Here is a 70605-nt window from a genome sequence, read left to right on the forward strand (position 1 = left end):
ATCCAGAAATTTTGTGTTCTCATAAAGCAGGAAAGAATTTTAAAAGAAGAAGGAAAGATAAAAGGAACTCAAGAAGCATTTGGACAATGTTTTCAGGCACATGGTATGATTCCTCCGGTGTCCTGTGCAGGGCCAGGAGTTGGACCTGATGATCCTGATGAGTCCTTTCCAACTCAGTATACTCTATGATTCTATGATAAATCAGATCTTTTAGATTAGTTTTTCCTTCTTCCTAAAATGGCACTGGGCTCCAGAAGTCACAACTTTGCCAGGGATATTTGTCATTAGTGGTCATAAATTCCTTTAAATTATAAAGGAAATGAAAAAAAAATATAAATGAAGAACAAAGAAGAGTTCTAGGTGTGGAAGCACTAGGAAGGCAGGCATAAGGGATATAACAACAGCACATGTTGATGGCACCTGGATTAGCATATCATTAAAATCCCAGCAGAACTCTTTCCCTTTTGTCTCATTGTCTTTTTAGCCAGGCAGTGGGAGGAAACCCAGGACAGATGTATAAGAAAAAGAGTGACTCCAGCGCTGCAGGCATGAGGTGACACTTTTGGATTCAACATTTTCCTTCGCTTGCTTGGTCAAAGCTATTTTTGGTCTGTTCTGCTGAAATTATCTTTTTTTCTCTACATCCATGATAAAGGATGTCATGTTAAGACTCAATACAGGTGCCAAAAATCACATAAAAACATACATATGACTTAAAGCATGACCTAGAAGCTGCATAGAGCTTTTTCCATGGTAGAATCTTTTTTAAAAGATTCTTTTTTAAGATTCTTTTATAAAATATTCTTGCCAACAAAGACACCTTTGTCCTTCCTGGGTTATAACTAATGCTTTCCTCACTCTGTTCCAGTAATAGGATCTGCTTACAACACTTCCTGTCACCAACCAGATTGTATTATTTGGGATTTCTGTTCTCACTGTCTCCCACCTATATCAATGCCTGCACTGGAAAATGTTACTGTACATTTATCAGCAAAATACACTGCATGAGTCAGATGTTGGGTACACAACCCTGCTGGCTGGCTAAGCATAAGATTAATGACAATGTTCTTTAATACCATACATTTTCATACAGCAGACAATGAATGAGAATCTCTGCTGTGCATATATTATACATCAAACAGCTGTACACATCTGTAGAACACACCTTCCCCCATGTTACTTGGCCAACCATCTATCTGTCACTTCATCTCTTTGAGGTAGGCGTCTTCTTTCTTGATGCTCATTTCACCAGAGAACTGGAGGAGAAACTAGTGAACCTGCTGGAGGACCCAGTAGATAAAATACCAGTACTACACAATAAATAAAACATATTCACTAGCTTCTGAAAAGACCCTTGTCTATTTTGAGACCTGAAATGAACAGCTAACTCCAGTAAGGACTGCAGTAAGGACAGTAATTTCTTTAGAGTCACCCTGGTACCTCATTAGGAGTAAGGTTCTGCTTGTGCAAAGTGCTGTACAAGCCCCAGAAGGGAGAGATGTGTGGTTACATACCTGTCCTCACCTCTCCATAGGAGAAGAGGCCTGTCTGGCAGGAGCACCTTCCTCAGCCAAGGACCCTCTTATCACTGCCTGGTCTTCCCAAGCCTGGGGCTTGGTGATGACAGATGATACACAGGTGTCCAAAGTTCACTCTGTTTTTCAGCTCCTGGAGCTCTTCTGTACTATCTGATCTCTCCAGGCTCCTCTGTGCTATCATTCTAATGATGATCTGTTTCTGACCCCATCCACTACTGCAGACAGTGGATTGCTAAACAGAAATCTGCTGCCATTATAATAAGAAAATAATTTATCTCACTGGGTTTGCACTTTTGTAGAGGGGCACCATAAGTAAAACAGAAGAAGAAGTGTTACGAGGAGCTCTGTACTGCCACTAAAGAGAGATCTGCAAGGGTGAGGTGACAGCTGAGGGCTTGGCTTTAGCTCCTTCTCTTTTGCCTGACAATAAGCACCTGAAATCTCAGATCAGGCTTGTGCCTCCTCCATGCAACATGCAACATTGCAGCACAAAGTTGACCTGAAGCTGCTTCTGAGAAAAATGTTCCTGCTATCTTACTATTGAGGCTGTTTCCTGCCCATCCCTATCTGCCTGGTGGCTGCTGTCTTTTATTCTTGCAGTCTGATGAATTGTGTGAGCTCCCTGAAAAGTTGCTTGGCCCCAGGAAGGGTTTCTTCTGCACTTCTATCCTGCAGCTACTCCTTTGGTGACACGAAACCCCACTCCCCAAGCTGATGTCCATCACCACTCATTTGAGCACCTCAGCTTCTCCCACAGTAGCTGCATGCCTATGTGTCTCCCTGAGCATACATTTCTTTGACCTGATCTGCCTTGCTGTCCATAAACTGAATCAAAAGGCAGAGGGACACCCAGAGTGTACCTCTGGCCCTTTTCTATGTGTAGAGTTGCTGATGTTCATGACAAAGTTGAGCCTGGTGTTGGTTCCAGAACTGGGCTTCCAACACTGCAGGGAGAGCAGCATAACACAGGAACAGCAGCCTTGGGCAGGAGAGAGGTCAGGCTCCTCATTCTGCACCTGCCCACCATGCTTCAGCCACAGGGTTGAATAACAGTAGCTATAAAACAGCCCACAGCCAGCCTTAGCTCCCCCCATCCCACTCTACTTCCTCTCCTCTCTATACTTGCCCCACTTGGCCAGTGGGACACACTATGGCACCAGCCCCATCCCCTTCTCCAGGCTGTCTGTCCCCTTCACCACAGATATGGCACTGCCACCTCCCAACTGCTCCAGGCCCTGTTCAGCCCTGGGGAAGAGCCTGCAGGAGGGTGCCACGGCCAGGAAAGCTTCACAGAGTGGCCCCAGCTGGTGGGGAGAGGGGCAGAGGGAACATGCACAACAAAGCCCAAATGACAGAACAAAGCAGTTACCAATAGCAGCTGCATAACCAGTGAAGAAGCAAATTGAGGTCTTGATTCCCTGGGTCCCATCTCAGGACCCTGGTGTCTCCATTTTCCATTCGGGAGCATGTTAGGACAGATAACCTTGCCTTTCCTCCCAGCCCTCTCCTTCTTGCTCTCAGTGGGAGCTTTTGCTGCTTTTGTCAGTGACCTGGGAATTATGTTCCCTGGGAATTTGCTAAGTGGGTGGTGGGGCTGGGGGAGAAGCAGAGGGGGATGGTGCTTGTCCAGAAACAGACTTCCCTCCCACACATGTTGCCCATCTGTGGCATGTCTGTCTGTCACAGAGAAATTCACAGAGACAGATTTAATATATTAAACATAAATAAAGCAGCGCCAAGTCTTTGGCTGATCGTCTTGGCTAGAAATAGAAGTGAACTACTTCAGGGGCTTTGGGTTTGCATGCTTGATGGATTCCCAGCATAAGGACAGATGTTCAGATAAACCCATCCCAAATCAAAATAAACAATCCTGCATGAATTTTCAAGAAGGGGGCACTGAAATGAGCTGGAGAACACAGGTGCCATTCAAGGCAACAGGTAAGGAGCAAGGAGCAGCTCCCAAGCAGCTCGTCCTGGGGTTGTTAAGGTCCCAGCAACTATGTGAGGGCATATTATGATAAAGACTACAGTGCCCCTAGCATAATAAAGCTAATGATGCAGGTTTTGTGACTTTCCCCCTCTGCCCAACACCTAGTCCCAAAAACCCAGGAGTACCATAATACCTTAGAGACCACTGCACTGCTGTGGGTGTGTCTGATCATTTGAAAGTGGGGACAGGACAAGCAGATATACAAAGTACCTCATTTCCATAGGAACAGCCACAGAAATAATCCCACCCTATCTTGTAAAATGCTGGTAAAGCAGTTTCTCAAGTTTGAAATGTCCTGGATACAGTTATCTTTATTATTAAAAGAAGGGGTTTATTGTCCTAGATCAAAAGGCCAGACTTGCCAAGAAGGACTCCTCTGAAATACCAGTTTCAAGACTCAGAAGGTGAACAGGGCCCCTAGGGCAAGGCAGATAATCCATTTTCTTGTGTTACTGAAGTCTTGCCTTATCACCACTCTGATGGAGAGTGCCTGGTGAGTTCTCTGTTTTCCCTTTGCATGAGATACTTATTCTCTTTAAAAAGGACTGCCTGGGGCAGGTGCAATGTGACAAGCACTTTCCCCTGGGAGCAGCAGGGTTATGCTTGTGACAGAGCTGCCTCCAGTGCATGGGATGGGGAAAAAGAGAAATAAAATCATACCAGCGTCAGAGAGCCCTGTCACACAGAGACAGGGAGCCAGTAGGGAGGAGGAGGGTGCACTTAGAGCCAGCCCTACCCTGTAGACTGAGAGGGGACATGTGGAGTATCTTGTACCACTGAGAGTCTCCAAGTTATTGAACAGAAATCAAGGCAGAAAGAAGAGCCTCTGGTTTGGGATACTGAGGACAAACCTAATGGGATGATTCTTAGGTCCCCCTGTTCCTGCCTGCTCCACTCCTCTGTGAGAGCAGTGTTTCTTTCCAGAGTACTTTGTGTCCCTGTGTGGTGGCGGTGAGTTATCAGGTCACAGGGGAGACACCAAAGATGTGCTGTTTCCAGGCTAGGAACCTGCCAGATGGAAGCAGTTGGAAGAGCCATTAACCATGGCAGCATCCAGATTCCTGGAGGACAGAATGGGTCTGTAGAAGAAGACTGGCAAATCCTTAAAGAGAGTTAATCATTTGATATAAGCATTACTACTTCTGTTATAGCATGAGAAATAGCCTTTCACTTTAACAGTACCTTCCTTTCTGCTACCGTCTTGCCAAGATTCAAATGTACCAAGCAAGGGCTCATTCACATTTTCCTCTCACCTGCCATAGATGCTTCTTGATTATGCAAAGATATCTTCTTAGTATCCTTGTAATAAAGTATTTTAAATAGAATAATATTCCAATATTTGCTAATTATTTAAAATAATATTAAAACATTTACTATACAAATCTATCTTCCTAATATCTACATAACATAATATTTTCTTTACTGCTGGAATCTCAACAGAGCAGAAAACCTGAAAATGTTGCTACAAGATGGGGGTCTGAAATCCAGGATGCCCAGGGATCCAAGAAAACACTACAACTGCTTTGGGAAAGCCATGAGGAAAGGAAGCACATTCACCATCAGCCCCCAAAAGGATAAGGTAGTTTGTGCAGGAGGACAGATCTCACTTGCAAGGAGTGAGAGATGGAGAGAAAGCAGTGATCCAAATCTGATAAGCTTCAGGTGTGCCAAAGCAGAGCAACCAAACAAGGCAGCCTTTGATAAACGGTGAAAGGCTGCCATTTCAACTTAAGAAAATGACTCCCACTGAGAGTCACAGGGAGATGGAGAATGAAGAGAAAGTGTGGCCATATGGCTAAAGTCCAGGAGATCTGGATGCAGGAGATCTGGATGCGGAAGATCTGGGTTCTTTCTCCAGCTCTGCCCACGGGCTTCATCAACAATCTGGGGTAAGTCACTGTCTGTCTCTTCTGTTTCTCAGCCAAAGAACAGAAAAATCTGGCCAAGGAAAATAAAGTCTTGATTGCAATAGGAAGTCATGATACATCCGGGATCAACACCCACATTGAATTCCAAAATGCCAAAGAATACTTAGAGCACAACAGATTTATACTGAAAACATCATATCTGTATTTTAAAACACAATCTTTCGGGCATATAGCCCTGTATTATTTAGTGGATAAGAAAACAGATAGAACATTTTTTCTTAAGGTGATTAATTTATTCCTTCCAGTGATTAGAAGCAACAAAACAAAACCCAGGAAAACTAAGATCCCATCCTGCTCTTCTGATAGTTGAATAGCAGACCCAAAGATTTCGCATTTGTCTGCAGTTGCCCACATAGCACTGGACTGCACCAATGCTATGTCTTCTGGTACCTATGGAAGTAATGATGGACTATCTCCAGCCTCTCTGAAAGGTACAGATAGCAATACTACCAGTGCCTCAGTTACTAGATAAAAGGCAGGAAATAATGCTTGTGATGTAGACATTACACAAAACACATGACATAGGTGGCACAGAGTCAGACTAAGCCCCTAACAGGGTAACGAAATGTGGCCTAGGAAGAGAGGGAGGTGGGAGACGTGAAGAATATATAATACTCATAATACAGGGATAGGGAGAAACTTGGAGTGCACAAACAATCCATGTGTTTAGGCTGGAAACTGGATGGGTCTGACTTTTCAACCTGTATGTGGACAGGATATGGGGTTCTGCAGGGGCTGCTGTGATCCATGGAGGATTCAATGGCTTAAGCCCTGAGGAACGTGGGGGAGGAGGACATGATGCTCTTTGCAGCTGTGATACAGCGGGCAACTCCGCACAGCCGTCATATGTGGAGGCCTGGTGCAGGCAGAGATGCAGTTATGCATGGGCCTTTCCTCTAACCTGAAAATATATGCTGCTTTACAGATCGTGGAGGCTGCCGGCCTGGATTTTTAGGTACATTAGCAGAGAACGGAGAAATTCAAATGGGGAAACAAGTACTCTCTTATTCAATGTGCATCTTGTGGTTTTGCAGGTTTTTCCACTGAGAATGTTCCTCTGAAGTTTCCTTTATGACTGAGCCAAAATGGGTCAAAGAGGTATTTGATTCACAGCCCTAAAAAAACACTTATGTGTTCTCATCCCTGTCAGTTCTCTGTGGTACCAATCCAGCACCTTCCCTCACTGACCCTTACCCATTGCTGGCCACATTCCCCCTTGGGCAAGTCCTTTCCTTCTCCCAGATCAGCCTCTGGCTCTTCCTTGCCCTCCTCTTTCACGGTCCTGCAAACCACTTCCCCAGTTGAATCCTTCAGACAATATTTCCTCCTCCTGTGTCAACTGTCCCCACCTCTTTGCCAGCCCATGGGCTGCCATTAGTGGTACTGAGGGGAACCCATCCTGTGCCAAGGTGCAGCATGACTAAGCCCTGTGATCTGTCCACCCGCAAGAGAGGATTTTTTTCTAATATTGCTGCCCAGATTTATTGGTTCAGCTTCCTTCCAGACAAACTCCTCTGGGCTCCTCAGTACAAGAGAGAAATGGAGCTCCTGGAACAGGTCCAGCAGAGGGCAACAGAGATGATTAAGGGACAGGAGCATCTCTCTTATGAGGAGGAAAGGTTGAGGGAGCTGGATCTGTTCAGCCTTGAAAAGAGATGACTGAGAGGGGACCTTATCAATATCTGTAAGTATCTGAAGGGAGGGTGTCAAGAGAATGTAGCCAGGCTCTTCTCACTGGTGCCAAGCAATAGGACAAGAGGCAATGGGCAGAAGCTGGTACACAGGAAGTTCCTTATACCTGAGTATAAGGAAGAACTTCTTTACTGTGCAGGTGACTACACACTCAAACAGATTGCCCAGAGAGGTTGTGGAGCCTCCCTCACCGGAGATATTCAAGAACCGTCTGGATGCAATCCTGTGTCATGTGCTCTAGGATGACCCAGCCTGAGCAGGGAGGTTGGACCAGATCCATTGTGGTCCCTTCCAACCTTACCAATTCTGTGATTTTGTAAACAGAGGTGTCAGAAAGTCATGCACTTCCTCCTTTTATTATAAGAAGGACAATGGTTCCTACCATATCTTGCACTAAATCATCGCTCCTGAGAACTCAGGCCCAGCTCAGTGCTGGAGTTATGTGCATGAGATGGGATCTGACTTAACCACCATAAAGCTCATCCTATGACAGGTATTCCGGTAAATAGAGGAGAGATTTTAAAATTGTTTATTCAAAATTGGCAGAGTCTTGATGCCTAGCAGAGTCCCTGGAAGAAAAGTAGAAGGTTTAATCCTGCCTTGTGCTGGTGATTGTTTTCTGCATGCATAAGGGAGGAGGGATGCATGCCCTGTGAGATGTCTCTTCCCTTCATACTGGCAGTCAGAGGGCTCTCAGCATCTCCCGGCCGCTTTCAAGAGCAGGAGCAATGCTAACCAGACAGACTCACGTACAGAAACCAGTGCCCACTCCTCTTCTTCAGTGTAGGTGCAAAGGTTGTTCTGGTCCTTCTCCTGTCAGATTCCCCGCAGCTCAGCAGACACTCACAGCCAGATCCAGAACTCTGCGTGAAGTGAAACTGGAGCTGAGGGCAGACGTGTTCATATTGAAAGTCTTGCTTCAACCTGCAGCAGATGGGGGCTAGTTCAGAGGTTTAAATCCCCTACATTCAGCACTGTTCAGACTTTGTTTGGGCCCATATTACACAAAAGGAAGAAAAATTCTGTGCTGAAGCACAGGAGTGAGAGATGGTAACAAACAGTTGATGCACCACATGTATCCTGTTAAAACCCCTCTTCCCCAAATAGCCTTGCTCAAGCTGATGATGAGTATGATTTACATGAAGTTGGCATTGGCACTGCATCAGCTGCTGGAAAAGAGAGGAATAAAGCAACAGAGAGCTGAGCCTTGCCTTGTGGACTTCGAGACAGAAGAGCAGCAACTCTCAGCATCAACTCATCCCTCAAGTCCCTTGCTGCCTGCTGACATACATGACCCAGCAGACTCCTGAGGGATGTGTATATCCAGAAGAGCTGTTGATGAAATCTGAATACTTCACAGGGAAACAGCCCACCAACCAGTAGGAAATGCTGAGGAGAGGGCTGTAACATAAACATCTGCATCTCAAGGGCATTTGCAAATGCCAAAGAGAAGTGCCCAAGAGAGTTGAATGGTGCCACTAGGACCTGGCAGCTGGTTTCTACCTGGGGAGTATAGGCGGGGACTACCCCTGGGACCCAGCCCTCACCTCTAAGCAACATTTACTTATTTTATGCCCCACACAACAGTTCAGGGGAATAAACCACAAAAATGTTTGTCCCCTTGCTGAACCTCCAAGTCTTTGTAATATTCTGCTTCTGGAGGCATTCAAATCCTTTCTCACCAAAGATGAACGCAAAGTTACATCATCCACAGTGCAACCCAATTCCCTGTTCCCTGGGGTAAAGACAGCAGCTCTCATATGCCTCTGCAGCCTCACTTTGCTCTTAGGCAGACTCAGCTGTTTTCTTAGGTATTTTGAATGTCCCTTGAGTGCAGGTGCTGCTGCAGAGCAGAGGTTCTCACATCACAGTATCTCCAAAATACTGAGGGCAAAGGGAACCCCCTCATCCTACCCTCTGTCAGTTTGCATCTAGTACTTCCTCCCACTGAAAACCAAACCAGTCTCCCCAGACAGCTCAAAACATCTGGGCCACGTACACCACAAATTCAGGTCAGAGATAACACGACTGGACAAAAAAAACCCAACAAAAAATGAAACAACAAACAAGAGATTGCTCCACCCACATCACTGTGTATCTGGTTTCTCCCTCAAATGGCCCATTGCAGTGGTTAAGCCCACCAAAGTTGCATTGCAGAAGCCTTTGAGCACAGGGATTAAGGTGACTCCACCACCACCACCACATCTGTGCCCAGCACTCTAGGACTGTCCAAGCTGTGTAAGTCCCACACAACAGCTGGAGGAGGAGGAGGAGGCCTTTCCTCTGGTGTCCTTGTGGCTCCCAAGGTTGTCAGTTAGGTGCAGAGCTCTGCAAGGTGCAGAGGGAATTAAACTCCCCAGTGTACATAATGAAGCTCCTGAAAAGCTATCCCTATAATTAGCTGTGTACACAGCGAACACAGTCACTGGGGACACTGCTCTTACTCCCAGGCTTGTTTGCAGAACCAGAGCTTCATTCATGTCCTGTTTTTTTTCCCTCCAGCACTGAGGAAGAGTCACGTCGCTGTGCCCAATTCTTGCAGCTGTTGTGTTCACACAGGGCCAAGACATGTACCTCAGACACCTGTGCAGCAGGTCAGTCCCCCCCCACTGTTTGGTCTGGACCACAGACACGCATGACACTGGAAACATCTACAATGCCAGGACTCCTCGCAGATGTCTCCGCAGCAGATCTTCCCTCTTTACCATACTGCAGAGGAGGGAATATAACCCTTCCCAGGGAGAAACAAGCTATAGCCATAAAAAGCAGCAGTTTTCCAACTGAGGGAAAGCGAGCAGGATTCTTGGCAGGAGAAACAGCCCTGCACGTTCTAGGACTAGTATAAAACCAGGAATTCAAAATCATCTGTATTGGGTCTGGCTGAGCTGAAGTTCATTTCCCCACAGTAGCCCTCAGTGCTGTGTTCTGCATTGGCAGCTAGAAGGGTGTTGATAACACATTGGTGGTTTGGCTGCTGCTGAGCACAGCACCAACACTGTAACATTCCTTCCTCAGCTGAGGGCAAGATCCTGGGAGGGGACCCAAGTAGGCCAGCTGACCCAAACTGACCAAAGGGATATTCCATACCATATGACATCAGCTCAGATATAAAAGCTAAGGCACAGAGCAGGAGGGTGGGCATTCATTGTCTCATGGCTGCCCGCTGAGAAACCATCACACATACTGAAGCTCTGCTTCTCGGGAGTGGCCGACCATCACTGCTCATGGGAAGCAGAGAATAAACCCTGCTATCTTTCGCTTCTGTGCAAGCAAGCTTCACTTTGCTTTTTCCTTTAAGTAAACTGTCTTAACCCACGAGTTGTTTCCTTTTTTCCACCTTACTCTCTCCCCTGTCCCTCTGGGAAGGGGAGTGATAGAGAGGCTGGGTGGGCACCTGGTGTCCAGCCAAGGTCAACCCTCCACATCATCATACATCACTGACATGGGGATTCTGGATTGCAGGTGTGAGTTTCCTCTGCTTAGTCCCTGGGCCAGTGCAAAGTAAGCCATCTCTTATCCTCAAAGCTGTACTGTGTGACAGGGTCTGGGATGGGACCCTGTGGCTCCACAGTGCTTCTGAGGGGCTGACCCCTGTGCTAGAAATCTCTCATCCTGGTGGAAATATCTGTTGATGATGGGTCTAGTTCCACGGGGAATGATTTTTAGCAACCAACCTGGTTAGTTGCTAAGCCTAAGTTAAACTCAGAGAAAGTAGATTTTTTAAGCTTACTCAGAAATACAGAGACTTCATCCTCAAGTGAAAGACAAGAGGAGTGAGAAACAACATATTTGAGTAAAAATTCAGGCTATTCACTTTCTGCTTTATTTAGTAAAATAAATGGAAAAGGTCATGTGACATCATGCAACCAATCCATTTGTAGTGTCAGGAAAGGCTGACAGTGCATCCCAGCATATCACCAAAAGCCAAGAGAATGAGGGAAACAGATCCCTGGGAACTACTAGCTTTACCTCTGATATTGCCCTTTTGCTACGCCGCTCTTTGCTCCAACAGAGTGGCATGGAAGGACACAATGTAAGGCAATACCAAAGGTACTGGAGTACTGAAAAGAAGTGAACTGGAGCCAATGAATGAGAAGAGAGAAGAGATTTCTGGAGAGGATAGACAGAATATATATACATAGAATGGTGATGGGAATACATGACCAACTTGGTTCAGAAGTTGTCGAGCTGCAGAGTGAAGTGAACTCTTAATACAGGAGAAACAGGTGATTCTGGGCACAGTCATCCTGTTGGCTGAGAAAGAATCAGAGTTCCTCATTGAGGGGCTTCTCAGATTCGTCTTCTTTCTAAAACACATTAGAGGCATGAAATCAGTTTTGATGTTACTCGGTTTCTCAGCATAGTGATAAAAGGAAAATAACTCAAATGCCTCCCTCTGCTGTCTGTGCCACTGCCCTGTCTATCTCATTTCCACTTTACAACACAAAACCTCTGTGCTATAGGAAGATGAATTTTAACAGAGAAAACTCTTAACACTGAATGAACATGGAGATTAAATTGCCCCTTTCCCAGCAGAGACCTCTACTAGAGTCCTAAGCCCCTATCTGTATACTCTGTTCTGTAGCCTTCCCAATAGATTTCATTCCTATCCATGCCATTTTTTCTCTCACCCACTCTCATGTGTGGCCATTCACCATCCCATTCTCAGCATTCAAAGGCACCCTTTACTTTGTCTCCCCAGCTGCTGTTCCTATATGATAGATGCTTCACAGAGACCTTCAGAGGTCAGTGAAATCTTCTTGTTGAAGAAAGAGGCTTTGCAAAGATATCCATCTCTGTTCTGCCCTAGATCTAATGCTTTACTCATATTCAGGTGCAAATGTATGTGGAAGAGAAGGTGGCAGGGATGGGAAGGAGTTCAAGAAACTGAAGTCATCTTCTTCAAAAGCCTTGTGAACAACAGCATCATCCTACAAGATCCTGGTTTCCCATACAGGACCCACCTTCTTCATTCTTTGTATGAAACCATTACAGAAGTCCTGTACATGCTCAATGGAGATTTCATCCACAGTCATCACATCATGCTCATCATCTGGTGTGTGGAATACAGCCAGAGCTGGCAGCTGGGACTTCTTCAGCTGGAAGTATGACACTACTGGTTCATTGCTCTTCAAATTGCTGTCTAACAGGATAAAGAGAATCTGTGATGGAAACAGGAAAGGAAATGTGAGAAAAACAGAAGATGAGAGAGAGAACAGATCCCCAAACAGTGATCATATGAAGATTAACAGTGATTTTTTTATAAAGAGTTTGAGAAAACTGTCTCTGTTAGAGCAACACTTTCCTCTGCCACAATCTAGCAACTCCATGCAGTGCGTTTTTCTGTATTTTATCAAGTCCAGACTTACACTACCAACCAAAATGTCTTCTTTCACCTTCTTTAAAAATATATCTGCAGTATGACAGGAAGGCAGTCTCCACTTCTATTCTCTTAACAGATAAGGAAACAAGATGTCCTATCTTAGCAGCACATGTCAAAGAAGTTGACTCTTCTACTTGCATGTTATTTGCATAAGATGCTCACATACATGCAAGACCAAGAGCGGCAGAAAATGTTTTGGTGTGTGAAGAATCAAACTCAATTGCAAGAACCTGGGAGTGAAGTACAGGACAGCAAGGATAAGAAGATGAAAGCACCAAACACAAAAAATGTATTTAAGTTAGCTGCAGTGAACATAAATGAAGATGCAATCATTTGGGAAACAGAAGTTGCTGTCAAGACACCAACTTCCATACAGCCCAACTCAGTGAAGGGTTGTTCAGACCTGGGGAGAGAAGCCCAATAATGAATAAGCCAGGATGAGAATGACCTATAGTTTTCTGTGCTCCCAGATAGTCTTGGAGAACAAGATCAAGCCAAGGATTAGGATTATTCTGGGATGATTCAACAGTACAAATTTATCATAATTGGTGACCAACTCCATGATTTCAGTTTAAAAGCTAAGTTTCAGCCTAGATTGTAGAGGTGCAGTAGGAATTAGCACAAACTTAAAATTCTAGAATCTGAAATATTACCAATAAAATATACGGCTATCTCAAAAATCTTTGCAAAATTATCTATTAATGCTAAATACAAAAATTATGTATAAATTTTATAAAAGAAAATAAATACATCAATGAAACAATTTAATCAGTGACCTGATTAAATAGCATCCCTCAGCAGTTGAGATCCAAGTCAATGAAATAAAAACCCAGCTAGCATGTGTCATTTTATCTCCTTTTTTTCCTGTGCAGTCTGTTTGGCTAGCATATTTAATGTACTTTTGGACAAAGCTATGACTTAACTGACACAAGAAAAAAGAAGAGTTTAATGAAAGAAAAGAATTGTAATGTGAAGATGATGTGCCTAATTCCCAGGCTGTGACTCATGTTTTTCTATCATTTCAATGAAGAACACTCAAGTTAGTTCAAAACTTATTTTCTTCTCTAAAAATAAACTTGGTAAATCTCCAGTTCTGTATTTTATTAAATTTATGTTCTATAAAAAACCGAAATAAATCTGGAAACTTTCCTAGGGAACAGCCTATGGAAAGGAAGGATAGTTAGGATGCCGTATGGTTTAAATGCAGTTATACAGAGAGATACAGAAACAGGAACAATACTTGCACTGGATATGTGATATTTACCACTTGCAATTTCTCTTTCAAAAGCCAACTGTGCCCCAAGGGAAACAAGTTAGTGAACAGCCAGGTTGTGGGGAACTTCTCTCAGAGTGTTTGATTCATCTTTTTTGCAGGATAAAACACCAAGCTAAAGAATGGTCACAAATTTGAGGTTCACAGGTCTAAGGACCTGAGCTAAGTGGCTTTCAGATGGAACAGCAATACTTAATGTTTTAGAGCTCTCCTTCCAACCAGCAAGGTGGAAACAGAAGCCATTGCTGGAGAGGAAGCATTTTCAGGGGGTTGATACAGGAAATGATACCACATTTTCAACAGTTCATTCACAAACTTTTGGTTTTCTCTATGAAAGATTCACCAGACAACTGTATCTTTTCAGTCAAATGTTAAATAGGAGGTTATTAAAAAAAAAAAAGGCATTTAGAATACTTAGGTTCATAAATGGTGTCATTTTCTATACAAAACCTCCTTCACCTTTAAAACAGATGAATAACATTTTAAAATGGGAATATAAATAAATGTTAGTCAATATTCTTCACTTTATCAAGCTTCCAGTCTTTGTTAAAGACCCTGAAAACTAAAAAGCTGTACACATTTTATCCATTAATAAAAAAAATAGAGTAAGAATAAAAGAATAAAAAGGTTGGGGTTTAGAATTTCAAATACCTTCTTCCTTACAGAAGCAAATGGAAACACGCAAACTGAGGAATTTATTTTATTCCGAGATTCCCATCCAGCTCTATTCATAAAGAATAAATGCAGTGATCATGGAAAATTATAATGACCATGAGGCAAGATTCATATTGCCCAACCTCTGCCATCCAGATCCTAGCCTTGTCTCAGTCATCCATTTAGGTAACCTCTACAATAACCAGTGACAAGTACTTTATTCCACCTATTTTGGAAGGGAAGATATGGCTGTCTTTCTCAATCAGTGCTGAAAGGAGCCTAAAACCTTTGCTTAGACAACTCACCAAAGCTATAATTCATCAAAACAAAAATACCACTTATAATGGCAACTCTTTTATCATTGCTAGAAACCAGTTAGTTCCATCCCAAACAAAAAGTTCACTTTCCATTTCATACTCTCCCGTATAATAATTGGTTGAGTTTTTTTTCATTCTGAAATTATTTCCATGAAATTGTTTCATTTTGTGGCAAACTTCTTGCCTTATTTCAGAGGTCTGCTGCTACAGGCAGTGATGGATATCCTTCATGGATGACAAACTCCTGACACAAACTCTCTACTCCACACATGATATTATCTTTGCACTGTCACCTGCAATAAGCTCTCTTTCAGAAAATTTGTACACTGATGCTGTTTTGGTGTGTTGACAAGTTGATTCCTAGCCCAGCGCTTTTAGAACATTGAGTTCCTAGTAAATACTAAGATATGGAATGATGTTATTGCCCAAGGAATTAAAGTTAATTGAAAATAGCACTGCAATGTTAATAACCAATCTAACATTGCTTAGTTTTTTCTAACAAAGACAAACAGGAAGGATGATCAAGCCTCAAATCCAGTGTTTGACTTTGAACTTCAGAGAACTGCAGTTGTCATTCTTGGAGAAGACTGTATAAGCAAAAAGATCAAATTCTGAAGTTTGAATAATGTCTTACATAGCTTACAAACTACATCAAAGCAAAACTAAAACATCGGTCTTGAATAAAAACAAAAGTGTAGAAACTACTGTAGATATCTTAAGTGACATAGAAAATCCATATTTACAGGCTCCTCTGTTTATTGCTAAAACAGGCATCTCTAAATATTATCTCTCTCAGTTCTGGAGCCAGTAATGTCCGATAAGAAAAATAAGAAGTGTATGGATGACTGTCTGCAAGAGAAAGGGCATCATCTTTTCATTTCCATGGAAGAAGTCCTGAAGGACACTCAGGAGTTTCTCAGAAGCCATTTCTAAATGGACCTATATACAAATTAAAAGGGAGTTTGGAAACATCTCTACCCAAAACATTTTCACATTGGAAACCAATTGCATCAGTTGCAGCAAAAGCTGCTTTTGTTATTCCCAACATCACCCTATTGAAACTTCTGCCAATACCCATGAGATACACCAGCTGTAATTATCACGCTATACTCTGATCCTGTAGCAAGAAAACTGAAAATTATTATGCTACTTTGGCCCAGCAATGCAAACCCTGACATTTTCTTTCCTGTAGAAAACCTGGACTATTGGCAGTACTTTCTTAAATAAGCACGTATTTGATTGCAGTGGGATCCGTCCAAGAAGGCTGGTGGATTCACTCCTGCAGCTGCAGTGCTCTGAACTCTGTTCACTGTTATCCACTCACAATTGTTTCTCAAAGTCTGCTAGAAAACTACCATATTTCTTCTTATTGTTGTCAGCTTATGCTGGCTTAGCATCATCTACCATTTGCTTTTTCCTCTCCAGAGTTTTACAGCGCCCAGGTTCCACAATAAAATCTTGAGGAATCTAGACTGCCTTCAGGCCCTCACTGCTGCTCAGGGTGCAGTTCAGGCTGTTTTCAAATAACAGTCCTCACCATACAGCTTCATGGATCCTCCAGCTGAAAATCTCAGCTTCCTCTCAGGCAAGAATGAGAAGATCATAAACCAGAGATGAAAGGAGGATCATAATCCAGGAACTGGCAGGTGAATCACCATTATTGGTTGGACTTGATAATCTTAAGAGTCTTTTCCAACCAAAATGATTCCATGATTCCCTGATTTTCTTCACTATTTGGGGTCAGCCACTCAGCAGCAGCAGTAGTTCCTCTTCACCTCTCCATCAATCCAAGCAACAAGTTTCTCTTTTCCCTCCCACTAGTGATAATAATGACAAGGAGTATTCTTCCATCAGATGGCAACAGAGATGTGTGATGGGATAGGTACCCCTTCTCCTGCTTGGGAACCCTCTCAAGGCTCTGTTTGTGTTTTGCACTGGCCTGTAGAGAAATTGCAATACAGACCAAGCGTTCCCACTCTGTTGTGGCACTCTGGCTGTAAAGCACTATACAGTGGTACATGCTCACAGGCAGCCTAAACACCTCTCCACTCCACAGCAATGATTCCTTGCTCAAACTACTGACAGCACTAACCCTGCAGCACAAGCAAGCCTTCCACCACTATCCCACAGGATATGAATCATTCACTGGTAATCTCTAATAAAATTCAAGTCAATAATCTTGCATTAATTCTCAGACAATCTGCAAGCCACAAAAAGGCAAACTCTACTCAATTCTTTACTTGTTTTGAAATAAACCTCAGTTAACTTGGTAGTCCTGACAACAGACAACTCCATTTAGGAAAATCAGCTAGCAGAGATTATCATGGTATTATGCAGTGGCTGCTTCTGATACACAAACTAATTCATGTCTTTCTACGTAACAGAACAATGGAGACAAACCTAAATGGGCATATGACCCTGCTTACTCCTTGCTGTCCAGATCTAAAAGCCAAGCAGAGGAATCATAGCTCTCTTGCTGTTTTCTAAGAGGGCAGTTCAAAACACGGTTTATTCCTCAGAGTGCCATTTCTTCGGGAAAAACAACTTATTTTCATCTCTGTGTCCTGCAGTAACACTGCAGTAAAGCAGAAATAATTAGTCAAATTCCCCCACATCTTTATTCTTTAGATTTTACTCTGGCAAACTTCTAGACTGATTTGGTGGGAAACTTGCCAGCACGAATAAAAAAAAAGTTAGATTTGGCTTGCTGAAAATTCATAAATTATCTGAACTTCAGTACAACATTTTATCCAATGTTTTGTGAAGTATTTCTAGGAAAATTATTCCCCTTTTCTCAGATCTAGGTATATCACGAAAACTAGATGCAGCTGCATCAGCAAAGGATAGCAGCGCTAAACAGCAATTTGTTAGAAGACTTAGCTGCTTGGGGGAGACCTGTATCGGACTGCTGCTCATGAAGGACAGTGACAATAGTATTAATATAACACAAGTCTCACGAGACGAATAGAATTTTTCAGATAAATGAGGGGGTTTTTATCACTACATTCTCACCAAAGCAAAACCCTTCTGAAGGGACCTTTTGACTCTGATGCAAAGTTTCTGCCTAGTCTCTTGCCAATGGGTAGGGAAGATGGCAAGGTCCAAAGTAGTCCTGCCATAAACATGTCTCAAGACTTTTGGGAGTGCACGGTCCTGAGATGGCCCCAGAATTTGAAGGTGAGGATATACTTGATTTCTAATCTGCCCATTTAGTGCCAAAAAAAGAGGCATGGAGATGTTCTAGTTATCAAACCCCAACTCTTTCCAGCTCCACACTTCTCAGAGGAAGATCTCTGCCTGCCTCTCAGCTCAGTTGGCCCCACTGCCGTGATCTTCTGCCACTCCCATCTTCCCCAAATGCCTTCCTGTTGCTCCAAATTCTCCTTTGCTTGCCGGTTCATTCCTCTGTTCCCCAGACACAAATTCCTCCGTAATCCAGCTGCTTGGCAGAGAATCAGCCATGGGTTGATTTACTATTCGGGGAGCTCTGCATACAAGGGATGGGAACTAGGCAAAATTTCTCTCAAACATCCCATCTATCTCATCGCCTTAGTGTGCAAAATTCAAGAAACCCACTTCCAACTCCTTTAAAATAGCCATTTCCCCAGGATCCAACCAGAAGTCTAAGGGTTAAGAAGCACTGACATTATTTGCTATCTGGTCACTTACATAAGGCTCCTTGGCGTCTTGCGTGCTGTATATACAAATTAACCTCTCACATCAGTGGAATGCAACCGTCGCCAGACTGAAGTAGAGCAGCTGTTTGTCATCATCCAGTACAAGGGAACAAAACTGGACCAGAAGCAATGAAATACACAATGTTCCACCAAAAGAGAAGAGGAGCAGGATAGAGAGGATATTTTCCCCACAAGGAGGCAAACTGGCAAAAAGTGAACAGAACCAACTCCTCCACTTAATTACCCAAATAATCTTCTTTTCCTGCTACTTGATCTTTGCTCTCATAATGCACAGAGGAGATTATGCCCTCCCCATTCATGGCAGAAATTACTGTATTTTTTTTCTCCCTAAGAATCCCTCTTTGTCTCTGTTTGGACTCACCTTTCCCTTGAAGAGCTCTGCTGCCGCCCGAAACTTGCGCATTCGCTCAGGGTGCTTTGGGGACATCTTGTCTGTGATCAGGAGGAGGTTAAACTGGAGCGAACTCTGCATCACACCTATTGATGTCTGCCCATCACAGAAAGAAGAACACATACAGACAAGGAGGTTGAGAACATTTAATTTGTATTGGATGCAGTGTCAGAGGGACATCAGTCCTCCTGACTTGGCTGAGGTTTCTTTGCAAATCAACATCACAAGCAGGACAGGTTTCTTCAAAGCAGGAGGGTTCCACTCTGAGTTCTTTGTGGAAGCACTTAATCCCCTGATTTTGCTTATTCCTAAAATGAGTATCTGAAGACCACAAGGGTTCACCGCTGTCCTCAAGATGGTTAGTGATTAGGTAGGGGGACCGCCTATATAAAGCAAGCTAAAGACTAGAGCAAGGATGTGGAGAGTAAAGGCCAGCAAACAGTGAATATAAAGGTGTTCTAAATCACTGAGGTCCAGCATCCAGCTGAAACAGAAGCAAGAAAATGGGAAGAATTTGTTGTGTCAAGGTTGGTCCCCTTACTTCCTTTCTTTAGTGTTAGGCTGTGCATGGGATGAGAATGAGTCCAGAGTTTCAGCAACCCCAGGGCCTGGGCACTCCAGAGTGCTGAGGGTTAAAATTGCCTTGGCAGTCCCACAGTGAGAGAAGACCTGGAGCCAGCTCTCTCTCACTGCAGGCAAGGGCCAAGCAGGCAATCAATACACACTGGCCCTCTGTGAGGAGGCAGAGCTGGCACTGCCCAAGAAGCCACCGCACCATCCTGATGAACTCACTCTCTCGTCATCTCACTTCTCCTTCCGCCTGCTTCCTGCAGCCCTGCAGCCTCTCCCTCAAATTAAACACTAACGGGGCCAGACCTGCTGCCTCCCCCGTGCCACCAAAACCACAGAGGCACAGACTGTACAGCTCCTGGCCAGCAGGAGCAGAAAGTTTCCACAGGCTCCAGGAGTAACAAGAAAGGGGTCAGGGAGTGCATGCTGGCAAAGGCAGTGCACTACAGAGCATCTAGTTTTTGGCAGACGAGATTCTGCTGTTAGCCTAACGTTTATCAGTCATTTTGTATTCTTCACTCCTCTACTGGTGCACAGCTGAGGCAGGGGAGAGTAAAAGGGATGCAAACTAAGGCTGAAGAACATTAGGGAACCTCATGGGAGAGGACGAGGGGGAAGGTGAGGGTGAAGTCAGACAGCACCAAGGGCCATGACAAGGCTGGGCTGACAGTGGACAGGGCTGGAGCAGCAGGTCCTCCAGCAGCTCCACACAAAGGTGTGCTTGTCAACACAACTTTGTGCAAGAGCAATTATCAGAGCTCATCAACATGGTCAGGTCATATCTGACTCTCCTGGTAAGCCCACAGGGTAAGCATTGCCTAATAATGCCTCAAGTATGGAAAAGAAACAGTAAGGGCCCCAGAACGGGGAGTGAAACTCTTGGCAACACTCAGTGCAATCCACGTGACCCCATCCTCTGCTGACCGGCAGCATTCTTGGATGCAAACAGCATATGCACTGGGAAAAAATATTTACAAAAACCCAGGCTACCTTAGGGGAGCTAGGAGGGCTTTGGGCCAGAGACTGTAGGAGGCAGTGTTAATTGCAGCACCTTGATAGCACTCCAGAGTGTCTGGAGAAAAACCTAACAACTTGTGCACTGACAGTCAGGGTGGAGGGGACCAGCTGAACAGCTCATGACTTCTCAGTCAGGGACACAGCCTGGGTGCCAAACAGGACACCATGCAGTGAGAACCCAAAGCATCAGCAGAAACACATGAAGAAAGACTTACGATCTAATGAATTGCAAACGGATGCAATGGAGGTTCCAAAGGTTAAGAAGGTCTGGGCAATTATAGAGCTAACGAGAACATCCCCGCCAACATGACCTGGGTGCTCTCAAAGGGCTGTGAGGAGAGTGGGGCTGAATATAGCAGTCCCCAGAAACATTCTGTTATTTTAAGATGCATTTTTCACATCGCTTATGAAGATGAGAAAGCAAATCCACTTCTTTGGGAGGTGTTTTTTGTTGTTTTTTTTTGTTTTGTTTTGTTTTTGTTTCAGGTTTTATTATTAAAGAAAAAAAGACAAACTTCAACAGTATTTCATTGTGGAAACAAAAATTTTACCTTTTCAAAGAAAAAAGCTCTCCTACTTGCAGGCTGTGACTGAAATGCATATTGTATCAGTCGTATCTCTTAGATGATCCTTGGGATCAACTTGAAAAGGTATAGCTCTGAAACAGGTTGGGCCATTCTCCTTTGATTAAAATGAGCCTGGTCAGCACTGTTGTAGCTATCCAGAAGGCCACAAAATACTCCATCAGCAATGACAAATTCTCAGCCTTGCAGCCACTGGGGCTTCTAAGACCTATTGACTCCACAGCAGTTAGCCCACTGAACTACTGAGATTTCAGAGAAGCCTAAATCCTTGGTCACGCTCTACAGCAGGGAGGACCACTGTGACCCTACCAGTGGCAGTCAGATGGGTGAGCCAGAGAAGATGGTCAACATGGAAGCATCCTAAGCCTGATTTTGTGTGTGTGTGTTTGTGTGTGTGTGTGTGTGTTGCAGGTGTGGGGTTTTGTTGTTGTTGTTGTTGTTGTTGTTGTTGTTGTTGTTGTTGAATAGATGAATTCTGGAGTAAGGGGTGGAGGGGATGTGAAAAATTTTGCTTGGGAAGATCCCAACCTGCTCTTGAATATGCAGTCAAATATCTAGGCTTACATCAAACCCTGTCCAGTGAGTGAGGAAGAAAAGCCTGCCTTCTGGGAGTGGGTCATTTGAGTTTCCATGTTTCTCAAGGCTTCTAAGCCAAAGAGAGGAGATTCTGGTTGAGGTGAGTCTGCAGGCATGGCATAACATGGCAAATGTCCATGTGAGGAAGCAGCACTGTCTGCAGGAGTGGTAAGGAATGGAGCTCTCTGCTCATCAACATCCCAAATTTACTGGAAAGCTAAAGGAACTGCCATGACTCCCTTCCTTTCCCACCCCACCAACATACCCCAGCAAAGCATCTGCTTCCAGGCCACGTATGGAGAAGCTGCACGGCTCCCTCAACCCCATCCACCCTTACACACATCTGGGTATGCAAATTCTTGGGCCCAGGGACACCCATGAGAAGGACAAGTGCAATGGTGAGGGCTGCAGGGAGCTGCTAATTACCACAGGGTTGTACTCTGTCACCAGGCGGAGATCATTCATCCGAACGAAACGAGTCATCTTCTCAGTATCAACATCTTTGTTGTTCATATCCAGATCCCTCCGGTCATTGTCTACCTGAAGACATGCAAAGACACCTACAGTCACAGCTGTCCTCTCATCTCAGCACCCCTTCCAGAGGCACTGATGGCACTCACTCACAGACGCACCCACCCTCTGGGACACCGCCATCCTCTCTCCATTACAACATAATTCCCACCTCTCCCCACCACCACTTCTGGAGGTCTAGAACCTACAGAGGCCAGCCTGCACTTTAAGATCTTCCATCCTTTTTCAGTGTCCCATGTACAAGGCAAACTCATGGCATAGCAGAAATCACTTAGGACTCCAGCCATCCCTACACTATCAGCTTCTGCTGCACTGGAGACAGGGAGGATTAGCTGACAAAGTATTCTAAGCACTGTGGAAAGAGTTCATTAAATAGCCTAGCTCCTCGCATAGATTTTGGCTTTACATCCCTTTAAAAAGTCTTCGTCTGCTTATTCTGTTTCTTCTACAAGTAATAAACATTGGCATGGACCTGTATGGAATTCCTGGAAACATTGTGCAAGTAAGAAATCTCTCCAATAAAAAGGATTTTTCTTCCAGCAAAGCAGGAAAAAAAAAATAAAAAAAATCAAGTCCAGCATGTTTTAGCTTTAGAGAAAAATCCATCCTGCCACATATCTTCCCACACTCCTTTTCCCCAAAATGATGTGATTTTATTAAGGTTTTCATGACCTGGTAAACACAAAAGAAGCAGGCAACCATTGAATGATAGCTAAACCATCCGAGTTTAGGGGCAGAGTTCCTGTGCAGTACCAGCACAGGAAGTGACTGAGTTAAGCCATGGGGACACTGGGCCCTGGTATGAAATAGGACCAAAGTTTGGGATTTGATGGCCATTGATACACATGTTGGATGAGGTTCTTGGGGCTAAGGAGAGACCCATATGCACACTCCAGATTTTATTCCCCACATCTGTACAACATCTGAAAGTGTTTGTGTTAGTTTTTCCTGTGGGGTGCAGACATTTAAAGTCATTTTTGCTGTTCTGTGGTCACTGGCAAGGTCTTTTATATCAATCACCCGCCCTGTATGACAACCCAGGCTGGTGCTTTTCAGATTGTGTGGCCCAATAGCTCTCACAGATTTTCCTTCTGCATAACATGAAACAGTAGTTCTGCTCAAGTAAGTAAGATCAGGACAGTGCAACACCTGGGCAGGTGACATCAGACAGGCCTTGAGAACCAATCTAAAGCACCCTGGACTCTACAGAAAGTCTTCTCTTGACTTTCATGGGCTTCTGAAAACACCTGATTTCCATTTTGGGATAATAACATCTTGAATCTGCACCCAACATTTATGTTCTTAAGAAAATAAGGATGGAAAATAGCCTGCATCTAATAGTTGAAGCTGTAGTCAAAATGTCTTTATCACTCCATATAATTAGGTTGTTAGCATCTGTTAATTATGTTCTTTAGGTCCATCAGGCCAGATTCCTCACTAGAATAAATCAGTTTCCTTACGCTATATGCAGAGAAGTCTCACCAGTTGACAGCAGTCCCTCCTACTACCGTAATTATGACTTAAACTTCTAAGCATTACAAGTGTTTCATACTCTGCAAAAAGCAAAGAAAAAATTAATTTACGCCTCTGATTCACTTCTATCCTGGTCATGCATCTTTGTATTGTTCAAATGCGTATTTGATTCCAAGTTCCTGTATCCGTTCTTTTAAAATTCCTTTTTATCTCTGACCGCTAACTCCCACACATTATCCAGCACAAGATGAAATGAAAAATAATGTGTCTGATAATTTAAGAAAAATTGACAATCAGACAAGTGAACTGTCAACCGCATTTAAACCTGACTAGTGTATTATTTTCCTGGCTGTTTTTTTTTTCTATTAAACAAGAGTTCAGTCACAAAAACTGGATTCCAAATGAAGAATATTCAATATAATCCAAATTCCAAGAATCCAAACACTTTCTTTTATCAAACACTCTTCCAATGCAGTCATCCTCACTATCTGCCACAGCATGAAAACAAAGGATGTTTTCAGTACTTTTGGAAGAAAACCACCATGACTAAAAACCAAAACTGAAAAGGGTGTTGCTTAGAAATTGCAACATCTACACACAGTAAATAAATGGTTAAATAAAAGGACCTGCCTACCTATTGCTCACTCTTAGATCATTCTTTTTTAATTATTTGGATAATGTCAGTGATAAACACAGTGCAGGAAATGATGAGAAAGAACAGAGAACAAACTGTCTTTGTCCAATCTTTGTACAACCTAGATCTAGAACTTGGCCAAGCTGACATATTTAGTTTCCCTATAACATGTAGTGTGTCCCCATTTCTCCTCACCCGATGCACTTAGAGCTCTGGTGACACAACACTTCACTGGCTCTTAGGACTTCTTGTGCTACCTGGGGCCCCTTTGCTCTTCAGATATACCTACCTCTCCTCAAGTACCATGCCTGTGTGAAAAGGGGCAACACAAGGAAATTGATATAACCAGTAGAACATTTGCTCTTAGCTTTTCTTGGTATTCTTGAAGCAAGTACGTGGCCATTTCCAGTATCGTCTCCTTAAATTTCAGCAAACATAGCTACAGTGAAGCACCAGCACATACAGTGGGGTCAACAAAAATTTGATCTTGCACAGTCTCCATACCTAAGAAACTCTATAGTAACATTTCTAATGGGTCCATGACCAAAGCTCATTTAGGGAATAAGTCTGCAAACCACAGTGCAGGAGACAGAAAAGAGCATTTGGGATTTCTTTTGGTGGCAGAGAATCTGTAACTGCAGAGACCCAGCTGGATCTGTTTTCAGTCATGATGGAAAAGTTTTGTATGCTAGGAGACAGCTTTGCCTGCCTGAAGTGACACTTGGCAAGATTTGATATCAAGCCTGCTGTGTTGATCCATTGTAACATGGGCTCTAGACACTTTTCATGTGTCTCAGGACCCTTTCCAAAACTGTGGAAAGCCCATCCAAGTTAATGCCAAGCTCCAGGCAGGTCATGCAGAAACACAGACATTGCTCTTTGCAGAGCACTGGGTGCTGAACCAGATCCATAGGGTAAACACTTAAAAAGGCGAATCTCATCAGATGTGATAAATGTTCCATGTCTCAGTGACGGGCACTCTGCAAAACAAAAGCAAAAGCCCTCTTTGGGGCAGGAAGCTATACCGATGTGCTTTAAGGTGGGCAGGCAGCCTGACTGCCAACGACAAGCCTTTTTTTGGCTTGCTCTAAGGAGAGGCGAGCAGCTTCAATGTTTTTTACCACTACTTCCCAGAGATCTCCCTTCTGTGCCGTGACTGCGGGCACCTTGAAAGTGCTTGTCCTAGAGCCCCTCTCACCCATGCCAACTTGAGGGAGCCCCAAAATCAGAGTGCTCATGCTGAGAAACAGTTTTTTTGCCTGGCAGCGTGTTCCCTGGGAGCTGCTCGAGGTTGTGTGTGCCCCCCGCCCCACGCCACGCCGCAGTGCCCACGCACCCTGCGGAACAGCGTGACGGTGTTCGCCGAGACGCCGTAGTGGGACAGGACGGCGGGGTTGGTGCTGAGGCCGAAGGGCACCTCCGGGATCCGGCCGGCCGCCAGGCGAAACTGGGACGCTTCGGCGCTCTCCGGTTCCTGCGGAGGCAGAGGGAGGGCAGTGAAGGGCCGGGCGGTGACGGGCGGAGCCCCCGCGGGCACTCCCCGACCCCGCCGCCCGGGGCGGAGCGACAGCGACACCTGCCGCCCGCCGCGGGCACAACGGCCCCGAGCGGCCCCCGCGCGTCCTGCGCGGCCAGCGGGGTGCGGGGGTCACCGCACAGCCCCTGCCCCGCCGGCCCCCGGCCTCACTCTGCCGGGGCCGTCAGCAGGCGGCGGTGCCAAGCGCCCCTTCCGTCCCAACCTACGGCCTGCAGTTCATTATGGCAGGATGTGCACCCTGCCCTGCGCTCCTCACAAAGCTCGCTGCCCACACTCACGGTGAACACACCGAGATGGTGAAGAGCCCTTGGGCTCTCAAAAGGAAGGGGACAAACCCAGAATCTGGATGTAGCACATTTAATTATGTGTGTGTAAAATAAATATATAACCCCCACAATTTTTAAGCTAACCTTGATTCTAGAGTCAGGGATTTACAATTTTTTGAACGCCTTGCATTATCAGTATCCTGTCTCCTTTTAAAAAGATATCTTAAATATAACCTTTCAAAAGTAGCTAATTCAGGCTAATTCAGCTAATATCAAAGGATAGAAATGTGCAATTTCTCAGCAATTTGAGGTCCATTCTCTTTCTTGCAGTGAGAGCATTAACTACAGCCCTAGCCTATACTAAAGACTCCCTTGCTATTCCCCTTCCCAACTTTTCAGTGATGCATTTCTGTTACTGGATATAAATTCTGAAAACATAGTCTCTGCTTGGAAATTGGTTTGTTTTTCTTTTTAGTTTGAACTGTCAGCTCAGCTGTTTGCGAGCCCAGAGTGAATGGAAAACAAAATTCTTTGTTCATTCCAAAGAAAGTCATCTCTCGCGACCTGTTTTGGAAATGCCAGAACATCAACATTGCTCTGGTAAGAGCACTAAAGCCTAGGGTGGGAATAATCTCCCAGAGTTTTGGAGCATTCCTGGGAAAGCTGGGGTTTAATCAGGCCAAGCATGGCCCTTTCTCGCAGACACGCAGGGTTTCTGGAGCAGTGTGCTGTTTTTCCACCATGGCATGCTGTTCCCAGTCAGGGAGGCCATGCTCATTATACGGGAAGCTTGCCGAGCCGCATACTGCAGTGAATTGAAAGGCTGCAGCAGAGAAATAATTTATGGCAAACAGAGAACATGGACATTATTTGGATGAATATACCCTCAGGCAGAGGGCCAAGCCTTCATGGTACACATACGTCTTTATCTACTGTTCATATCTACTGTTCAAATGCAGCCCTGTCGTGCTTCAGGCATTGAATGCCTGACACGTCGCTGGCGGCTGCAGCCTCGTGCTCCTGGCAGCTGGGGCCGTACGGCAGCAGCCTCCTGTCTGGCTCTGAAGAATGAAACCCTGCAGCGGGAGGGAGGTCACTGTGGAACAAGACAAAAGAAGCCATGTCCCTGCTGTAGCTCAGGAGGAGGCTCTGGGTACAGCCCTGCCACAAGCCCAGCCAGCTACCCTGGGGGAAGTAGGCGTCTCAGCACTTTCATTCTGTGTGTGTAGATTTCCTCGCTGGTTTGCACAGCTTTAGCGCTGCAAGAGCAACCCCCAAGAAGCTCCAAATGCCTGCAGGCACTGAACTCGAGGCTGGCGCTCTGTGATCAGTGCTTAAGGCCCCTGGGGCATAAGCCTCCAGCACTCACGCACTTGCTGCTTACAGTGCACAGGCAGCACCATCGGTCCTCACTCTGTGCTGGGATGCGAGATGTCAGTGTGCTATTCCGAGGGCATGATGCCCTCCCTAGCTGCCCTCCAGCCCAGACCTGTCCTCTGGCACAGGACAGAAATAGAAAGGTGCTTGCAGAAGTAGTTGTTTTTGAAAGCCTGAAGTCTTCTCTGACATGAGGCAGCGTGTGGGCAGCAGAAGAGCAGAGCTCAAAAAAAAGGCAGAAAATGGTGCAATTTGAGGACCTTAAAAGTAATAAGTATCCTGTCAAAGAGGCCTCTGTTTTAGAGTCCTCTAAATCAATAAATATTTTTGTCTTATTTCCTGAGGAAAAATATGCATGCTCAGGGGGCAAGGGGCTTGTACCCATCACTCATCTTTGAATTCAATTGAATTTAGATAAAAAGAGAGACAGAGATCTCAAGGATATTCTGGGGAACCAAGCAGTGAGACAAAGACCATGCCTACACCCTCCCTAGGAGGAGGTTATAGCCTGAGCCCAAGCCATCTTGGACTTCAGAGGACCCTCACCAGCGCTGCTCCAAGACAGCTTCCTCAGCCCCATCACACAGGCAGTGCCTTACTCTGTCTTTGCTGATTACAGCAAAAACCTGACATTGCCACTCACCCCTCACTGACACTGTTTCTATGCTACCCACATTCTTGCTTTGCTTCCCCTGCAGCCTTTCTCTTTCTCCTGCTCCAAGGCTCCTACAACCTCCTTCACCTTCCTCCCTTACTCCATCTCCCTTTCCACACAGAGACCGAATTCCCTGTGTTCCCTTTGTGACATGTCACCTAATCCCTCCACACGCCTGTCACAGCTCCACCACCTTTCGGGACAATAGCTGCCTTTGGCAGGTGTTCACACCACATCCAGCCCCAGATTGTCATCAGTGTAGGGTAGGGATCACAACTGCTGTGAACACACCTGGAAGAATCCGATGACTGCCACCTCTGCACCACTGACAAAGGCTTCAGCATCTGCGATGTTGTTTAACAGGATAGGTTTCTCTGTGGTGCTGGCTGTGCCTGGAGAGGAAAGATCAGGGTTGGGAAGAGGGTACACAAAGAGCAGCTCAAAGAGGCTCCCCCAACATACACACAAGCATCCCAACCTTACAAGCTCACCTGAATGCCTCTCCTGCAAGCTCAACACAATGTTTGTGCATACCTTGGATAAGGAAGACTCCTTGCAGCAGACCCAGTGTTTCCCTGAGCCTGGAAGAAAGCTCACTTACTGTGGGATGCAGAGTCAACATCTCCAGCACATCCAGATGGGGAGCATCTGGTAAGTAGGATAACAAAGAGACACAGGAAGACAGACGTGCCCATGGTACCAGCTTGCCTTCTCCTCACCACGCCACCCGCTCCAGTCCTCTCCTTGGCAAGAGACACGTCAGCTGCTACGGGGGCCCACAGCCACTCCTGAGGTTAGTGGGAAAGGAGCAGCTGGCCCAGGGAAAAGCCTTCAGCTCCTGGGATAACCACCTGGCTGGAGAAAGCCCCTCCCTGCTGTGTGGGCACCAGCCTTGGAGAGCTTCACCAGCACTGCCACTGGTACATCCTCATCCACAGCATTGGACATCTCAGCTGCCCCATGCCTTTGTGACCAGGTACCCCAGCTGGGTAAGAACATCCCTCTCCAAGTGCTGTGTCCCAGCAGGCCGGCCACGGGGACTTGGAGCTCTTGCATTAGCCCTGGGGAACAGCTGCTACGGCAGGTGTTAAACATGAGAAGGCTATTTTATAGCTCCCTGGCTCATTCAGTTGCCATCTGGGATGAGAGGTGGAGGCTGTCTAACTCCTTATCACAGCCTAGACTTTGGGATTCAAAGGATTCATGAAATCCCTGAAGGAAACAGTTCTGAAATAATTTGCTTACAGAGTAAGGCTGATGTTTTGAAGGAGGAGGGCTATTTCCCTGCTGAAATATGCTCTTAAGCCTTCCTATAATGCATTCTTCGTATACATATAACTGAAAAACATACTCTAGAAAAGAAGTGACACTCAAGCAAAAAAGAAGAAAGAAACTGGTTTTATTCTTGGGACACCAAAGTCTTATTACAGCAACTAGCTGCATTCCCCCTGACTGGTTTTGCCTGCACAAGGATGGATTTTAACAGGGTAGGGCACCAGATACAGACCAGGAGACCATCATGAGAGGTAAGTAACCATTTACAATGAGTCAGAGCACAATGGCAAGTGTAACTCAAGATAGGGATTTTCCAGGGACCAGTCTGCCCTGCTAGGTGATCTTGTTTCCTAGAAAAGGCACTTCCGGGACCGGAGTTGGTAGAGGAGGGATGGTGGCAACAGGAGGAAACATTGGGAGAGAGGGAGGGAGATGCTTCCCAATTTAACCCATTATGTGTCATGATGGGGCGGTGGTGAGAACGGTTGGGTTGTTTTCAGTGTATCAGAAGAAGCAGCAAAGGCCGCCTGCAGGGCTGTGCATCGACCAAGGCTGGCACAGAGCCCCAGCACTCATGTGAAGGGCTGCCAGGGCTGTGGCCAGCCATGGTGGCAGGAAGGAGCAGCGTGGTGGGCATGGCCCACCTGGAGACTGGTGCAGGAGGCAACGGGACAGGAAGGGGGAAGGCAAACTGGGTGAACTCATTCTGTCCATTCCTTCTTGATGGACAGGTTCCACTCCCAGGTGAGATGGTCATGCTTGTCATCATCCGTGAAGAAGGATTTGTTGTGATAGGTGCCTCGAGCCAGCATACCCTTAGGAGCCTCTTCAATAGGTGTCAGGAACTCGTATTCCTCTGGCCGTGGCCCATAGCTGCCAACCATGAATGTGGCTTTGTCCACTAGGAGAAAACAATCCACAGCAGATGAGTCCCTCAGATGGGGAATGGTAAAGAGAGAAGAAGCCATGAGCATAAGTGCAGATCAGACAGAGACAAGAAGGAGAAAAAGGGACAGTCCATGTCAGCAAAGGGGAGCAGAACTGATGGAAACAGTGAGTTAGTGAAGCATAAGGACAGCTGGAAGGATAAGATGGGTGGATGGGCAGGTGAACACGCAACTCAGTCTATACCCTGTCACATCTATATGCTGATAGAAGGGAGTGAGTACACACAGCATACAGCTCAAGGTCTACCTTGATTCCTCATTACTTCTCTTTCCTGATGAGAAGACACCACTTACTTATGTGTGCTGAACAGGATGCTGAAGCCTTAGAGGTGGTTGCATGCAAAAATGCCTGTGGGATGTGTGTGTGCAAAATGGGGCTTTCCTCTGCCTTGTCCAAGCAGACCAGCACTGTATGAAGAGGAGAACCCACTAGCAAATACAGGACCCTACACACAGCAGGAAGCTTTGTAGAGCAGGTCTGAATTTTACCAAGTGCTTCTGAAGAGCTTTCAGGGGAAGCTTCACACAGGTTGAGCCACTCTATAGGGGGAGGAGGAGAGGTGGAGGGGAGGTGAAAAGCTCGTATGGAGAAGAAATCTGTGGCAAGCACTGTCTAAGCAGAGTCTCTGCAGACTTTGCTGCTGCAGACAGTTTAGCACACAGATAGCAGAGCTGGTTCATACTGAGTTCACATGAGACAAGAAACAATTGTCCTGGGCAACAGAGGTTTATGCATACTGCTGAGAAGTCACCTCCTGCACGGCAGTGCAGGGAGGGACTTGGGACCAAGGGAGCCTCTATCCCAGCCAAGAGCTGCAGGAACACTTCTTTGAGCAGAGGGAACACAGAGGTAGGAGCACTGGTGTGTAGGGCATGAAGGACTCTTACTCACCCTTCACCCCTGTCCGGTAGGTGTGCTGCACATATTTCAGTCCTGACACAATGTCCCTGTTTACCTGAAAGAAATGACCAGAAGTAAGTGTCAGGAGAAGGGTTTTAGTTCTGTATCTGCTGATTTTCCCTCTCATTAGAGACATACCCATCTTGACTCCCTATAGCAGGGAGGCTCAGAACAGGACACATTGTAGAGAGCACTAATACAACTTTTCCATAGGCACCTGGAGACCAACACCATCCTCTGTGCATCTCCTGCACTTCTCCATCCTTTGCCTGACTTTGAAGCTGACTGGAGCACATCAGTCATGTTCTCAAGACAGGCTGATGAGGACAAAGAAAAATGAAGCAGGGAGTTCCCAGTTAACAATTTTCATATTGAAAACCATACGTGGGTAACTAGTCATCCCTCCAATACAAATGGGTGGGCAAGATTAGCTGAGCGCTGCCAGCTGTCCTCTAAGCTCCATGGGGAGCTGGCAAGCTTCTCCTCAAGAGACAGAGGGACAGAGTTTTGTTCATAATCGTTCCTCAAATCTCCCATCAATAGCTTGGATGTATCCCTTGCTGTTCCCTTTCAGCATACACTGCCTTCTTGCACTGTACACTACTTAATCTGGAAACAAGATGGACAGATCCTTTTATATCATAGGGGAGAATTCACATGATGCCAGCTCTTACCAGCCATGGGACTGAGGGAGAGAGTTAGAATAACCTGTCTGGCTCCAGATATCTTCTGTCAACAGGGCTCAGATACAGATGGAAACATTACATAGCAAAAAGAGAGGTGGAGGTGTCTCGAGGGACAGCATCGGGGGACATTCATCTCTGAGAGAGCAAACCTCGGAGGAGAAGGGAAATCTGCCCTACAAAACCCAAAATATTAACACCTTCCCTTGTCTGCCTCAGAACTACCTTCCTTCCATTTTTGCCTTCTCTGCCAAGCCTAGCTTTGTCTGAAGCAAACATTTGTGGAGATGATCAGTTCAGTGCTGGATGCCACGCTGCAGTGTGGCCAAGTTTTGTTTTCAGCTGCAAACAGAAGAAATGGCTGACACACTGGTTAATGAGAAAGAGGGAGAAATGAGCCCTTTTGGGTATAGTATGACTCAGAAGAACTCAGCTATCTTCAGCCAGATGTTACAATATTAAAAATCCTTTTAATGTGTACATGAAGCCCAGTAACACTGACTGAATCAGTACTTCATGAAAAGCCATTATCTCTTGTCTTCTCCTCCCTGTCCATTTCCACTTTGTGTGAAGTAAAGGTTTTCTGGTGGCTAAAAAGCCAAATCAAACTCAGCCAAAACTACCCATCTGGCTTTCAAACCACTTATTGTTCACCAGTGTGAGTGGACAGAAATCAATTTCCTCCAAGGGGCGAGCAAACAGAAGTAATTCCCTGGAAATAGCTGTTCCTTTGTTGGGTAGAACAAAACCTGAAGATAGGGAAGCTTTACAAGGGCCCAGCTATTGGGAAGGCATGCTGCCTGGCACTAGTTATCTGATAGACTGCTGCTGACTGGCTTCAGCAACTGATGAGAAGTAACAGGAAGGAAAACAACTCACTCTGAAGTGGATTTTAACTCTGTATTCCACTCCTTCCTTTAATATAAAGGTCTCTTTCTTGAGTGCTTCAATGTCACCTGTAAGGAGAGGATCAAGCCATTAGAGTTGTCACAGCAAGGAGAGACCATGTGTGGGAGGGAGGATGGGGCTGGGATTGGTGTTGGAGGTCAGTATCTGTTTGAAGGTTGGCAACAACACCTGCAAAATGAGTACATGGAGGTCTGTATAAGCAATTGCACCATGAGACCAAATACACAGAAATGCCTGGCTGTACGTATGTGTCTGTGCCCACATCTGTGAAGATAATGCCTAAACTAACACAGGTCTGGGCACACATACATAAAGATGTTTATGCATAGACTTGTTGTTGGGCACCTGCAGGAGTGTGTGCATGCTCCATCCATGCCCAGCCCTGTCTCGGGTGAGTGGAGCATGTTTCACAGCTCCTGCCCAGCTTGGAAGGCTGCCTGGGCTCTGCAGGGTTCTGTGTGGCTTTGGTTGAACAGGAAGCCTCTCTGCCTCTCTGAGCCCAGCTTCCTCTCTCTTCAGAAAAGCCCATATAAGGTGAAGCCTGATTCTCTCCCCATGTTCTCAGGAGCCGGAACTGCAGTATTGCTTGATTCTGAAGTTTCAAAACAGCCTGTTACCGAATGCATGCACATCCCTTGTGCTTATGAGGTCTCGTTGAAAGGAAGTAAGCAGAGATGGAGGAGAAACCCAGCTCCTAGAGCAGTCTAGATGAAGAAAAAGACCCTTGATATTTTCCTCTGCTACACCTCCTTTTTTATTCGTATGTGGATACCTTAAAGTAAGTAACAAGGCTAAGATGCCCTCAGAGTTCCTCTAAAGCCCACTGTAGCATCCCAAGGACAAACTCCCTTTTAACTTAAAGCATGCCAGGGCCTTCACTTGTTCCCCTTCATGATCAAGGACAGAGCCTGTGCCTACCTGTAAGGTCCATAGTGATCGGTCCTGGAGCAGAGTCACATACCAGAGTGAGTCGAGTGACCACCACATTGGGAGCTGTCGGGTCTGCGGGTAGGAAAGTCAGGGGGAAGCTGTCAGCTTGCAAAATTAAATATAATCACAGGGGAATGACACTGAAGAAACAGGGATGCCTTCCCACACAGAAACTGCATTTCATGAAACACCCAGTAATGCCAGGCTTCTCTTAGCACAATAGGACCACACATTTACCCCAGTCCTTAAACATGGATCCCTCTGGTGTCCATCCCAATACCTAGAGGATGTCTTTCCACTACAGAAGACTTCCTTCTTAAGATCATTTCTGAGCAACAAGACTCCCTTTCAGCATAGGCTGGTTCCCCCATTTTCCTAACCCCCCAGGAGTCCTCCAAGACCGACACACCTCCCACCACAAGTCCCTTTTTGATGACAGCACTCCCCAGTAATCCTACTCCTAATGCTCAGAGCATCTTCCCTGCTTCCTTTACATGCATCTCTCCACCTGTCCCTCCCCAGTCCTCCACCAGAAGCAGCGTGTGTCCCTCGTCAAACAAGATCCCTCTTCTTTGAGGCAACCTGCCTCATGCCCACAGCACACTGTTGTGATACATCTCCCCAGTCCCTCCCTATCAGTGTGCCCCAGCCTACCTACTACCACAGGTCCATCTCCCAGCAGGGACTTCTTGTACTTAGCAAGGCTTTCATCATCCTTGTCCAACTCTTGCAGCTCCTGCAGGGTTTTCTGGGGAGGAGGTTTGTAATTGAGTTTCCCATCCAGCTCATCATCATCTTCTTCCACATGAGGTTCTTGGGTCTTCTCAGTCATGGTCACTTGGTCTGGGTAGCAGAGGAGGGGGCAGTCAATGAGATTGCTCTGGACAGGGTAGTGTCCCTAGGGGCAGTCACTCTGGGCACAGTGTGGCTCAGTCTCCGGGACAGGCAAGCACACACCCAGTGCCAAAGGCAGCAGGATTGTTACAGGCAAATGGCGACGGTGATCAGCTGCAATCCTGACACTGCTGTGCTGATATTCTGGCTTGAACACAAACCCCCTCTACCCCCGCTCCTCTCTCCCTGCAGGCACCATGCGCACACGCACTTACACCATTCTTCCCTCCCAGGGAGGAGGTGCAGGAGCAGAGGCTGAAACCAGAATGATTTACAGCCACTCTGCAGCATGGCTGTGGCCGGCAACCCCGCAATTACAAGCCACTGTACAAGGCTTCAGTGCTCGTCAGCTATCTCGCACAAAGAGTCACTGCCACACACTGGAGCACAGAGATATACAAATAAAGGCAGGGACAGATGTTTCATTCACCCTCTCATAATGGGTTAAAAGCCACATTTCATAGAAAGATCAAATACCTGACAGCTACTCCCTTAGATTAGCAAGTCAGCTGAAGCTCTCAAGGAAGAGAACCCCCTAGTCTATCTGCTGGCATCCCCTGTGCTCCCAGGAACAGCTCCCTTCAGGCACTGATCAGGACTCTTTCCCCCTGAGGAAGGAAGCATGATGATGACCACAGAGCAGCCACGCATACCTGTGTTTTTTCAGTGGGGCTTCTTGCAAAGGAGAGGCAGGAGAGCTGGAGCCTGCAACCACGCAGCCAGCATGGTTGGGACATGCACCACTGAACTCAGAAGGGCAGCAAAACTGCTTGGGTGGCATCCCAAATAGCAACCACAGCAGAGAAAGATCAACTGATGGGCAACAGGGTATGGGATGGGGAGACAGGAGACAGGCAGGAGAGGTAAGCAGTGCTATGCCAGGTTACCCTTAGTTAGCTGCCTGCCTCATGGAGCCAGCCACATCATCCTAGCCAACTTCCCACTCTTCAGAGAAAGGCTGAAAAACAAAGCAGTGCCCCACTACAGTGGCAATTGTCACAAATGACCAAGCCATTACTTGTTCTTTGGCAGCAAGGGAATTTGGTCAAGCTAACAGATCATTCAGTTCACTTCCACTTATATTAACTTTTTCTTTGAGGCTGTCCCCTTTTGCCTGCTTATTTGCAATTTTCCAAACAAACCCTTCATCCTTCTCTGCAACTGTGGTCTTAACATTTGCCCTGCTCCCAACATTTAAATCGGGAGCTAATGGGATAGTTTTCTCCTTCATTAAAACTGAAAGGAAATATTAAAGAAAAAAAAAAAGGCAACTCTTCAGGGTGAATCAGCAAGTGGTATCAGGCAACACCTTAATCCTTAATCTTCATTCGCGAAGCCTAGCCATGAGTGAGTGAATCAGGCAACAATGAGTAATATGTACACCTCCCAGAGTAATTGCAATGGGGGGAAAAAAAAATCAAGGAGTGATATATTGGCATATTACAAAGGGACAGAGGCATGTTACAAAGACTGAGCAGCATAGGAACAAGAAGACTCAGTTGGGCATGCTAATGGGAAATGGTTATTGCAAGACAACTTTGCAATTTTGTGATGAGTGCAAAACTAGTGCAGAGTGGGCAGGTGGGAAATAAAAGGGAATCTCAACTCAAATGGACAGGAAAGAAAGCAGGTCCTAGCAGCTGAATAACCTGGACTGAGTTCACACCCAACTCTAGGAGTGTGAAGTACCTAAATACCATAGGAAAGGCCCTTGAGCTTGTCCTCACGAGTAAGGAAACCAAAAGCTCTCTCACGAAAGCAATGATCACACATGCCCCACCACTCTGTGATCTCAGCACAGTCACCTTAGAAAGCCTCACAATCCCCTCAGTGCCATTCCACACTCAGCACAGGAAGAGGGTGTGATGAGCCATGACAGCCACTGCCAGGTGTCACCTTCCACTTGGGCTCCAGCTGCAGGTCTCAGTAATTTCGACTCTCCCAAGCTCTCTCATGATACCAGGCTGCATCTGCCACTACTACAAGCACAGAGCAGAGGTGCCTGCCTGCCTGCCTGCCTGTCTGCCCCTGTCCTCCCCCATCCACATCTTGTGGTTTATCATAGGAGAGGGACAGACCCAGGAGATGGAAAGAGAGATCTCTGGCTACACACAGAGAAAAGGCAGAGAGTCAGGACTGATTGCTCCTCATCCCTCAGATCTTCCCTTTGCATCATACATGACACAAAGTCTCTCCTTGCCACCCTCTGTGGGTGGCTCTCTTGAGAGGGAATGCTTTTAGACTCTGAAAACCTCCCAGAAAGATGGACAGACAGCCTGCCATACCAACAGTAAGATCCTGCAGGGAACAGGACCAGGTAGGCTGTCTGGGATGAACAACTCCTGGCTCACATGCATCTCAGGATGGCTCTGATCAGACCCCCTTCTGTCGTTTCTCCCGAAGCCATGGACCTGACCCTACCTTCCTGCCAAATTCCCAGGCAGAAGGTGGCCAAGACGAAAGCTCCCATCTCAACTGTTTCTGCCTCTACTTGCTCCAGCTCTGGAGCTGGTCCCCTCTGCAAGCTGAGACACGTGCCTGGGCTCAGGCACCAGCGCCTCCCCAGAGAAAGCATGTTGCTGCCGCAGTCCATGAGCTTCTGTGCCACTGCCCAGGCCAAGGACTAAGATAGAGCCCCTCATTCAGCCCAGGAGGCTCATTAAAAATGAGAAAATTAACCATATATTGCTCTACGCAAGGAGAAACCTTTGTGATTTTTGTCTTGCTCTGCCACATTTTTCTTGTGCTCCTGCAGCCCCAACCCACAGTCCTGCATCACCTGCAATTCTGAGGCCTGGTAGGACCCATGAAACAGCAGGGAGAGGGTAAGGGTAAGGGTTAGGGATGCCTGCCAGAGAGAATAGGTTGCAGGAGGCGAAGGAGGACCTGACGAGGGGTGCACGCGTCTCGCAGCTGAGTTCTGCTTGTGCCGTGGGTGAGTGGCTGCCCTCGCACCTGCAGCAGGAGGGGCCAGTGACAGGGTGGATGGTGGGCACCTCCTCGCCCCCCCATGCCGCCATGGAGCACAAAAAGGGGTGTCACAGGAGCAGCATTTCACTTGCCTTCCCTCTGCGTATCACTGCTCCAAACCATCCGCTAACCAAGAGTTTATCTCCAGGAAGCGGGCTTAGCAGGGAGGAAGTAATTTTCCGCGATGGGGGAGAAACACACCGGATTCAGCAGCGCCCCCATCTCACCCCCTCTGGGGTGCGGGGATAGAAAAAGCGCCCATTGCCCGGGGACCGCGGGTACCACCCGCAGTGATACATCCGCCGCCACAGCGAGGGCGCCGGGACCGCTTCTCCTTCCCCTGCCCCTCCGCCCCAACGTCGCGCGGAGCCTCGGGTGGACAGGCTTCCCCCTCGGGTCCTGGCAGGGCCCTTCCAGTCTCCTCGGGCAGGACTGGGCATCGGCGCCAGCCACCGGGAACAAAGGCGCGAAGTTGCACGGCGCCAGCGAGGAGCGAGCCGGGGGTGCGCCCGCTGCGCTGTCCCTGCGCGGCTCCCCCCTGCCCGCCCCTCGTACTCACCGGCTGAGCGGCGCCTGCGGCCGGGGTCCTCTTCTGCTGTCAGCGCTCAGCCTCGAGCTTTGGCAGTTGGAGCAGGAAGGAAGTTGGTGAAGAGAGGAAAAAAAAAAAAATAACACTCACACGCAGAAAAAAAAAAAAAAAAAAAAAAAAAAAGGAGCGCGGCAGCAGCCCACTCGCAGAGGAAGCGCTGCGCGGCCCCGCATGCTGCGGCGCCTGCCCCGCTTTGTCTGCGCTCCCGCCCGCTCGGCGCCGCGCTGCGCTCTTTTTGCGCAGAGGTGCACAGGGCTTTGTCTGCGGAGCAGAGCCCGGCCAGGGACGCGGGAGTGCTCCCCGTGCACGGCTCCGGGCTCTCGGTGAGGGCTGCTGTGCCTGGGAACGAGAGGGGGGTACGTCTTTGTTTTTCGCCGCAGGCTTTTGTTTTGTTTATTTTCTTGGTGTAATTAAGGTCGATTTCAAAAGCTGGCCCTGATTTATACCAAATAAAATATGCGGAGAATCAGGCTGTGTATTCCTGCATACGTGGGAAGATAAGGGGTAGTGCAAATGGAGGTCATCATGAATCTCATTTTTCCTGCTACCTGCTGCACTTAATCAGTTTATTGTTCCCAACTCCCACCCGTTCTCACACAAGCAGTTTCAAAGATCAGCTACCTCAGGAAGAACAAGCTCTCATTTCCCAGGGTTGCTTAAATGATCCAAAAGATTCTATACCTCTTCCTTTCTGAAATATCAGCAGATTTCTTCTTTCTTTTCCACTCCCGCAGTGCCCACTTAGTTAGTTCTTCAGTCACATAAATCCTTCGCATACACAGTCCTCGGTGTACAACAAATTAAATCACTGGTTTGCAACCGACAAATCTGGACCTGCAATGACTGATACACTGCTTTTAATGCACTTACAGAAGCAAAATAAGCAAAGCAAATCTATTGTCCATGGGCTTAAATTCACTGCCCGGGATCCACATGTCCGTTAGAAAACATTTATTGTACACAAATTTTTAAAGATTGCAAACAACTGAGTGAAAGGGCTCTTCTTCGGGGATAAACAGATCTCAGAGGAAGGGGACTGATTCTCCCAGCCTGACATTGCTTTCATTTAGGCTATGGGTTGCACAATGATTCTTAGCTCATGCATTTCAAGGGACAAACAGAGCATATGTCTATCTGGCAGTGGATTTCCATTTAGCAGGGGCTACAGCCGGAGAAGCGTTTTAAGCTTCCATGAATTAGTTTCACGACCAAGAGAAATAATTTTGTTCTTTTCTGCTCTTTTTTACTCCTACGCTAACCCTCCCCATGGGCCAGCACAAGAGAACTGAGTTGAATACAGCAGTGAGATGAGTTTAAACGGCACTGGGCAAAAACACGTAAGCAAATGCATAATTGTATACCAGTGAGTTGTCAATCCAGATAGGTTTCCCAATATTTGTTCATAACAGACAAATGTGGCTAAACCTTTATGCCAGCACCAGGGAAGTGGCTGTGTGGGATAGGGATGGGGAAAGGGCAGAGCAAATTCTTTCAACTACAGTGCCACTTCATGGTGGCTCATATTGTTCATGTGAACAGTCCTGGCCGGGGAAAGCTGTGAAGAATTGGATATATTTGTGGGGAGCTCTGAGGAAGCCACTGAATCTTGTACATCAATTGCTTGTCTTGGGTTTCTTTGCTGTCTGGACTAACACTCTGACTTTAGCAAACTTTCCAGTTCATACTGGGAGACCAGAAAATTGTTTAGATAGGAGGTGTGGGTTGAGATCCCTGTTCTCTCATGGCTTGGCTTGAAATTTCCTTGGGTTTAGCAGCTGTGTAGAGCAAAACCAGTACAATCATAACTAGCATTATGGTGATCATTCTTGCTGAGGCATAGTTGAGATTAGCTTGGTCTCTTTTGTGGGTTTCTTTTTAATTAAGCACCAGACTGCATGTGCCTTTCTGTAGCTATTTACACACTATTTCTAAATGGATGTGAGCATAAATCAAGACCAGTATATCCACAAATATGCATAAAGGCATAGGGGTGTATAGCTGTGTGCCACCGTATGTATGTACCCTCAACCTATATGGGCACGTCTGCCTAGCATGCAGGGGAAATAGATTTTAGTCCTAGATTAGAAATTAGTCAGTATGTAATCAGGGGCAAATCATGCCATTGCTCTGTGCTTCATCTTCCTATTGGTAAGCAATGTGAGAAAGAGCTGTAGATGTCGGATACGCACCATGTGGAGCAGATGGGAACTTAGAAGCCAGTCATCGTCCTTTGGGTCAGCACACCCAGCATCCTGCTGGGGAACCACGTCACTGCTCTGCTGGAAGAAAGGAAGGTTTTGAACCACGCTGGAGCAGAACATCACTGAAAGCAAATCTCTACAACCTAGTATTTAATCTCTGACAAACTGATGCCATGCAATGAAGATCATCTCTTGGCAGACATTGTCCAACCACAGCCAATTCCTTTTTTCTATGACAGAAGGAGACGAGGACAACAGCTAGAGTGTGCCTGCTTTGTAGCAAAAAATATGGTAAAGTCTCAAATATGTTCTTAGTTGGAAAATAATATGTTCTACTTAAAATATTATGATTCAGTCTTACTTATTTTTACCCCACTGATCACAATTAGTTGACCAAATTAATACGTCTGTTAAACCACTAATGTCTAAGCTTATTTCAAAAAGCTTATGCAAATTTTTAAAAACATATCTTTCAACTACACAGCCTTTATTCTCAGCAGTCATATATATCTGTAGTGCCTTATTGGAAACAACAAATCTTGACATTTTTTTAAAACTGTAAGATTAAAAAGAACTAGGTATGGCATTTTTTCCTGTTTGAATTTGGATTGCAGCCATAATCAGTCCAGTATTTCTGGATTTGAATTTTTTACCGTGGTGATATATTGCAGCTTTGTGCTGCTAAATGTCATCGCCATCTTCTGTCGAACAGGTGGCTGCATTTGAGGAACAGAATTATTTTACAGCCTTTAGGAGTGACTAGTTCAGAAAAACTTCACCTCTTAGAATCTTGTACTTTCACTTACTTGTAATTTCCAAAACTGCCTAATTTGGAGTGAAATTTCCCACTCTGAAAGCTCTGAGGGGAAAAATCAGAAGAGATTTCAGTACAGGTAGGGAATCCATTTTTGTAATTTTAAGAGGATCAACAGTATAATATTTTTTAATGCTGCTCTTGTAAACCGGTTCATTTTGGAACTACTAATTTGCATTTTCACTAAACTCAATACATAGTGTTATTAACTTAGATTTCTCTTTAATGAATCCTGACAATGTCATGAGTTTTGCCTCCTCCTCAAGCTTTTTATAGTCTCCAGAAAGGCTACAGGTGATATGCTGGGAAGACAACCTCACTGTGCAGCAAATTCATGTCAACAGGTGCTGCAAGGTAAGTGTCAGTTTTGGCCCCTAGAAGATGTCCCCAGATGGTGTCCCTCACTACACACAGAGATCCTCTTCCCTGCAGAGATAGGAGGAGGTAATCTGCTCCTGAGACAGTCACGAGGTGATGAGAACTGGGGAAGGTGACAGATCAGGGAGCTCAGACACAAAACCTTTCTCTGCCGTAGGAGGGGGCATTCACTGCATCACGAGGTGCCACCCAACTCCTTGGTAATCCCGGCATTGCCTTCTCTGCCTCCCATTTAGGTGAGATAAGTGGGGATACAGACAATGAAGCATGAATTCTCTCCATTTGAATAACACAGGCACACATTGTCCCATGACTGGCTTTAAAAGTCAGCATCCTAAGGTTAATCGTGCTGTGCCTAGAACAAGTGGTGCCCATTTTCTTCTTACTCTGTGCCACTCATTCCTCCTAAAGTGCTGCAAAGGAGTGTGCAGCTGATAGGGTGGGAAGGGAGGAAAGGGATGGAGGTTAGACACAGTGCCAGGCAAGGGAGCCAATATTCAGCAGGGAGAGGAAGGAGGGAGAAGACACTTTGAGGTGCCAACACAGAGCCCCTGGTAAGGGTTTAGCTGGGCTTCCCAACCCCAGTCCAATGGTAATCCCTTCAAACCACCCAGCCACAGTACTTGAAGGCTCTCAGATGGATGAAGAGCTGACCCATGAAAAAATGACTGTGTGCTCCATCTCTCCAGCTCCTCCAGAAGTGATTTCTTTGAAAGATGGAGGGAAGGTTGAAGATTTAATAGTCTAAGCAGCTTTCAGGCCTGTTAAAGCGCTAATCTCATAACACCCATCTCAAGCCTGAAGGTGTGCAAAGATTTCACATGTCACTCCAGAGGAAGCAAAGAAAGAAGAAGACAGAGGAAGGAAAAGGATTTGGTCGGGGGTGAGAGAATAGGGGCAAAACAGAGCCAGTTTCCTTCAGAGGCTAACCTGAGAAAGGCTGAAGATGGACAGAGCAGCTCAGTGAAGGAGAGGGAGAGCTAAGCAGCTGGAAGGGGGTAAGTGAGAGGACAGGGGAAGAAGGTGCCTGCTATCAGGGAGCAGGGGTGTCTTCTCTGCGTCCCCTGCACTCCAGAGCCCCACAGAGGGGAAAGCAGCTTTTGCTCTCCATCCCTCAGTAGATGCCATGGCAGAAGTCAGCATTATCCAGGGAACGTGTCCTAGAGAAATCACCCACCAGAGCTGGATTTGAAAGAGGACTGGATTATTTTAGGACCTCTTAGAAAACAGGTGGTTATGTAAGGTCAAATCTCAGCAAGTGTAATCAAATCTCATTTCTAAGCTGATCACAAGTCAGGGTGTTAGGAGGTAGTTATTCAAGCGCTCCTCCCTGCATTATGACTTTCCTCTGAAACAGCCAGATCCGAAGCTGGGACTAAATTAGGAAGAGAGCTGTGCCATCCTCTCCTCCTCTGCTGACCTTAGGAAATCTCCCTTACCAGCTGCACCATGCCGTTCCTGTGCTAATCACTACTATTGACAGGGAACTTGATTTTATACTAGAATTCATGTCTCCTTGTCAGGCTGTGTCCAGACTCCAGCTAGCTCATGGGTGCCTTATGTGCCTTGGTGCCTTACCAAGGCAGTGCTCAGGGGATGCTGCTTGCAGCTGTATAACCTCTCTCTGAAGCCATGAGACAGTAATTACCAGCGTCTCTGTGGCAACATTTTTCTTTTATTGCACTTGTGCTGTTCCCATATTATTGCTCTCACAGCCTTGCCTCTGTAAACCCCCACAACCTTATTATGGCAGATTCTCATGGAAGAGCTGGTGAGAGAATTGCTCTTCCTCCCACTCCTTTTTTTTTCTTGTTTTGTAAATTTTAGTATATAAAAGAGGAAAAAAAATGTGGTGCTCAACGAAAGAGCCAACGGCTATTTAAATTCTCAGTAAATATTATCCAATATTATATATTCACAGAAGCTCAACAAGCAATGAATGTGCAGCATTTACCCATGATGAGCGTTCTCCTTCCAGAGCTAATAGAATCACAACCAGGAATAACCAATAGGAGTTTAAGTGGGTCTTGATGAAAAGTATATCAGACTAAGGGAAAACATGGCGAGAAATCATCATATTCATCATTTGAACTGTCATAACCTGCTGCACTGGAGAGAGCTCTCAGAGGAGGATGGTCCTATTGGACTCCATCATTGCCCTTCCCAGCCGGCCAGTGGGGAAATTTTCCCTTTTTCACTGTCCTCTTCCTTTATTTTCATTTTTCTCTAGAAATAACTTTCACCATTACATTCAAAGCATTCCCTCAGCTATCAGTGTGCCACAAATAAATCTTTGTTTATACAAAACTGCCAGAACATCCTTTGTGCAACATGTGCATGCCCCAATGCAATGATGGCTACTAAACAGTTCACTTAATCTATGATGTGTTTATGATGCTTGACTGGACCAGGAAGCAAGCTGTAATTACAGGTTCTTGACACAAAAATATTGTTAGTGGCCTCCCAGTAAGAAGCTTGAATACATTTTATAAAGATGTGTACCTCCAGTGGAAAGCAAGAGTGTAGAGGATCTAAATTAAACAAAAAGGTTGGAATCTGCCAGTGAAATGCCATTAAAAACAAAGCCAAAACCAAACAAACAAGCAAACAAACAAACAACATTAAGCTCTACACATTTGCAAGATCCTGAGGGTGGACAGAAGGCTTAGTAGTTGCCATACACCTGAGCAATAAAAGGAGAAGATAAATTTTTAAAAAAATTGATTCAGATTTTCATCCTCTGGCTTTTCTCCTTCCACAGTTATTTCCATCAGGGATCTGCTATCACATGGCAGCTAGAGCATTTAGCATCTGTGTGTCTAGGAGGTGAGCAGCCACCCAAGAGACAAGATAATGGAGCAGGAAGAGCTGCCTCCTCTACCCATTAGTCAAATGTTCCCAAGGAGAGTGTGAGATGCTCCCCAGAAGCAATCATTTCTTTTTGAAAGCCTCAGCTGTTACATGAAAAAAATCTTAATAATGGTGACAAAGAGCTGAACTGGATGAGATTGCACAGCAGTGTTTTTTTGTGGTAGGAGGAAGAAAGAAGAATATGTCTGTTGCATGATGTGAAAGTCATAGGAAAAGAAGAAGAAAGAAACATTTTACCAAAATGTTTAGAAAAGTCTTCCTTTATTGGGCTGCTGGTTACCAAGGAGAAAGAATTGATCTTTTTAAAAAAAAAAAAAAAGAAAAAAAAAAAAGATGAGAAAAGGAGCTGTCAGGAAAGAGGACATCTGGAGCTGACTTGTGTACAGTTTCTTCTTCTTATCCCAGAAGAAGAAAGGTCTAGAATTATCTGATTTCTATTTAAATGAAAAGACACTCTTGAAGTCTTTTTTTTTTTTTTAACAAGGCAGTATTACTTCTGTGTTTTGTTCAATGTATGATCATTTTAGAGAGTGCTAATGGACTATTTAATCACTGTTTGCAGGTATATGGCATGTCATTCATACAGAAGGAATCAATTACGGAAAAACAAAAATCTAAATAAGACCCTTGAGACAATACTGTGGAAACTGTGTGATTCAGGTACATTTTTAAGAGCAACCACATGCTCTGATTTATGGCAGTCACATAGATAACAAAATTAACTGTCTGGGTTTGATAAAAGAAGGAGAAAATGCTAAGTTTTGGTTCAGTATAATAATGTTCTGTAAATGTCATTCAGGAGCAAAAATAATCTTACAAAAGAAAAAGAAGATATTTTAATTGTGGGCAGAGTAAAAACAAGAAAAAAAGCATGCTTTCTAGAATGTTGTAACAAACTCAGCCCCACTGTGTCATTACCAACAGCCTGGATGTAGACATTAAGAAACGTTAGTGCATGGAAAGGATGCTCACTAATGATACTGCTTTCTCATGGGACAACTCTGCAATGAGTGGGGGATACTCTTAAACAATGAATCACAAAGCAGTTATAAAGGACTGAGCTTTTTGTGCTGCATGGCTAAGCACATCAGTCCCCACAGCAGATGTCTGGGTGTCTGAGTCTCATCTGCAGGTCTATCAACTTTCTGTGAATCAGCTTCTGTATTTACAAATAAGGATGATGAAAGCTTCATTCTCTCTTTCAAGATCTGAAGTTGAAAAGTGTTATCTAAAAAAAAAAAAAAAGAAAAATCTTTCTGAAAGAAAAATCTTTCTGATTTTCATTTTATTTATCCCAATCAGGGAAAAGTTCTTGTAAGTTAATAAAATCATACTAACATGGTAGTCTTGTGAGTGTGAGATGGTAAGACTCAGCTATCTGTTCCAGGAAAGGCTAGGCTCACTACTCAGAAGAAAATTTAACTCTCTAGAAACTAATGAAGTGTATGACAGACCACACAATTTTATATCATCTGATATAAAAAGCCTAAGAATGTCCTAAAGCATTTGGGCATGAAAGCCTGGGTCCTGTAATGATGTTATGACATTCACAAATAGAGCACCCTTGACTGAATCAGAAAAGCAGGGACTTCCTTTTTCTTGAAAAAATCTTCACAATGGCCATTTGGCTTGAGGACTTAGTCATCCCCAGCACTGCCTAGTTTCCAGCACAGACAAGGCCATTGCTGATAGTTCAGCAAAACCTTATGGCTTGATTTATATTTCCTCAAAGGACCCTTTTCTCAAGGTTGATCATGGAATTCTTTCTCTAGAGCCCTGGCAGTGGAAAAACAGACCTCAGGCTCTTTAATCTCTGCCCCATTGCCAGAGCAGCCTCCAGGGCATGAGTAGAAATGAATATTGAGACCAGGCTCTTCTGCAAGCTGAGCTCCGGGACACTGAACGTAACTTTTTATCCAGCAGCAGGCACAGACTCCCAAAGTCAGCACACCCAGTTTATTGCAGGCTGTTACGGATACTTAATCCTGACACCAAAATAGCTATGTATGATTCCTGAAGGAGAAACAATAAAACTCTCAATGAGGATGCTTTCTCTGCATCTTTGATGGGCTGATTTGCATGTATTCCAACAACTAAATATCTGTGCCAGGCAAAGCTCAATCCTCTGTATCTGTTTCTCTTTTTTTCACTAGCATGAACAGCATACAGCTTAGAAACATGATCGGCACTGGGGGAGGAGGAATACAGCATGCAAGTCTTATTCTGCAGGTATCTTACTGCACCAACTTTCTCACAGAAATGCTGTTGATATGAGAACCTCTGATCTTCTACAAGACCAATAAACAATCTAACTCTAAATCCGGGTCCTACAATGGTCCTTTCACCAGAGATCCAGAAGCAGTTGGTATGCTGCCTGTCTGCAGGAGAGAAACCAAGGTTTAATTGCAGATGCCTGGTTAATTCTCTGCTCATTTCCAGTCAGATGTATCTGTGTGGCAAGTGATAAAGCTTTATCAATAAGGCACAAAGTCTCCCAAGTATCTGGCACAAGCTTGTAGAGATACGTTTCAAAACAGTTATTGTGGCCCACGCCAGCCACAGCCCTCATCAACTGCATCCCTGAGTCTGTGCCTCAGTTGGGATTTCCTCCCACAGTCCCATGAGCTCAGCCGGCCTCTGGAAAAATCACTGTCTTGTAAACTTGTGTTTTCTTTGTCATTCAAGTGAGCTGCTATTTCTGGTATAACTACAGTTTCCATGGCTACGCCAGCTCATAAATAGCGTCAGAAACCTTGGAGATGTTTTTTAAGTGATTCCTTGGAATAGGGAATAATCTGGCCAGAGGTGACAAAGCTCATGAGTTTTCCTTTGAGACCACGAGGACCGCAATCCTGCTAACCCCTTGGACTCCCTGGCTTCTGGTGCAGCTCTGGTCTGGATCAGATGGCAACCGTCGTGTCCAAAAAGGACGGCACTGGCTTTCCTGGGGCCAAGGGAGGAAAAGCCTCAGCAGGGAGGGACAGGGATCAGGTACTCAGTCCCCGAGTAGGATTTGTCATCCATCTGGTGTGGAAGCCAGGTGTGAGCAAGAAGCAGGTGCCTGTTGCTCTGAAAAGAAGCTGGGCACCCACATTTGCAAAGCAAATGCCACCTACTTTGTGAGGGGAAAGGAGAGAGAGAGGATGTATGGAGAGAGGCCTGATAATAAGAACATGGTAAGTGGGGCCCTTTAGGGAGTTTCTGTCATGTTTTTTCAGTGGCAAAAAAATAGCTTCATGTGACACCATGGAAATTTTTTTCCCACACGTCCGCTTTTGTTAAAGAGAAATGAGACAGATTTCATTGGGAAAACAGGAGAACAAAAGGAGTGTTTTGAAAACAAACAGCCTGAACATGTGTAAATTTTTAAGGTTCAGAAAAGAGGAGCAGAGGGCTGTAGAGATGATTTCCCCAGCAACGCTACCTACATAGAAGGCAGAAGGGGAGGAGGAACACCCGGAAACCTGGCTGCAGCAGATGGAGGCATGGGAATGAGCAGCCAGGATGGGAGTGCAGTCTGCTGCCAGCAGGCTGCACCTCTTTATATCCACACAAGCAGGTCCCTGCCCACAGTAATCACTTCTGCTGTCAGAAGAGGCTGAGTGCAATCAATCTCCAAGCATTTGTATACAAGCTGTAGTCATCACAGGGAAGAGAGGATGCCAACACGATGCTGCCCCCGTCCTCTTTCCTGTGCCCAGAAATTACTGCATAGGCTTCTGAAAGCTCTGTAATCATCTTCAAACACGTGGGAATATGTGTTTGCTCCTTCTCTGCTAGATTGAAAGCTCTCGGCTGCATCTAGGATTTACTTCCCGGCTTCTCAGTTCCCACTCAAGGGCTAGGACCTTATCGATTTTTTTAATGTAAGCTAAGAGTCTCACTGAAGAATTTATCTTGTCTGACTTCAACCATCTGAAAGGCCACAGGCCTCAGCTCAGCACCAGCACAGTGCTGGACTGCTGCCCACTGCCAGGGTCTGTCACATCAGAGAGAGCCTGTCCTTCTTGGTCACCCACAGTCATACCCCTGGCTGGCACGGCTGCTCCAAAATTCCCTCCTCTAGCCTCACCCAAAGACAAATCCCATCCATCATACACAACCCCACACTTTGATTTCCTTCTGCCCCCTGTAGCTCTGATGCTACTAGTGCTACTCTCTTTTCTGGGACCATTTTCAACCCTGCTGGCCCTGATCTCATGTTGTGAGCTGGATGGTCAACGAGGGTAAGTGAGAGGTGCTTTGCCAGAACCAAGGGCACCACAGGATTTTTAACCCTGTCACTATGCCTCAAGCCAGACAGTTACAGTCCGTGACTGAGATGCTGCTACAGCTGAGGATGATCTTCCAGCACCTTTTTGCTGGACTCTGGATCTTCTCTTTTCATTCTGACTCTTTCTCCACTGACTATTTCTATGTCTCTGACACTGATCTCTCAGGCAGTTACAAAAGGCTATTAAAATCATTGGAGATGCAAAGCACTCAACAAAATAGTGTGCATTACCATGCATGGAGTTTTGTTGGATTGGAGTATGGGCTGAGGCACCAGCTTTTCCCTTTCTCAGAGACATCCTCACAGTAGCAATGCAACTGGTACCCAGATGCAACCTAGCTGTTACCCTCAGCCCAGCATCTTGAGTCTCAGAGGTGACAGGCCACCCCCTTGGCTGGCCACCCACCAGCAACACAAGGGTTCCCCCTTCTTTCCCTGCCTTTCCAGCTGCTTCACCAAGACCCTGCATAGCATCTCAGCAGCATTCCCTATGACTCCCTTGAGCAGACTCAGCGCTGTTGACATTGGGTTGATTGCATACATTGCTCTGTAAGGTGTGTCTTCACCTTTGCAGCATTGCTGAGAACTTTACTGGAAACCTCTCCAGGCATTCACCAGCACAGGGGAGGGATAGGGGGTGATTAGGACCAAATCCTTCCTACTCTGACATGTGCAGACACGAGTGTGTGTGTGTGTTTTCCCAAGCAACAGCATTGCTCAAAGGGCAGGTTATTTCTTTATTTCTCTTTGCTTCTCCAGAGATCTCACCCCAGGAGCTCCAGAGAAGCCACTTTTCTTGCAGAAAGTGTCACATCATCCCTCAAGAGTGTGCCAAGGCTCTGTTGATCCCCTGGACCTTGCCGGAGCTGTGCCTGCACAGTGCTGATCTTCCAGGGCTCCCCCCACCTCCTTGCGCCGTGTAGGCACCCGCCCACGACTGATGTCCTGATGTCACCTGGTGGCAGGGTATATCTGGAGGAGAAAGGACACCTCGAGACTCTTTCTACACAGGCTGCAGGACAGGAGTTGAATGATTTGGAAGAGGAGCCTTTGGTAATGTAAGTGTTCTCCAGGAGCTCTAATCAGTAAGGGGTAAGGGGGATGAAAAAGGAACTGGCTACAAAACCGAAGGGAGAGAAAAGTCCATATAAAACCCTAGGGGGAAGAAAATCTGGATGTTTGAACTTGGAGAGCGTGAACAGATCCAGTAGCTAGGAGAGGAAGTTTTGGTTCTTCTGTGTTTGTTTTCTGTTTCCTCTAACATTAGGGCAGGTTCTGGAGCTCAGTTTCCTGGCTGTACAAGCAGCTCTGCTCTCTGCAAGGCTGCTTATTTTCCCATGCTGGGCACCCCTTGGTCAGGGTTCCCTGGAACCCCCTTGGCTTGTGTCTGCAACTTGCTGAGCCTACATGTGAGCAGCATCGGGGGGCTCCTGAGGAGCAGCTAGGATAGGCAGCTGGTGTTTCCTGCTGTGCTGCCCAGCTGTACATGCAGGAAACATCAGTGGGGAGTTTGTAACCTGTGATGCTGTACCTCTGGTGTTACTGAATCCCTTCTTTCAACTAGGATAGTCTTTCGAATTATTTCCATTTGGGAATATAGTTCTACTTTAAATGAGTTTCTGTCTTTCAGAGTGCATTCTCTTTCACCTGTTCTTGGTCTTAAAACAGCTGCTAGAATGAAGGGTTTGAGATCCTGTGTAAAACACAGGAGCAGAAAGGGCTGGACTTGTGTGGACTTTTTCCATCACTATGATTAGCAAGCTCAAGCAACTGAGACTGGAGCTATGAGACTCCTCAAAGGCATCTTACACTGGATACAATACTTCCTGTTGAAAGCCTGCCTGCAAAGATGATGCTAGTGGCTCTTATGAGGTCGGGAACTGAGCATGCAAGAAGTCCATCAAAAAGACTGTGCAAACAAGGGTATTTCCTCCTGGTTGCTGTCTACTTCCCATGTATCCCTGAATGGAGTGCCATGGCTCAGGGAGGTTTTGTGTCTGACACCCCTGAGACAGCATAAGACAAGCACACATGGATAAGTCTGTATTTTTGAATGTTTTGGACAGGGGAAGATGAGTTCCTACACCAAAACCATCTGAAGAAGATCAAGTGAGGCATCTACATTATCTGCCAGGGACATTTTCCACAGAGAATCACAGATTAAGGACAGGGCAGATTAAAGAGTCAGCATTTGTCAGTAGTATTCAAGCCCCTTTAAATTCGAAGAAAATTAAAATAAGGATGATTAACCTGGACAACAACCTAGAGGTGGGATTTCTGACGCAACTGAGATAAGCCCATTAATGTGTATTAGGTATAATTAGCATTCCCACGCAAGCAAAGCTCTTGCCCAGAGGATTAAACCCTGATCTGAGCAGAAATGCTGTCAGGGGCAATTAAGTAACACCTTGTCAGAGAAGGGTGCAGAGGAAGTGCATGGCAGAGGATCTTATGCCTCAACAGCCTTTGCATCCACAGCCATCAGCTCTTGTCCAGGAGCTGCACCCCAGTGCTGGCAGAAGCAAAAGAGATCTGGCAGCCAAGGAAGCACTGGGAGGAATCATCATAGCACTTGCAGAGATCTAGAGGAGACTCAAAACATTTGATCTGATACCAAGGACTATTCGAGTAACCAGGTACGGTAAGACAAAAGGCTGTGAAGAAGCTGCTATTGGCATTTCTTTCATATCTGTGATCCTGGGGTGCTTGTCTGACTGTGTGTAGGGGCAGTTGGTTTCCAAGATGTGGGAACTGGGGTAGATTCCATGCTGTGGGTCAGGGCCCATTCCAGCATGAATGGAGAAATCTTTGACTGTGCACAATGGCAAGTGAGTCCCACTAGCTCAGTGGTGAGAGAGCAGCTTGATTCCTACTGCAAAATATGGTTGTTCTGTGGCACTAAGGTTGCTTTCCATCCTCAGTCAAATCTTTTAGTGATGCATGGAGAGAATGGGTAGAGGAAAGTTAGTAAGGGAGAAGTTAGAATTGTCCCTTACTGAAAGTTTCGTTGAGTGCTCTTTTTTGAATTCATGCAAGTGAGAGAGGATGAAGTGTGATTTGGGCAGATAATTTTTCCTATCAAATCCTGGGTTATTGAGTAGCTGGTAGATGGATACAACTAGTTTGGATTGGGGGAAAAGGAAACTCCAAGTACTGAATCTTCCCCTTAGCTATTCATCTGTTAAGTAAAGGTCAGGGACAAGGTGTGGACCCTCAAAGATATTTTTATGATTAAGGTATCATGCTGGCAGACAGCAGGGACTGGTGAAGCAGGGCAAGAATTCAGTTGGAGATGGAGCTCAAATGCATCTTGCAAATTTTGGATGTCAGTCCTAAGGGATGGAAATCTGTTAGTTGGTTTGTTTTTTCTGTTGTACTTTTGGGAGTAGCCCTTGAGAGGGATTCTAGGTATCTTTGATGTCAGATTGACATGGTGCTTAAAAGTGGATGCGTGTGCCTTGTAGTACAGGAAGGGTATCTAATGCAGACAGACAACCTACCAATGAGAATTGTACCTGAGACAGCAACATAATAATATACTTTGGGCATTAGCAGACATACTAAAAATGAAGCAGTTTTTTGATGCAAAGCATTTTGTTGTAGGGCAGTACCATCTGAATTTCTCCCATGCTGAGTAACAGTGAGGCACCAAATTCTGTCTTTGTTTTTGAGCCAAAATGCCTTCACCTCTCAGTTTGGCCCTAAAAAACCGTGAGTCAAAAGATTTCATCACCAGCAAGGATGAAATCCAGCAGTGCAGTCCAGGTGATACTTATCACTGCACCGCCAATCTCATTCTGTAACAGATGAAGGTGACACTGTTTGCCTGTCCTAACACCCTGCTGGGGGGATAAAGCTGTAAATATTGGGAGGCTGTTCAGGTGCTTCAGAGATGGCAAGGTAAAGAAGTAACTTCTACAGTTTGAGCTGATCCCTGTGTTTGTGGGCACAGCGTGTGCTTAGGAAGCGTTGTGTTACTTGCGGAGGAATAGCATCTGTGCATACTTCAGCTGCAGACACAACCATCTGCTGCTCCATTTGGGGCTGCTGGAACCTGTCCAGTCTCTTGCTTGGGATATTACAGCTGAGACAGAAGCCTGACCACAAGCAACAGAAGAACTATCATTTGGAACCATCCTTCTGCCACCACAGATGGAAAGATGTCCTGGGTGAACTATTCCTAGACTGCCACAAATACAGAAATATGGCTCTTCACCTTGCATTGATGTGCAAGTGACACAGGAAGATTGCTCAGATGATCTTTCTCTTTCTATCTCAGGCTTTGCTTTCCAGCACTCTGGCTATTTCTGGACAGTCAAATACATGATCCCTCTTTAGATTAAGGAAAAGAAAATCTTTGATGGCATTTATAGTTCTGAGATTAAAAGTCCTGAGTGTCGCGGCAGGTGATGTTGGGGATTAAGCCAGAGTACTATGGTGATATAATGAGATTAATCTTTAGTACCAAATCCTGAAGTTAATTCCATCAGCGTTTACATCAGCCTGGATGCACAGGGATGAACACCTGGAGATAGGAGATATGTAGCAGTAATGAGGAAGAACGTGACTTCAAGGAAGGGAGAAAAAAATTGCATTTATTTTTATCCATAAATACACTTGCTCAGACCATTCTACCATACTAATTAGACAAAATTTAATGAAGGCCTGGAAGCTCCCCTTTGGGCACTTCTGAGACTTATTACTCTCTTCTCAGGGAAGGAAGCAAAAAGTTCAGAGTGCAGCAGTTCGGTCCTCTAAGGCAGGAGAGGTGTCTCCCAGACAAAAATTGCTCCCTAAGAACTGTTTAGCCACTGTGAAGTGGAGCTTGGCTCATGTACAGTGTCATGAAGAGAGGTCAGCATATGTAATATAATTTTCAAATTCTAAATACTCTGCTAAATCCTGCGTAATTAACTTCTTCATAAAAGACTGTCTCCAAGCCTTAGCTTTCTCTATAATCTTTCAACAATCCTGTGCTATTTCCTATAAGTTTGGTATTGACAATCATGAAACCCTAACAGCAGCTCCACCCAGATAAAGGGCCCATCTAGCTCAACATCCCATGTCCATCAGTGCTCATCAGATAGTGCTTAGGCACAGGTATAAGAAAAGGTGAAGTATATCATGATCATTCCCAAAGACAGGATATTTCTCTAAGCCATGCATGTGTCTTTGTTGTTCCTAGTCAGTAAAAACATCAGCACTGCTATTCCAAGGCTAACTAGAAAACAAACAACATCAGCATTAAGCTTTCTATTTTACCAAAACTGTGGGGCAAGCTGCTGCATCAACCTGTCTCCAAGAGTTCAGCTGTGTTTGAGACAAAAGAAGGTGTGAGTCCCCATGACTTTGCAAGTCACTGCACCATGGGGTTAAGTGTTTTTTGGTCTTACCTCAAGTGTTCTTCATTTGCCATCTTAATTCTAGCATGCCAGATGAAAGGCAGTGCTACCCTGCTTAATTTGTATGCATTACAATCTTTCTTTATCTTTAATATCATTAACTTTAATCCTGTCACAATTATATTTTCCATAATTCTGTCAACTGACTACTGATATCTAGAAGAGATAAGCAGAAATAAGCAGAGTGTTGTATCAGTCCTTGCTGTTATCTTGCAGACAGAGGGATCTGAGAGAGGTGCGTGCCTGCTGCACACAGCCCAGCGATGAGTGAGACCCCAGCTGCCACCCTCAACACTGGAGATGCTCCAGCTGGTTCCACCACACCACGCAAGGGGCCTCCCAAGTTCAAGCAGAGACAGACAAGGCAGTTCAAGAGCAAGCCTCCCAAAAAAGGAGTAAGAGGGTAAGGGAATTTTGGAAAGAGAAGAAACCATGCTAGTTGGGTGGCTCCCCACTCTAAGCTGGGCTTCTGCAATACCATCTTTGCTCAAGCAAGGAGCCAGAAGGCTTCCTCCTGCCCCCTGGTGCCATCAGCTCTTCAACCTAGAGCTGCTTCCCTTCTTCTGCTGCCCACCCACCATTCTCATTCCTTGGCTGGGGGTTCAGGGCAACTCCCCTATCCTTGCTGCTGGCCCAAACTCACTCCTTACCTGCTCTTTTCTCTCCTAGGTTTGGAGATGACATCCCAGGCATGGAGGGACTGGGCACAGGTAAGCTGTGCAGGATGCTGTTGTCGTGCCCTGCTTTAACACAAGTGCAGACAAACTTAATGATGAGAGAGGATTCTAGGGTGACCTCTTTTTTTCCCTGGTCTCTCTGCAGCTCTCAGGGTCACCAGGGAAGACTAGTACTACCACCGCAAGCTGCCACATTCATGCTTATGCTCTCATACACTCCTAGACAGAAAGGCCATTTAGACATGCTTCAATTTCTCAATACTCACATTTGGCTGTTAAAGTGCTTGTTTGTTTTCTGCTAATACTCTAGCTAAGAATTTCAGCAGCATGAGGTTCTCAAAGAAATGCTAAATGCCAAGCTATTAATACCAAAAATCACAGGAACTAAATCCCAGATGGTTAAGTATTTGTGTTGTCATCAGAATCCTAATTTTAAGAATTTTATGTACCCATCTGGGATTGAGAAACATGCACTGGATGAGCTGTAGCCAGTCAGGGCTTTATAGGTATTGATAAGAAGAGAGTTACAGAACTAGTAGAACAAATTATTCATCATCAGATTTAAAGCTGCACATCTTCAAGGAGATCACATTTTGGTTACAGGTAGTTTATAAGAATAGTAGAGACCACATAATTGGAATGAATTTTTACACCAGTTTACATAGCCACTGAAGAGACTGTAGGAAATGCTGGCTTGCTTTTTCTCACAGAGAGAAAAATACACTGATCTGGTTTGGTCTGACAGGTAGTATCAGATTTGAAATGCTCAGCTGCTCATTTAACCTTCAGGTTGATTCTCATTCTTCTTAATGTTTCCTGAATAAATCAGCCTTTCCATTAATAAAAAATAAATACAAGGAATGCAGGGACCAGAACTCATTTCTAATTTTCTCTCTTTTGCAGATATCACAGTGATTTGCCCATGGGAAGCTTTCAGCCATCTGGAACTGCACGAGCTGGCCCAGTTTGGGATCATCTAATGTGTCAGCATCTCTACTGGTGTCACCTGGTGACTCCACAGATTTCAGCATGGTCTTCACCACCTTTGACACTTATTTTTGGCCCTTGCATCCACTCACTTATGGGCAGGGTGGTTTTGTAAGAGCTAGTTATAAGAACGTCCTTTGCAGATTAATTTGGCAAAGTTATTTGGGACCCTAAGCAGACCTCATGTTCCATGTGATGAAACTATGAAAAATGTCTTAATGTCTCCCTGCACTATATTATTTCCTCTCTCACTGTCATAGATATTCAATATTTATGGAGATACAGGGAGGCTGTATTTGAACTTTGTCCCTGATTAGCTGAGACATTGTGTGCAGATCTAATTATATCAAGCCTATTCTGTTTTCTTCCTTCCTTCCCTGACAGCTTTCTATATAGAATTTCCATGGGTAGGTCTCCATGTTATTTGGGCCACCAATCATTTGCTGAGAGTACATCTGTAGAGAACAGCTTTAGAGTCACCAGTCCAGATATTAGTCAATCTTTCCATAGGAGAATCTTCCCCAGGGGTTCACCATAAGGAATGTGCTGCTAAGATTTACCTCATCAGCACATGGGGATAAGGGCTTGCAAATGCTGTATCTGCTGTACTGCCCACAAGCCATGAAAGTCTGGCCGTTATAATAATGTTAAGTGAAAATGTGTGTGTCTGAGATCAATAGCTAAGTGAATTAATCGTATTATTCATTCCTTTGTGGTTGCAATTCCAAAGAAGCAGCACTCCAAATGATGCTGTGTTTTCTCTCCTTTCATGGGATGCCCTGTAGGACACTTGCACTGTCCCCATGCCCACACATACTTACATGAGACATTTGCTCCCCAGGACATGCTTGCTGCTGGTTAGGAAGAGAGAGAATCATTATGACCTGTCACCAGACTGTGCCAGCAGAAGATGGTATTGCATTAACTGCTCCCTCTTCCCTGTATTTAGCATGGTACAAGTCTCCCTTCACACTGCCCCCCATAAGCAGGAAGGCTTTTCTCTCTTCCTCTGGCAACTTCAAGCTCTGGAGCTTGTCTGGACAAGCAGGCAAATGGTGCCCCCAGAGAGAGGTAACAGCAGAGCAAGTGAGGAGGCAAAAGAAGGGTAGGATGAGTACATGCAGGCAAGCACAGAGTGAATCCACTTACTTAACGCTATTGATCTGTGTCTCCTGTTCTCTGGTAGCCTGAATGCTGAGGAGTGGTGAGGCACCCATAACCACTTAAATGTTTGGGGAAGGCACCAAGATTCCCTACTGCCCTGCCATTCAGGAAAGGCTTTTGTTTTGTTAGTAGGCAAGGAGCAGGTTTGTTGTAGCTACATAATATGCATAAGAGGAGATAAAATTTTTAATCATTGCCTTTAGCTTGACGAGCCTCATTGCATAAGAACTGCCTCCCCCCATCTTATCTTTCCTATGCTGAACATGTTCATGGGAGCAAGCAGTGATTGTGAAGAGGAGAGCAAATCCTGTCTAAAGGATTGATCCCCACACGTGAAGCATCACTACAAATCCATGGCAGTGCTATAGTTATCTGCTACTGTTATTCCAGAAACAAAAGCTAGCCACTTTTGGTTAAAATATAGCTTCATCACCAAAAACTAAAGGAAATTAATTCCTGTTGGCAGTCAAGAGTACAGCTTTCATTATTCAGCACTCCTGCCATTAGAAACACTAGTAAACCACAGAGTGGTTCAGAACTGCAACACACTCACAGCACAGAAGTCATGTACCATTTAGCTAATTGCAGCCCACAGCTATTTTCCTGAAGCAGTCTGTCCTTTCCACTTACTTCCAATCTCTCCTGCCTTTCTCACCTTTTAATGCTTTTCTTCTTTCCCTAAGTGTTCTTTATGTAGATTATGTTTTATTTAGCTTTTACTGTAGGGGACTGATTTCATTTTTTCCAAGCTCATGTGCTAGCCCTCTCTTTCTGTAGTTAGATGTAGTTCCTATGGCAATGCTCTCATACTTTCCCTCACATTATGCCATCCTGTATCATATGATCCTTACTGCACCTTCTCAGTCTGTCCTCTTCTCTCTGGGAAAAGACCCACTGGATCCAGTTTTGGATTCTGCAAGCTGATTGCCTCTATTATCATTGAGTTTTCCCTTTTTTTAAGGTTTTTTAAGCAGGAGAACAATGAGAGGAGATAATTTTCCTCCGTTTTCATCTCAGGCCTTGGGAAAACGGTCCAAAGATAGTGAGATACTCTGTCAGAAAATACTGGAGTAAAAGCAAAATTCTCCTTAATCCGGGAACTGACGCTTTCGAGCCAATGGGAGGGTCCTGGTGTAGTTCCACATCTAATTGCCATATCCCTAGTTCCCATCAGAGAACTACTCCATTCTCCTTCCTAGAGGAGTCCAACAAGAATGCACACACACCCCAGCTCTCATGCCTGGCTGTTGAGCTGTATCAGAAGATGGATGCTTTGAGTCAACACAGTTTATTAGTTATTTTAAAAATAATTTCTATTCATTAATAGGGATTGCATTCATTCCTTTACTTGTAAGGAATTTTGAGACTTAGGAGTCTTAAAACACCCTCACCATTGTTTTGTCTGAGGTCCTGAGTTTTTTCTAATGACTTGTAATTCCTGAAAGTTCAATTTTTCAGTGAGAGATGGCTATGGTGCAAGAAAGCAAATGTGTTAAAAGTATCTTGTTGAAGGACTTCAGTCTATATACATTGTAATATGTTATTCTCTGTTCTTTTACTATAAAAAACATGTCAAAAGGAATAAAAATTAATAAAAATGTTTTAAAAATCCTAGGAATGTAGTCTTACTTGCTTAAAAAATATAACCAGAGAAAGGCAGATGATTTAGCTTTTCACTCTGAAATATTTTCCTGGGGAAAGCTCGGAAAGTCACTCATCACTTCTCATCGGAGAAACCCAGCTATTTATCTCCAAACAATAGACAATAAAGACTGACTTTGATAACATCTGAGAAACCGTTTTTCTCTGAGTGATGACTGGTGTGTTCTCCCCAAAGTGGTGCATATGGTTTCCTTAGGGCTGAAATCGTTTGGCCAGTTACCTCTTCTGGGACTCTTTTTGCAACTGAACATCAGCATGTTTCTACCCTGTAGCAAAAAATGACAAATGTGAATGCAAACACTCGTCTCCTTTTGCTTCTTGCTGTTGCTGAACTTTCTAAGTGTTCATAGGGGTTTCAAGTTCGTCAAGTTCAACTGCCTCCTGGTGTTATGCTGTCAAGTCTCAGTCTTAGAAAGGTTTTCTTTTGTGCCATCTTTGGAGTTTTTTTCTTGCAACTCATCACTGAATGTCCAATTGAAAATCTTTTGTCTTTGAATGTTCTCTGTCCTATAAGATACAAATGTGAATTGTCCAGGAGAGACTTTGTGGGGGCTTTTTATAAATCCCTTCCCAAAAACACTTTGAAAGCCAGAAAAACATCTTCTTGCAACTTTAGAGTCCCATCCACACTGACCTCAGTTTCTGACTCTAGTGAGAAAGTTAATTAAACCCAAATCTCTGCAAGAAAAGGAGAATAAACCTTTGGAAAAGTGAGAAGCACTTGTATTGCTTTCACAGTCCCCCCTCCCCACCCAGTATCTAAATCACCTCAGGAACCTCAATTAAAAATAAAAAAATTAAAAAATAAATAAACTAAAAAAAATCTAAACCTTCAGTGTAAGTTGGATTCTTCAGGAGATCTGAAGATGCTTAGTGCAACATTCCCATCCTACAACAGTTTTTAAGTCAGCACCTCACTCAATATCAAGCCACTGTTACATTTTCCTGTGGTATTGATCAATATGGTATGGACTAACAAATGTACTCTGACAATATCACTCTGTGTTTCGTAGGACATTTTTCTATTTTATAAATGGAATTTTGAGAGTTAGAAAAATTAATGCCAAGAGTGCCCACCACTTTTAGGTCTCCAATACCTGATTTTTCAGACTACTGAATATTTTATCTTGGTATTTAAAATACAGCTGTCATTGGTTGTGGTTGCAGCTATGAGTGCTCATCAGTGAATCTCATTCTCTCTGAGTCAGGTCTTAGACAGTAAGATCCAGGGCCTCAGCTTGGAGCTCCAAGGAGAGTATTTTTGAGAGCATTTATGGAAAGCCTCATGGGGTGGGGAGGTTATGCCAGCCAACAGTCTGTTTCAGCATTACCACTCCACCGTGATGCAAATCAAGACAGATTTGAAACAAAAGAACAGAAGATCATGCAATGAAAATAAAAGATACTATCACATGCTTATAAATGTGCTCAAGCCTGGAATTTCCTCATACCAGACTGCTTAACTTTGAAACCTTACTCCCAATCCTCATAGTGCTGTCAGTGCTTTTAAGGCTGGGATCAGCTTAGTACCCTAATGTTGGGCACCTGCACCTTCAAAGTTTGTCCTGACAGGCCAAGGCAGGGAGCACTTATAGCTCTAAGCTTTTCTCACACCAACTGTGATACACCTAGAGGGAGTAGGATGGCTGAAGCCTCTGTGCTGGGAGTACATAAGGATTTCGTTCTATCAGTTGCAGCTTTTTTCCTTATGTTTAAAAATGCTCTCACTTTTTATGTGGTTCCTCTTCTTGAAGTTTAGCATAAATGTGGTGAGAATTTTGGTCCTTGCTGCTCCTGCTGGGAGAAAAGAATGCCTTCACTATGAAGGCTCATTGGCTTCAGGAATTTTCAAACACTTTGGCATTTTTCTGAGGGCCTCTCACATTCCTGAGGCTGTAAATTAAATAGCTGAATATAACAATCACCAAAACATACACAACATACACCAGACTGTACCTATGGCAGAGCAGACCAGGGATATGGTAGAAATACATGAATTATGCTGCTCTATGAAGAGCAGGACTTTAGTCAGGGGGACAATGGGAGTTAAGAATGCTTTTGGTACCCTGAGAGCTTGGTCAGGACAGTAGTCAGCACAGGAAAAGTGCACAGGAAGGAAAAATTCTTTCAAGAACATGGAGAAGCAATGTGGTGAAGCCTCAGCTCTGTAAGCTTCCTGCCAAAGCAGTACACTGTGCTCTGTCCTGCAGACTGTGCCTGACAGGGTATAGCAGATGGCCAGGGACCACTTGCAGGAGCTCTGAGCCTGTTATGATACTGAAGAAAAGCATCCGCACAAAGCACAAACTATCTACAAAGGGCATCCACTGAGCAAGCTGAACTTGTTTACAAGAGACCTTGCTCTATCTGGGAGACAGTGGCTGCACAACCATAGAGGAAGAAAGAGCACTTGGTGAAAAACACATCAAAATGTGGGAGCTCCAGACTACCATCACAATGACCAGTGACAGAATAGGTAAGCATGAATAATATTAGTGGGAGAATCTCTGTCTTGTGCTATTAGGAGAACTCAATAACCTGTGGAGGTTTTCTTCCCTTCACCTCTGGTTAGGACACCAGGAGCAAGGCTGGAAATCCCAGGACTGTTAACATGCCCTCCAATGTAGGCTGCTGGAACACATCCTTGGAAGTGTGACCTATGCAGGCTTACAGGGGGTGAAAAGGGGCACTGCAGATGGGAGACAAGGCAAATTTCTCAGCCACACAGCGACTTCTGCCCCAAAAGTAACCCGAGGCACAAACTCCCACTTGCTTTGTCAAAACACCATATTGGTTTTTGTAGGCACAAGGAGAAGGCAAACTCTTTTCCACATCTCACAGAAGCTATCTGGATTCAAGGCAGCCCAAATCTGTACACCAGACAGCCACCTTACCATCCAGGCAGTTGCTGGCATGGGCATAGCAGGCTTGCATCTGTCTGCACCAGGGGTACAGAAAAATAACAGCAGGCCAACCACATGGAAAACAACAAGTTGTATTAGATCTGGTTTTAGCAACTGCTTTTTTTACCAAAAACACTCTGGGATCAAGGTCTTTCCATGCTAGATACTCTGTAAGTACATCACTATGTACTAATAAATCAGTAATAATCCTGGACTCCAAGCCAACGTGTTACTCCAGCCTGTGGATGCTGAACTTTACTAAAAAGGGGGCATAGTACAGGTGCAACACAGTCAGTCTTGAAAATGTCAGTATATAGACAGCTGGGATGAGGAACACGCAGATGGATAGGAAAGTCCTTTCACTCAAAAGTCTTAAACTAGAAGATCTGGTAAGCACCAGTCTCAGACAAGAGTAAAGGGAAAGCAATGATTGGAATGAAATATGGTCAGCAAATTTTGGACTAAAGCTGCCTATACCTAAATAGTACCACAAGGAGCTATATTATGAGAAATCTGAGAGGATCTTAACACTATTGCATCCCCAACCAGAAGGCTACATTCAGTTCTAGGCATTTTGAGGACAGAAGCTGATAAACTCTTCAGCATTTTGAACTCCTGTAGGAAGGGGATGAAGAGAAAATACAAATGAAGTAAGGACTCCACAGTCAGTTGGGAAGTTGTTTCAGCATGCACAGTCCCCTGAAACAGCCAAGTGAAATTGTGATTCCCACATGGAGGTAGCTGTAGGGTATAGATAACAAAGAAGGACAAATATTAACTAGGATGAAACAAGGAAAACCTTTCTGCAAATAACATCAAAATTACAAGTAGCTGTTATCAAGAAGTCCTAACAAACACCTTCCTTGGGAAAGCTGGCCCCTTGTCCCATGGGAACTGGGAAGGCTCTGATACTGAGTACATTTGCGACTGCACTGTAGAAGGCATCCAAGAATCCCCTGCAGAGAACATCTGGAACAGATCAGGCATAGTTCCTGCAGGAGTCAGGGCAGTCACACTGGGCCACCTCCACTGCCGCTGTCTCTCAAGCTATACAGCAGTGACATATAGAAAGTAAGCTTGTTTTTCATATGAAACTCATGCTCAGTCATTACAACATCAAAGCTACATACATAGCAAGCTCTGTTTAGCAGCCGTCTGTAAGTTTCCAATAACAAGACATAAACAAACCAGTGAAAAACAAAAACACTGATATGATGGAGGGAAAATATTTGAGCTGACTTTTATCCCTTCTGCCTGATAGCTGTCAGGAGTTATTATTTCTCTGTGGGAACTCAAAAAAAGAAGATGACAAGTAGGAACCACTGTCTCAAACTCACAGCCCCTTTATCCCTCAGTGATTCCTCTGAGAAAGGTGGTTGTACCTGCTCTTCACCCTCAGCAAAAGCCAGGCAGCCTAAGTGACCTCCTGCTGTCACAGGATTGTTCTGCCATTGGAGAGCAAAGTCAGTAGCAAGGGCCTCCCACTCGCCACGTGCTGCAAAAGTGTGGTGTGGAGATGTCTGCAGTGTCAGTCCTCAGCAACCCTTCCCCAGGCTGAGACACAGGGGACATAATCCCCACCCATCATCTGTGTGCCTCCATTCATGCTCCCTGGCACAACATGCTCTGCTCCCCTTCCTGTCATCCTCCCTGCTCCTCTCTCCTCCCGCTTCTGCCTCTTCCCTCATGTACTTTGCCTTTCTTTTCCTCCAGAAAATGCACTTCAGGAAAGCCTTTTGCCTCCTCCATCTGCTTGCACTGACAGCAGCTGCTTCAGATGTCCTCTCTTCTCCTCTCTTTTCCGTGCTTCCCTGCAGCACCAGGAGTCCTTTGCAGATTCTCTAAGGGCTAATGAAGCAACCACAACCAAAAACTCATTTGGAAAAATAAATGTGGAAAAAAAATCAAAAATCTAAAACTCAAAACAAAGAGCATGGAAGCACATGAGACATTTTCATTTCACTGTTCAGCGAGAACTGCTTCCTTGGAAAATACAGTAAGATCTATTTCTACATCCTACTATTAGTGCCAGATTTCTCCACTTTGAAAGACACAAAATGCACCTCATTGTGTGTAATGCTGTGATATGTAATTTTTTTTTCTTTTCTCCATTTCCCTGAAAGGTGGAATAAAGCTTTGCAGCTTTATGCCAGCCATGTAAACTCTTTGCAGTCACTCATGGTAATACCTAATCCCATTTTTAATCCTAATAAGCTCTTTAGTGCAATAATATCCTATGGCATTAAGGCATACAACTTAATTCCTTGAATTAAAGCCAAGATTCTCTTTGGAGTTTTTGCACTGACTTCCATAGGCTTTGGATCAGGTCAGGCTCCAAAACAAAACAACCTGTTGCAAACCAGAGAACTACCTGACTGAAAAAGCACTATGGTTTTATATCCTCAGCTTTTCTGTGTATACAAAATCTGCATTCACAGGAACTTTTGAATTTCAAGCAGTGTTTAACCTGAATAATTTGCTACCCTGATCCCAAGATGCTCTTGATAAACTCTTCAGGAAGGAATATTACCCTACCCTGGCCCAGGGCTAATACAGTGATTTAACATGGGAAATTTGGAGCCTGTGGGTGCTTACTGTTAGAAGAATATTATCTCTTGATCTACCTAAATTGGTCAATTAAAAACAAGATTCACAAGTTCATGCAGACAAAAATGATAGAGAGAAATTTAATTTGAACTAAATTGCAAACAAGAGGAAGTTGTTGCTAGTTATAATAAATTAATTACAGAGCAAAATTTAAATCACCACTTTTGAAGGTCTGAGAAAAGTCAGACTGTGAGGACCACCTGGAATTTCTCTCTGAGCCCCAAATAAAGGTCCAAAGTGGTCCCAATGGCACAAATCCTCTGGCTTGCTCTCAAGCTGGAATTGTGGCCAGGAGCTACACAACAGTGCAAAAACCATTCTCTGCCCTTCATGTGTCTTCACTTTGACACTACTTAAAAATGGGAAGAGAAATCTGTGTCCATGGCCCCTTCAGTCTCTTGAACTTTGTCACGAGGCACTGAATGTACACAATGAGGGTAAATTAGCCCAAGGCTCATAAAAAAAATCCAAAGCAAGGGGATTGCTACAGCTTTAAAAGTGACTGCTCAGTGACTGGGTTGAGAAGGCAACCTCTTTGGCAGCTCCAAGTGCAAAATACACTGGAGTTCACGGTGGCTTATGCTTGCACATATCCTCTCTGCTTGCAGCAAGCTCAGAGCACAAGCACAACTCATTGCTGCAGCTCAGCTGCTGAGCAGTACCCAGTAACCCAAAACAACTTCATTATTTTCTATCAGGGGTCCCTAACCCCTTTTGGGTTTACTAAAGAGATGGCCAAAAGACCATTTGATCAGACCCAGCAATGCCTTCACAGGAAAGCATTTCTAAGAGGAGATGAGCCTTACTTTCAAGTAGCAAAAGTAAAATCATATCTGGTGGCTGGAAACTAGTGTTTGACAAATTAAGATAAGAACCACATTGCTAATTTCTGACAGAGGAAACAGTGAAACTCAAAAACAACTTTCCACGTGATCTGTGCCCTGTAGGTCTTCAAACCAAGACTATGTGACAGGGTGGAGGATAGATATGTATATGATGAAATTTTCAAGTCAGAACTGTATAGGATGTCATTAGGATAATCCCAGCTAGGTTTGACAATCTAACACCATTGGCGCACAGTTGGGATCCCATGAGCAAGAGCTGTGTTTAAATATGATAACTTATATTCATAGCAAAGTATTTGAAAGAATTGGCATTAAAATGTTAAAATAATGCCACTGTGCTTGACACAGGCATTGCAAAATTTCTAGCCTATTGCCATGGGACAGGCAAAATAGGGCTTTATTGCTGCCTTCTGAGTGTCTGATTTAACTGAGAAATGTTCAGAAAAGCGTAAGAATTAAAAATCTCTACCAAATCAGACAAAAAGTCCCTCAGACACAATACTTCATCTCCAGCTGTGGCCAATAATGGATGCAAAGGACAAGATACAAGAAGGTGAACATATATAATAGCACATTAATAACATATCTAGTATTTCCAGTGATTTACTCTCAAGGACATCCTGAGCCAGAGCTGATATATCACAATACTTGGTAAATTTTTCCTTCAGTAGAGACACTTTCTGAACTTACAGAAACCTTTACTATTTATGGTACCCTTAATCAAGAAGTTCACACAACAAACCCATTCATATCTAATGAAGAAATAAATAGAAGCATTTTCCTCTCAGAATACATAAAAAATTCACCTCATTTTACTTGCTGTCATGTACAAGTTTCCTCAATATTTCTCTTGGAAGAGACAGTAGTACTATACCAAAAAAAGCGAAGTTATCCTACTATTCTTGGTGTTCCAAAGCAGAGGATGCTGTGGTCATTCATTGCTTGGCCAGTTATAATCAACTACAAATTAGGTGTTCCAGTTTAGAACATTGTTACTTGAAAACTACTAAAAACTCCATATTCTTTCTAACCTAGAGAGATCTGTATTTAAATACAGTTACAAAATACAGTGAGAGGGTAGTTTTTCTTTTAAGTCAGTGTTACTTAAGAGCAGCATTTCAAGAATTCAGATAGGACATGGCTAAGATTAGTAGAGGTTCCTGGAAGTTGATAAAGTAAATTTCCTGTGGGTGGGTAAAATAATCTTTCCAATTACTGTGTTCTACCAGTAGTTTCAAGATTAAAAAAATACACTTCACAGCCATCCCCTACACGCAAGGTCAGAGCCTCTGCTGTTGAAAATTAAACTGATTTCATAAGTCACCATATGTTTATGGCAACTGGTTGCAAAGCCAACTTTCTGGGCCCTTGGGAGAAGCACAGGTGCTCTTACGACTTGGTAGCTGATCCTCACAGTAAAAGCCAGATAAACTCATTGAAACAATGAGTCCGAGGGCTTTACTATGGAAAGAGATGTAAAGTTCTTAGCCTTCAAGAAGTAATTAGCAAGGAGGAACACTATAGAGAAGATAAGGTAGTTTGTTGGTTCAACATTTTAGCCAGGTATGTGAAAACAGGAGACACTGCCTCATGCTCACTAATATCTTAACTGAGGAGATATTACATTTCATAGGTTACTCAAAGCAAGGTTATGGTGGAGAACTATTGCCTCAGAAAGGCTGGCAGGACACACCTATAACAGAAACTGGGTGATTAACTTTCAGATGGGGTAAATGTTTCCAGCAGGCAGGGTCTCCTGACGTAGCAGAAGCAGAGGGAGAACAGCAGATTTCCGTGGGAATCAAAACAGAGAGATGCTGATAATTTATTTGTAGCAAATAAGGTTTAATTAACAAGTAGGTATCCAGGACACCCCTATTCTCTCAGTGCAAAGTCCATCTGGAGAAGCAAGGCCACCCCTTGGACTTGCTGTCAGTACTAGTGAGCACAGACTGTGACTGACCTGACATTCCTTTTGTTCCAGTGCTAGAGGCAGCAAAGCTGCAGGAGTGTGAGTGGGCACCCTCTCCAGTTCTCACTCCCCATGCCCTGTACTCAACTGTCTCCTTTAAGCTCCCTCTGGAGGATGGTGATGGTGGTTGCCAAACACGTCCTGCCCTCTTGGGGCTCTCCACATGCTTGTACTGGTCCTGCCTGCTGTTCATCCAAGGGTCACTGTGCCCAGCTTCCCCTCTGCACACAGTGCTGGGCACTCAGCTCCTGGCCATGCCAAACTCAAGGAGAAATTCCTTAACATAGAGATATCCTTATTGAGGATGCAGCCTTGTATGGTTAGACAGTAATATCTGTTGTGTATTGTGAGAACTGGAGCTGTAAACACAGAAAATAAGAGTGACTTCAGGATTTCCTGCTTAAATTTTTATTGGAATTTTTAGATCCAGAAATACCAGAAAGCTCCTTTAATGCCAGTGGCATTCTTTGTGAAAACTAAGCCTTAAAACCTCTGCCCTACCAGCTCATGCTTCTCAGACCTTGATGTAAAATCATTCTGAGCGAGGCTGTGCCAAGTGAAGACACTCCCGAGCTTCTCATTGCTGGCACTGAAACACAGGGAAGTTCCCCATCCGTAGAAACATCTAGAGACTTTTCCAAAGCTGATGGAAGAGGAATCACAGTATTAGTAGTATCTGACATCTGGATGCAGAGCCTAAGAAGTCCTGCTGCCTCCCACAACCCACCCCATCATGTAGGAGGGGAGCAATGCTGTAGTGTCTGGTGCCAGAAGCAGCACAGAGGGGTCCGGGATGCTCGTCCACAATGATGTGTGTATATCTCAAGATAAATTCCCCCTACATGAAAGCAGTGATCTCTACTGTAGGAAATGTCAGCTGTTGGTATGGACTTACTTGGAAAAATGCAGTCTTATAACATGAGTTTTTCTTGTGGCAGTTGCTCCAAAAATAAGAACTTTTTCTTACTGGAAGCAAAGACAGGGGCTTTGGGGAAAATATATTGTACCTTTAGCACTATCAAGTATTATCCAAGCTCTCCATAACTGCAGGAAAACAGCTGTTGGGTCGTGGGTTTGACGGTGAAAGTCATAGTCATGACTCTGAATGGCACAAGCACAAATAGCTTGTTTTTATTTATTTTGCTTTCTCAAATCTATAAAAATAAACAACTTAAAGACCGTGAGACTTTGCCAAAAGTTAAAAATACAATTGAGGAAGAAAGTATCTGCCACAGACTGTTCCTAACACAAATTTAATATAAAAAAACCAACTTAGCCACAGCAGAGTAAGTCTAGTCAGTGTTTTCTACTCTACAAACTCACCTCTCATCTCACCTTTCAAAGAAAATTTTTGAATGCAAAAAGAAATTAAGAACATAATTTATTATCATACTCTAAATGTCACTTAGACCTTTTGCTCCCTATCAGGTTCTTTTTGCTGTTTATACCCCACTATCTTGACCTAAAATACGTACTTCCTGTCTCAAATACACTGTGAAAGCATTTGTGAGGCATCGCCCTGATTTTTCTGCTGAAGGACATGCTGTGTCCCAGAAATCTGCAAGGCACAAGGAAAGAGAATTAATAAGTGATTTTCAGTCTGTGGTCTACAATCCCCAGGGATTCCTTGAGCTATTTCTAAAGGGCCCAGGAAAAAACAACCAAGGCAAGCAAGCTGCTTGTCACTGCTTTGATTTAATGGGTGGTCCATTAGAAAAATATTTTTAAATGCTTAGGGAAAAGAGAGAAGAAATCATCCAAGATCAGAGGCAGTCTAGAAAAGTCCATGAAGTTACCTATAAAGCAGGAACTTTTTGATACATACCTCTTTCCAGACAATAAGCGTTTCAACTAGCTGAAACATGAACCTATAGTGATTTTATATAGCTTCTCAGCAGCATTTTGCAGTCCATGCAGAATTCTTGCTGCTGCACCAATTTCCTCAGCAGCATCCATGCCAGATAGCTTAAAGCTAGTGCAGTGGCTTCATCGCCTTTTTAGTGCTACTTTACTTGAACTGTTGTCATTTCAGTGAGTCAAGAGGCTTTGCTTTTATCTTAAAAGTAGGAACATTATTGAACTGTTTGTTTTCTGCGTTATAGATCTACTTTGCTGATTTATCCAGCCAGCCCTAGATCTTCTTGACTCATTAAGTATCACCAAATCTACTCCACAGTGTCCTAATCCATATACAGCTATCTTGCAACAGAGAGACTAAAATAACCTCTGCTGTGTTAGTGTTTGTCATGTTGTCTGTCATATCACAGACCTCTTTGGTGCAGAAACAGGCAGCAGAGCACAACTGCATTGTACAACAGAGCCTGGTGCAAAGGTTGCTGAGTTAATGTCCACCAAATTAGTTCTGCATTGGGAAACAGCCTAACACCTCAGTACAGCAGCCTGGCCAGCTAATTTTCCCTGCAGAGCATAGGAGTCACTAGCAAAATTGCTGTGCTGTCCTCCAGGTCCAGACTGCTGTCTCAGCACAGCACTGCTCAGGTACTCCAGCTCTAACTGGAGATAGCTCCAATACATTTGAGCTAGGAAATACAGATATGCCATCAGCGTGCTAGTCCAGAAATCACTGAAGGGATGCTGAGTATTTTCCACAGACCACATCACCTCTACACAGCATGTTTCCATAAAGAAATGGAAAAATAAATAAATAAATGAGCAAACAACAAAATATTTTCCATGCTCTGGTATAGCAGCAAAAAAAACCACCCAAGGTAAGAGTGGTACATTAGAAACATAGCAGGCACAAGAAGCCACAGAAAAATATTTGCTATTCCACTACTTGGTGTCATTTACAGATTGAGTCAGGTAGGAAAGCAGACTGCAAACAACTGGGTTAGCTTCGGAGGTGTGGGAGAGATGCCTTTAGGCTATCACTGGTGCTGTGGAAATGTAAATTCAAGTTCATAATACTTCACAGGACTCAATCAGGATAGCTGATCTCTAAATGCTCTTGTTTATTGATGCAGTGCTGGAGGATCTGAGCTTGCCATTGTTAAGCATATACTGTCTGCTCACCCTCCCTCTTGTAAAACAGATGTCTCAACTTTTCCCTCCCTAAAGCATCTTCCCCATCAGCTTTTCTCACTGCCTCTCCCTATTTCTGTGCCATTTTGGAATGATCACCGTTCCTCTCAGCACTGGTGTCACATTGTTCACAATCAAGCCTGCATTTTATGGTTTTGGGGCGTAACCTCTGAGTCCAGTGAAAAATCAGTGAAACCAGTGAAAAAACAGCAGTGTGGGTAGAAAACAGTGTGGGCACAAAACAGTGTGAGCACAAGCACAGCACTGGGAACAGCAGCAGGGATCAGCCAAAGGGAAGGACAGAGCAGGGAGGGAAGATGTGGCAGAGGGGAAAAAGGAGAAAGATTATTATCTGGAGCTCATGCTCTGCCCCAGATGTGTCCGGCTCTGTGGGCGTGGTTATGACAGATTCATAGAACAGGAAAAATCTAGAGGAGTCCCTTCAGTATGCCAGGGACATAGTCCCTGCAGCACCCAGCCCTCTGACTGGGGTTGGGTTAGGCACCATCTACACATCAGCTTTCTATCCTTAGTTATACAGGCAGCACGGTACAGGTCTCCAAGGATGGGATTCATCTCTCCTGACTTTAGGTGTCTATAGCATGACTGCCAAGGGGGATCTAGG

The 70605-nt window shown here is 44.8% G+C and overlaps 3 protein-coding genes and 1 long non-coding RNA gene across 7 annotated transcripts; 2 read left to right on the forward strand and 2 right to left on the reverse strand.

Moving 5' to 3' along the window:
- Window positions 1–10936: 10936 nt before the first annotated feature.
- On the reverse strand, window positions 10937–26856 carry ERP27 (endoplasmic reticulum protein 27). The gene is made up of 6 exons (XM_027653580.1): window positions 26847–26856; window positions 25586–25872; window positions 22038–22151; window positions 18835–18960; window positions 12113–12310; window positions 10937–11455 (listed from the first exon to the last, which is right to left on the reverse strand). Exons 1-6 carry the CDS (start codon window positions 26854–26856, stop codon window positions 11414–11416), a joined length of 777 nt encoding a protein of 258 aa, XP_027509381.1. The 3' UTR covers window positions 10937–11413.
- Window positions 26857–29466: 2610 nt separating this feature from the next.
- ARHGDIB (Rho GDP dissociation inhibitor beta) lies at window positions 29467–38474 on the reverse strand. The gene is made up of 6 exons (XM_027663920.1): window positions 38153–38474; window positions 34384–34572; window positions 33718–33801; window positions 32770–32846; window positions 31199–31262; window positions 29467–30260 (listed from the first exon to the last, which is right to left on the reverse strand). Exons 2-6 carry the CDS (start codon window positions 34559–34561, stop codon window positions 30061–30063), a joined length of 603 nt encoding a protein of 200 aa, XP_027519721.1. The 5' UTR covers window positions 34562–34572; window positions 38153–38474; the 3' UTR covers window positions 29467–30060.
- On the forward strand, window positions 35891–37445 carry LOC113956913. The gene is made up of 3 exons (XR_003531011.1): window positions 35891–36543; window positions 36689–36940; window positions 37027–37445. It is a non-coding gene; the product is annotated as an uncharacterized LOC113956913 (long non-coding RNA).
- Window positions 38475–49716: 11242 nt separating the features above from the next.
- On the forward strand, window positions 49717–58236 carry PDE6H (phosphodiesterase 6H). Of its 4 annotated transcripts, none has more exons than XM_027661782.1 (5): window positions 50683–50828; window positions 51198–51360; window positions 54338–54524; window positions 54791–54831; window positions 55702–58236. In XM_027661782.1, the coding sequence occupies exons 3-5, from the start codon at window positions 54385–54387 to the stop codon at window positions 55776–55778; spliced, it is 258 nt and encodes an 85-aa protein (XP_027517583.1). In that variant the 5' UTR covers window positions 50683–50828; window positions 51198–51360; window positions 54338–54384; the 3' UTR covers window positions 55779–58236. The 4 variants fall into 4 exon arrangements, with proteins under 4 accessions (XP_027517573.1, XP_027517583.1, XP_027517562.1 ...); XM_027661761.1 differs by having other exon boundaries at window positions 51198–51355; XM_027661772.1 differs by lacking the exons at window positions 50683–50828; window positions 51198–51360 and adding an exon at window positions 49717–49777.
- The last annotated feature ends 12369 nt before the right edge of the window (window positions 58237–70605 follow it).

This window comes from Corapipo altera, unplaced genomic scaffold, assembly GCF_003945725.1.
Source record: "Corapipo altera isolate COAL_440 unplaced genomic scaffold, ASM394572v1 1, whole genome shotgun sequence".
Taxonomy (NCBI): domain Eukaryota; kingdom Metazoa; phylum Chordata; class Aves; order Passeriformes; family Pipridae; genus Corapipo; species Corapipo altera.

Excerpts from the sequence above, each read along its gene's own strand:
- ERP27 (XM_027653580.1), bottom strand. Across the intron at positions 18,961-22,037 it reads TGACAGAGTACAACCCTGTG|ACATCAATAGGTGTGATGCA; the intron begins GTAATTAGCAGC and ends TGTGATGGGCAG. Across the intron at positions 11,456-12,112 it reads TCATACAAAGAATGAAGAAG|AAAGAAGACGAATCTGAGAA; the intron begins GTGGGTCCTGTA and ends AATGTGTTTTAG.
- ARHGDIB (XM_027663920.1), bottom strand. The coding sequence starts at position 34,561 with ATGACTGAGAAGACCCAAGAACCTCATGTGGAAGAAGATGATGATGAG. Across the intron at positions 31,263-32,769 it reads GAGTTAAAATCCACTTCAGA|GTAAACAGGGACATTGTGTC; the intron begins GTGAGTTGTTTT and ends CATTTCTTTCAG. Across the intron at positions 30,261-31,198 it reads CTACCGGACAGGGGTGAAGG|TGGACAAAGCCACATTCATG; the intron begins GTGAGTAAGAGT and ends GTTTTCTCCTAG.
- PDE6H (XM_027661772.1), top strand. The coding sequence starts at position 54,385 with ATGAGTGAGACCCCAGCTGCCACCCTCAACACTGGAGATGCTCCAGCT. Across the intron at positions 54,525-54,790 it reads CCCAAAAAAGGAGTAAGAGG|GTTTGGAGATGACATCCCAG; the intron begins GTAAGGGAATTT and ends TTTCTCTCCTAG. Across the intron at positions 54,832-55,701 it reads CATGGAGGGACTGGGCACAG|ATATCACAGTGATTTGCCCA; the intron begins GTAAGCTGTGCA and ends TCTCTTTTGCAG.